Source organism: Microcebus murinus, chromosome 3 (genome assembly GCF_040939455.1).
Source record: "Microcebus murinus isolate Inina chromosome 3, M.murinus_Inina_mat1.0, whole genome shotgun sequence".
Taxonomy (NCBI): Eukaryota; Metazoa; Chordata; class Mammalia; order Primates; family Cheirogaleidae; genus Microcebus; species Microcebus murinus.
Genome location: NC_134106.1, coordinates 7,450,406 through 7,521,117, shown reverse-complemented (window position 1 = coordinate 7,521,117; position 70,712 = coordinate 7,450,406). Strand labels below are relative to the sequence as shown.

Below are 70,712 nucleotides of genomic sequence, written 5' to 3'. Positions count from 1 at the left end.
CCTGGAGAGAAGCCACACCAGGTCGCACAGCCCTGCGGCAGGAGGGTGGGGGCTCCCGCCCACCTTGTCTTTGTTTCTGGGGTGAGCTGAGCAGGTCGCCATGGATCCCAGAGCCTCTTCTCAGACATAGGCTGACGTTGGTGACAGTGATGGGGGAGACAGGCTGAGGAGGGTGGTCACAGGGGGGATGCATACCCTTGGGGTGTGAAGCTGTGTGAAGTCTCCTTCCTGTCATCCCGTGCTCTCTGTGGGTCAGGGCCACAGGTCGTATTTAGGACCCCAGTCCATGTCTATGCTCCGATGCCCTGGCATCCCTCTCTCCCCACAGGGCGGCAGCCCTCACGCCTCTCTGGCTTCCTGGCTCTGGCGTGGCACGTGGCCACAGCAGCCCAGCCCCAGCCCTGCCTGGCCCCACCACGCTGTGTGGTCACTGACTACTCCCCTTGCCCGGGCTGTGAGGGTCTCGGGCCAGGGCTGCGGTCTGTCCATCCTTGGACTCCCGAACCCCTCGTGGGGCCTACACAGCGAGGGTTTTGCTGGGTGGCACAAGAGCCGGCCTGGACTGGCAGACTTACCTCTTGGGCTCGGCGTCCTCCATTTCCACCCGTAAGCGCACCCCACCCTCCTGGTTGCTGGTCACCACAGAACCGGCACCCGTCAGGCCCTGGGGCTCCTGCTGGTTGTGCCAATCACTGATGCAGCTGCTTCCTGAGAATAAACCAGCTCTCTCCGAGGAGCCGGGAGAGCCAGGGAAGGAATGCCGTGATTCTACTCACTGCCAGTGCCTTGGGCTCGTGGCCCACCCCGCCCCCTCTTGGGCACTTTCCTTCCCCAGCCACTTGTCCTCCTGAAGGTCTGAGGCCCTCCACTGGTTAGGCCTGGGATGGGGACGTGGATCCTGAGGGCTGCAGGGTGCTGCCCAGGGTGACACGGCGTGAGAGGCAGCACATGGGACCGATTGCTCGGATAACGAGGACGTTCAACAATAGCACAGAACAGGTCTGCAGGGCTGGTCAGCCACTCACAGGTCAGCCGCTCAGCCAGAAACTGTGGATCAAACTAGCGGCCACGCCCACCGGGCCTCGTGAGGGCTTCTGCAGGGCCACGCGCCTCGCAGACCACGGCTCTCAATCCCCAAATGGCAGTGGAAGGAGCAGTACTCTCCTCTTGTCACCATGAACACAGACACATCGAGAGGCTAAGTAACTCGCTCGCCCCAAGTCAAGCACAGGGTAGAACCAGAACTTGAACTCAGGTTTGCCCAGAGCACCAAGGAGGCAGAGAGGAGAGCCAGGAAGTGGCTCTGCGACCAGGGTGGGGTACAAGGACCTGTCCCCCCACCCAGCCTGGCCAGCAGCCCGACCAGGAGTTGGACTCAGGTCTGCCAGCTTCACACCATGGCCTTTGCACAGAGGTTACCTCCCTGGGTGGCCTCTGTCGAGGACTGAGCCTGGAAACTGGCCACGGTGGTGTCCATCCAGGGAGCTGGCAGCCTCCTCCCTCCTCGAAGCCTTCCCAGCCCTCCTGGTCATAACGCCACGTTATTGGCCATATACATCTCTCTCTTTTCTCCTTTCGAAGATGACTCATGAGATGAAATGAGGCATTTGGAGTAAATGATGATGGAACTGAATTATTCCAACTCCTTCAGATTCTGAAATGACTTTAATGTGCTTATGTTTGGCATTAAGCATTGAAATGGACAGTGGGTTCACAGGATTTATGTTAATTTGTGAAATGCCTCTAGGTTCCAGGCTGCAGCCCAAGACCAGCCGAGACAGAAATGTCCAGGGAGCTCACAGCACCCAGTGCCCACTTCCCTGTGCCGGTTAATGCCAGCATCTTTCTTCCTGGTCTTTTTGACAACTTGGGTTTGGGCCGCGCGATCTCACGCTTGCTCTCAGAAAGCCCAGCCCTGTTCCTTGGGTGGGGAGGGGCTGCTCTGTGACTGCTGCCAGCTTTGCCGAGAAATCCTGAAGCCCAGGGTCTGCTGTAGCCCAGGGCCGGACTGTGTCGTTAGGGCATGGGGCTTTAGGAACCTGAACTTGGGGCTTGAAGGAAAAAATATCAGGCCAGGCGCGGGCTCACGCCTGTAATCCTAGCACTCTGGGAGGCCAAGGCAGGTGGATCGTTTGAGCTCAGGAGTTTGAGACCAGTCTGAGCAAGAGTGAGACCCTGTCTCTACTAAAAATAGGAAGAAATTACTTGGATAGTTAAAAATATATAGAAAAAATTAGCTGGGCATGGTGGCACATACCTGTAGTCCCAGCTACTCAGGAGGCTGAGGCAGAAGGATTGTTTGAGCCCAGGAGTTTGAGGTTGCTGTGAACTAGACTGATACCACGGCACTCTAGCCCGGGCAACAGAGTGACACTCTGTCTCAAAAAAAAAAAAAGGCCGGGTGCAGTGGCTCATGCCTGTAATCCTAACACTCTGGGAGGCCAAGGCAGGTGGATTGCTCGAGGTCAGGAGTTTGAAACCATCCTGAGCAAGAGCGAGACCCCGTCTCTACTATAAATAGAAAGAAATTAATTGGCCAACTAAAAATATATAAAAAAATTAGCCAGGCATGGTGGTACATGCCTATAGTCCCATCTACTCAGGAGGCTGAGGCAGTAGGATTGCTTGAGCCCAGGAGTTTGAGGTTGCTGTGAGCTAGGCTGACGCCACGGCACTCACTCTAGTCTGGGCAATAAAGTGAGACTCTGTCTCAAAAAAATATATATATCAGAAGCCCTGTTATGTTCATGACTCCCAAGTGCCCAGGAGGTCCCTTTACATAGAGTAGGCACTTGGTGGTGTTTGCTACAAGGACTGTCCCAGTGCCGTGCCCACACGCAGTCCCGAGCAGAGGCCTCCTCTCTCGGCTGGCACTGGGGAGAGCATGTAATGTAGAGGCTATTATTTGCAGAGGAGTGGGCAGAATGGAGGGCCACGCAGGTCATCGAGGCAGCTGGCATCCAACCCTATTACCACCCTCTAGCCCTGAAACAGTCCTCCCAGAGCCTCATGAGATGAGAGGCTGGAGGAGAGGAGGCTCGTAGGAGGGAGAAGCCCCCGAAACAGCAGCCCTGGGAGGAACAGGAGGGACCTCTCTCCCCTCCCGCACTTGCTCCCACCCGGGCTCGCCACGCCCACGGGCATCAAAGAACAAGCGAGTCATTGACAAAGTCCAGACAGTCCAGCCCCCAAGACCCAGGCAGGGCAGAGAAGAGCAGAGAACAGACAGGGGAGGGCTGGCAAAAGAAGAACGAGGTGACCGGAGGCCTCTGGCATGTCACCCAAGTTCTTCTGCAGGAGAAACATCTCTGCCAGAGCCCCGGTAAGTCTAGGGGCTGCTCAGAGCAGAGGGGAGCCCAGGGCAGTCCACGTGAGGGGTGTGGCCCCCCTGGAGGAAGCTGAAGACCTTGAGCACAGGAGACAGTGCAGCAGAAGGGACATAGGGTCAGAGGCCAAGAGAGGCCAACTCCACGTCATGTTGGCAGGTAGAGGCTGTCTGGGGAGGGGCGTCAGGCTGGAAGCCGAGCCAAGGACAGGAGGGGCCTGGAACCCATGAAGTTGGGCGTTCAGGGCCCAAATGCACCTTCACTGGGCCCTGCCTGCCAGGGCGGGGCAGGACTGACCCGGACAGGGGCCTTCACACTCGCTCTTCCCCTGCCGGCTGGGTAGCAATGGGCTTCCTCCCAGATGCTCACAGGAAAATGAGCACCCAAGAAACCAGCCCCAGGGAGCTGGAGAGGGCATTGACCTTGGCCACCAGTGGGCGCCGCCAGCGCCAGTCAGGGAGCCCTCCGTCCCCTGTGGTGGGGTTCCCAGAGCGTGCTCCCCAGCCCCGGAGGAGCACAAGTCGCTGTAGGGAGAGGGTTCCTCGGCCACCTCAGAGGAGAAGCCCTGCCTACTCTGCTGCTGCCTCAGCACCGCCAGGGTCTCTGGCCCATTAAAGGTTCTGAGAAGTCCTGCAAGGGAGACAGCTCCTACAGAAGGCTTTGATCTGTCCACTGCCCACCTGTGCTGTGCCAGGGGCCTCCCTGTACTCGGGTCAGTCTGCAGAATGGGACAAACATGTGTATCAGCCTCCAGGCTGAGAGGACCTCAGCTGAACAGCCTTCCCCTCGCCCCTTGCCCCCTCCTCTCTCCTGAGCTCTCCAGAAGGTGAAGCCGGGAAGCTCTGGCTCTCACAAAGCAGCAGGCAGCTCCCCACCTGCCCCAGCTTCTGTGCCCCCCTCCTCCCACCTCCTCCGGTGTGCCCATCCTGAGATCCTCGGAGGATGCAGTTTGCAGGCCTAACACCAGGTGGCCAGACAGCCAAAGGTGGCATGCAGATCCCTCAGGGGGTCATGGAGTCACCCAAGGTCACAACCGCCACCCTCCTGCCATCCCGCTGTACGGCCCAGGTGTGTCCTTGCCTGCCCCTACTGTCAACACCAAGCCCCAGCCCCAGCAGTAGCCAGGCCTGGGAGTGCCGCGGCGCCCACACCGGGCCGGGGAGAGCTGGGGCCTCCTATCTGCTCCCCGTGTGCGGGCCGGCGTCCTGTGCTCCTGAGCTCTGGCTGTGGGCTGGGCCCCGCACAGTCTACGCGACCTGGGTCTCCCAGGTGCCAAGAAGCCCCAAGGCCAAGAAGGCCCCAGCTCCCTTCTCCCCTGCCCTTGTCCCAGTGGTGAGAATCAGCCCGGAGTCCGCTCCAACCCGGAGACTTCCCTCTGTGGGCAGTGGCCCTCCTCTGCCCGCTGCCAGCCGGCAGCACCCCTTCCTGCGGCCCAGGCCCTCCCAGGCGCGGCTCTGGGTCTGGGCCCCTGGCTACCCACTGCCCCAGCACATCCTGGCCCCCACCATCACAGATCTGTATGGCACTGTGACCTCTCACAGGTCCGATCCTAGCAACTTTCCCAAGTGGCACGCAAGGTTGGCGCTTGGCCCTTCCTTTGGAAGTCCCAGCCCATCTGGGGTCATCGGGCCTCGTGCCGGACGTGTTAACGTCTCTCACTTGTCCTCACCACCTGAGGTGGACGCCTGTGCTCCATGAAGTCCCCTGCCCAGGATCCCCTCGCCAGGAGCTGCTCTCCCAACCCAGCTGCCACCCAGCGAGGGTGGAGGATGGGGCTACCCTGGAGACTCTAAGGAGCCCCCGGCCTGAGCCCTCCCTGACCGATGACACCCACCTCCCAGGCTCTGCTTTCAGGCTCCTGCCCCAGGCTGAGCCGAGCCCAAGTCCTGGAATACCATAAATACCATAAATTCAAACTGTGCACTGTGTCCCTTCTTGCCCTGCATAGTATTGTCACCTCTGGTTTGCAGTCTCCAAATGGCCAGGAGCCATCCCTCTCCCCCTCAGGCTGTTTCCACCTGAACTTCCCCCGCTCCGGCCCAGAGGGTCTGACCGGGCTGAGGGAGCGGGGCCGCTGCCTGCAGGAGCGGGGGACTGGCCAACGCGGCGCCCGCCTGGGGCGCCCTGGTGAGGCCCCTCTCCTTCCTGCAGCTGTAGGGTGACAGGTGCGGCTGGGTGGGGCGGGGCGTGCATCAGGGACCAGACAGTGCCCAGGCTTCCATCTTGAGCCCCTGGGCGCTCACCTGACCTGTCCGTGCCACCTTCCTCATCTGAGGACTGGGGTACGAACTGGAGACGCCCGTTCACAGATCATCGTGGAGACTAAATGATTTGACACGTGAAAAGCGCTTAGCACAGCTCCTGGCACATAGCAAATGCTCAGCAAACACCGGCCATTCTGGGGTGTTTGTGTTCCCATCTGAGAATGCAGCCCCCAGACGTGGCCAGGACCGGGGCGTTCTGACTCGAGACATCGCAAACAGAAGGTTCCGAGACGATCAGGAGGACACACCACAGTCCCCGAGCCCCTCTCTTCAGGGGTCTGGTGTGTTTGGAGCAGAAGATTCCAGACACCAGCCCACACTGACCCCCCCGGCCCAAGGCCCCCGGCCCTGAGACTCGCTGCCCCTTGGCGCCCCTCACGTAGGAAGGTGGTTCGAGCTGGGGGGCAGGGGGCTGAGTGCTGTGGACTGAACCGTGTCCCCCCAAATTCACAGGTTGAAGCCCTAACTCCCAACGGGACTGTATTTGAAGATGGGGTCTTTCAAGAGATGATTGAGGTTAAATGAGTCCTAAGGGTGGGACCCTAATCCAATGGAACTGGCGTCCTTATGAGAAGAGGAAGGGACACCAGAGCTGCCTGCACGAGGGGAGACATGAGAGGACACAGCGTGAAGGCCCGCCTGGGAGCAGGAAGAGCGGCCTCCCCAGGAACTGAGCCTGCGGCCGGTCACGCCCCCACCACCCTGGGCCCGGCTCAGACTCCCCCGGACCCGGGGAGGCCCTGGGGGCTGCAGTCAGGGTGCAGGCAGACATGGGAGGCAGGGGCAGGTGTCTCATCCCTAAATCACTAGCACACTGGGTCTCAAACTTATGGGGCATCAGACCTCAGAGGATGTATTAAAACACAGATTGCTGACGCCCCACCCAGTGCTTCTGATTGGGTCTAGCCTGGGGCTGGGGAACTTTTGCTTCTGACAGGTTCCCAGGTGATGGAGGTGCTGCCGTCCAGGGACCCCACTTTGAGAACCACTGCATCAGGGAATGCTGGGCAGAGGCACCTTCCTCCATTCCCAGATGCGGTCCTGGCACCAAGGACAGCAAAGAGGAGGGGACAGGACTGACCGTGCCCAGCCCCTGTCGTGTGGCTAGCCCAGGCCTCAGCCCATCCAACCTTCGAGACTGATCAGGAGGTGGACGTTACCATCCCGATTTATGGACAGAGAAACCTGGGCGCAGAACCCTGAAGGGACACGGTCACCCAGACCTGCATGGGGGCCAGAGCCCCTGCTGTTCCCTCCTCCCTGGACACGCAGGCCAGCCCCAGGCCTCGCAGCACCCACATCTCCCCGGCGCCACAGCTGAAACCAGGGAGCAGGCACGGGGCAGCTTCCTGCCCACCCGGCCCGCGAGGGGGGCTCCGGCCTCCTCCTCCTTTCAGACATGGCAGCCGAGAGAACATGTTGCTGTTTTTCACCATCTCCTCCCAGCATGGCTCCCAGCTCCCCCAGCTTGTTGAAACGCAGGGGAGGTAGGAAGGAAGGTCCTGCCAGCGGAGCCCTGTGTTGCAGGTTTCCATGACAACCGAGCTGCCGTTGTCCGTAATGATAATTAACTTCAGAGTTGATCTTGCTGCCGGACCCTTCCTGTGGGAAGGGAGGAGGCGGGAAGCTGGTGGGGGTGGGGGTTGCCAAGCGTCTGGGTCACTCCTTGTCTGGAGACTCTGGTGACCAGGACTGCAGAGGCAAATGCATGCAAAGCTGGAAGGGGTCCCGGGCTGGACAAAGACCTCAAAGAGGCTGGCTGCGTGCGGGGCCTTGGCGGGGGCTCCAGCGCCCAGCACTGCACTCGCTTCCCTGAGCGTGCCCTTGGGGGGCCTGAGGGCCCAGGACCAGATCCTGGACACCAGAGCTCCTGGGAGCTTGTCCTGGCCCTGCCTGACTTGGGTGGTTCAGAGCTCAGCCTCACTGAGACCCGAGAACGTGGAGCACAGAAGACTCGGGTCCCCCAGCCCATGGGTGTTCGTAGGGGTGGGGCTGCCTTCAAGGGCAGCAGAGGGGCAGTGGCTAAGACCCAGCCAATCCCTTCCCCTTCCCCCCTGCTTCAGACAGGGCGCAGTAAGTAACAATGACAGCTGGTGTGCACAGAGCACTTACTATGTGCCAAGTCCCGGACTAAGCCTCTTCCACATGTTTGATCCCAGAAAATCTCTCGACCACCTCTCAACTAGCTATCATTACATACCCATTTGGCAGATGAACAACTGAGGCACAGAGGGACAGCGGGGGTGCGGGTTGGGCACAGGCAGCCACTACTCAGCATCTGCTCCCGTGGACCTGTTGGTCTCTGCTTTTAACTATTGTACACATTGGAGTTCTCCAAGGCTTTGGTTGGGGGAAAAAAGGGAGTCTGCTTCCCAAAACAGTTTGAAAACCACTGCTATGGCACAAACCTCTCCACTTCCCAGAGAAGGTGACTGAGGCTCTGAAAGGTAAAGCGGTTCATCCAAACTCACCGCTCTAAGTCAATATACCAAAAGGCAATTCAATCAATGTATCATTAACTCTAATGACTTACAGTTTTACGGTGATTCATAATGAAGGGGTTGGCAGGGCGCAGTGGCTCACGCCTGTAATCCTAGCACTGGGAGGCCGAGGCGAGTGGATTGCTCGAGGTCAGGAGTTCTAGACCAGCCTGAACAAGAGTGAGGAATGAGACCCCCCGTCTCTACTATAAATAGAAAGAAATTAATTGGCCAATTAATATATATATATAGAAAAAATTAGCCGGGCATGGTGGCGCATGCCTGTAGTCCCAGCTACTCGGGAGGCTGAGGCAGGAGGATTGCTTGAGCCCAGGAGTTTGAGGTTGCTGTGAGCTAGGCTGATGCCACGGCACTCACTCTAGCCTGGGCAACAAAGTGAGACTCTTTCTCAAAAAAAAAAAAAAAAAACCCACAAAAAAACATAATGGAGGGGGTTTTTAAATTTTATTTTATTTTATTTTTTAAGATTTCTGCCAGCTGGGCGCAGTGGGTGGCTCACACCTGTAATCCTAGCACTCTGGGAGGCCTAGGTGGGAGGATTGCTTGAGCTCAGGAGTTCGAGACCAGCCTGAGCGAGAGGGAGAGCCCATCTCTACTAGAAATAGAAAAATTATCCAGGTGTGGTGTTGTGTGCCTGTAGTCCCCACTACTCGGGAGGCTGAGGCAGGAGGATCGCTTGAGCCCAGAAGTGTGAGGTTGCTGTGAGCTAGGCTAACACCACGGCACTCTAGCCTGGGCAATAGAGTGAGACTCTGTCTCAAGAAGAAGGAAAAAAAAGAGTTCTGCCGAGTTTAGGCTAGCCCTTCTCCATTTGACTTTAGAAGAGCATTCGGGGTGTGTTGGACTTGTCTGTGTCCAGTTGCCTGCTGCTTTACTGGACGAAACAGAGGCAAACAGCAAGGACCTCTACATGGGGAAGGACAGAGGGGAGGGTCCGCCCAGTACGGGCGGGGCTGCCACCACCCAGAAGATGAGACCAAGGGTCAGAGTAGAGGTCTGGAGCTTAGGGCAGACTGGGGAAGACAGAGAGAAGAGATTGAGGAGCAAGGAAGAAGAGACAAAGGAACAAAGAGAGGAGGTTGAAAGGGAAGGAAGGGGAGACACAGGACATTTAAAAATATATTTGTAGGCCGGGCGCGGTGGCTCACGCCTGTAATCCTAGCTCTCTGGGAGGCTGAGGCAGGCAGATTGCTCGAGGTCAGGAGTTCTAGACCAGCCCGAGCAAGAGCGAGATCCCGTCTCTACTAAAAAAAATAGAAAGAAAAATGGCCGGGCGCAGTGGCTCACGCCTGTAATCCTAGCACTCTGGGAGGCCGAGGAGGGAGGATTGCTCGAGGTCAGGAGTTCGAAACCAGCCTGAGCAAGAGCAAGACCCTGTCTCTACTATAAATAGAAAGAAATTAATTGGCCAACTAATATATATAGAAAAAATTAGCCGGGTATGGTGGCGCATGCCTGTAGTCCTAGCTACTCGGGAGGCTGAGGCAGGAGGATTGCTTGAGCCCAGGAGTTTGAGGTTGCTGTGAGCTAGGCTGACGCCACGGCACTCACTCTAGCCCGGGCAACAGAGTGAGACTCTGTCTCAAAAATAAATAAATAAATAAATAATAAAATATATATATATATATATATTTGTAAGAATTCCCCATCCTCAAGAATATAGTTAGTATTTTCAAGATTGTATTCAGTATACTTGAGAATTTAGTCAGTCATATTTACAGAGACAGTGATATGACTGGAATTACTTCAGAATAATCCAGATTTGGGAGAGGAGAGAATGGGTGGGAGGGGAGATGAGAGGAGACTGGCCCCCAGTTGATGTCTGTGACCCTGCACGTGGGCACACTGGGCTCATTATATTAATCTGTTTTTGCCTATGTTTGAAATTCTCCATCATGAAAAAGTTTTTTTTTAGATATGTGGTAATATGTTCCAGAAATTTTTAATGAATAGTGTTTGAATATAGTTTTCTTTATCAGAATATATTAATGAATCAGTGCCCTCTGTCTCCTCCTACGCTCCTCGGCCCCTCCAGCCTCTGCCCCTGGGGCCTCTCCCTCCCTCCCCATCTCACTTTCTCTCTCCCCCTCCAGACAGAGCCAAAGCTAGCAGCTGCGCCCTGACTCTCCTCTGTTTGGAGGAAACCCAAGGCATTTGCTAAAATAATGATACAAAGGAAAAAATAAGCATCAGTCAAACAAAACATCACAGAAATCTTCCAAATCCACTGCATCCTACACAATTTGCTATAAATTTTCTATTTTATAAATAGATCAAAGAAACCAGTAAATTTGATGACTTGGCCATTTGCCAAATTGGCTTTGGGCAACCCACTCTGGGCACTCCGGTTGCTTCTCTGCGGTGGCTCGTGGGGCAGGGATGGGGCTGAGCCCCCAGCCTTCCCTCTGAAGACCTGTGCTCTCTAGCACCCACAAGTGCTCTACTGCAGCGGAGCTGAGTTGCAAGAATTTTTCTTGAGGAAGTATCCTCCCTTTTCTGACTCAGTCTCCCTGTCTGTACAAGGAATGAAAGGATGAGATGTTGGTGGAGCCCCTCCCAGGCCCAGGGTGTGACACTGCTGTGCACTCACTTTCTTCCAGGGACGGCGGGTGCTACGGGGCTGGGGGCCATTCTGGCCCGGCCCCGAACCTAGAGACAGAGAGCTCAGGTCTCCCACCCGGGCCCCTCCCAGCTCGCCACGCAGGGAGCCGTGCAGAGGAGCAGGAGCCACAAGACAGCTACGGGGAGGCCTCAGCCCCTTGCCTGGCAGGTGCTGACTCAGCCCCATCTGCCCGGCCTCAAAGGAATAGTGGGACACCCCCCTGCCATGTGGGAGGGGCAGTGTGGACCGACGGTCCCGGTTTGCTGAGGACAGAGGGCCTCCCACAACACCAGACTTTCAGTGCAAAACCCAGGACCACGCGGTCAATCTGGGGCAAGCTGGTCACCCCACTCCCAGGGAGGTGGCTGTGCAAGTCAACAGCAAGGAAGAACACGGGAACGGAAGAACGTTCGAGTGTTGTTGTGATTACCCAGCACTGGCAGATGAGGAGAGAAGAGGCCATTTATAAACTGCAAGTCCTCAGATTGAATGGCCACCCGTCTGCCAGCACTGGCCAGCGAGGCCTGACTGCAAGACGTTTGCAGTCCTGGTGTCCCAAAACTCTGTCTCCCTAAGCCAGAAAAGGCAGTGAAGCCGGTGTGAGCAATCCTGCTTCCTGGAGTGGGTCAGCCCGTGGAAACAGAGGCTGCCCTGACTGAGGATCAGGGAGGTGGCTTCCTCTGGGTGGAGCCGGCTGCAAGGAGGAGGGGAGCCACACTGGCTGAAGACCCCCACCCCGGGGGTCTTGTCGCTGTGGACTGGTCACACCCTTCCTGTCGGATGCTGCCCAGACACCTGCCTGCACCCCTCCCTCGTCCCAGAGGTCTCAGAGAAGCCAGATGCCACGTCAGCCCCATGCGTCCCCAGGGAGCCGCCAGGACCTAAAATCCTCGGGTACAGACGTGGAAGGCCAGGTAGGGTGTGGCTGGCGCCACCGCTCACCACCCCCCAACACACAGGCCTCTCGCTGCTTTTAACAGGGCCCGTGTCCGAGTGTCCCTGAGACTCCTTTGCATGGGCGTGGGGGTAGTTTCCTCCTTGTTGACCCGCCCGGGAGGGAGGACACGGAGCAGAATGCCACTGTGACGACTCGGCACTGGGGAGGGAGAGGACTGAGCCACCACAACTGCTCGTTCCAAGCTGCCAATGTGCAGCCACCAGTCCTCAAGGCGGGTCCCGTTAAGGACCTGCCACTAAGCTCTTAGCCCAGTTTTGATTAAAGTATGTGTGTTTGTTTTCTCGGACTGTTGTGACTAAGTACCACACACTCAGTGGCTTAAAACAACGCAAATTAATCATCTTACAGTTCTGCAGGTCCGAAGTCCAGCACGGGTCTCACCCGGCCAAAATCAAGGTGTTGGCAAAGTTCCTTTCCGGCAGCGCTAGGGGCAAATCCGCTCTCGCCTCTCAGCGTCCAGCAGCCGCCTTCTTCAGCCCGCCCTGCCTCCTCTGCCTCCTCTGCTCGGCCAACCATTCCCCCGGTTCTCCTCCTCCACCTCCCCCGGCTGTTGAGAACTCCTGTGATTACACTGCGCTGTGCAGATAATCTAGGATAATCTCCCTGTCTTAACGCAGCTGGCTGAGTGCTGCAACCTAATGCTCACATTGGTAACACGTTCACAGATTAGGACGGGACATCTTTGAGGAGCTGTTACAGCTGCCTAGGGCTCCACACATGCATGCAAATCCCAGGCCTACTTCCTCTCCAGCTTCCAGACTCTGGCCTCACCCCTAATTCAGACTATCTCATAAAAGTCTAATATTTGTAAAACCAGCTTTCATGCTTGTTTTCTTGTTTAAATCTTACCACAGCCCAGGGAGGTATATTTCCATTATTCTTGTTTTATAGATGAGGAAACTGAGGCTCCAGTGAGTCACTTGTGTCTCATTGTTTCTATTGACTTTTTTTTTTTTTTGAGACAGAGTCTGGCTCTGTTGCCCGGGCTAGAGTGCTGTGGCATCAGCCTTGCTCACAGCAACCTCGAACTCCTGGGCTCAGCCTCCCAAGTAGCTGAGACTAGAGGCATGTGCCACCTTGCCCAGCTAATTTTTTTTTTCTGTATATTTTTAGTTGTCCGGCTAATTTCTTTCTGTTTTTAGTACAGACAGGGGTCTCGCTCTTGCTCAGGCTGGTTTCAAACTCCCGACCTCAAGTAATCCTCCCGCCTCGGCCTCCCAGAGCGCTAGGATTACAGGCAAGAGCAACTGCGCCCGGCCTCTATTGACTTCTTTATCACAGAAATTTTCAAATACATACAAAAGTAGAGAGAGTAGTGCAATGACCGCCATACACCCACCGCCCAGCCTCAGCCGATGCCGGTCAATACTCTGGGGTTCTTAGACAGCTAGTCCCTGCCTGGCCCCTTTGCTGTTTGCTTATTTTGCTGGAATATTTTAAAACAAATCTCAGACATGAGAATTCATTTTTATATGCATTCAGCAAATAGTAACCGAGTAGCTACAATGGATCCAACACTATCTTGGTGCCAAGGGGAGATCAAGGAAGTGCCATGTGGCCCCTCACAGCAGTGGGTGGGTGGCAGGACACCCACCCTGCACAACTAGGTGGCTTCTCTGAGGGCTGGCTGAGTTATCCTGCACAGAGCCTGCCCTTAGGGTGCTCAGTGCTGGGTGGCCGTAGGACCCTCCAGAGCTTTGTCCCATTGCTACCCCACGCTCAGCAGCCAGCTGGAGAAGCCTCCCTACCCCGCAGGCTCACTGGCACCTATGGGCTTGCCCTGTTCTCCCCTCCAGAGCCTTCCAGTCACCCCACCTTCCCCACCTGGGATGGGATGCATGGAACAACCATAAGGCACAATTCTGACCTGCAAGGAGCTTAGACTCGAGAGCTGTGGATCTCAAAGTGTCGCCCCTGCCCGTGGGAGGGCCTCCTGGACGGCCGGGAACTGACCTCAGCGTGTCTGCTGTAATGTCAAGTGTATCTGACATGGACCAAATCTTTGCACCACCCCAAATTCGTACGTTGAAATCCTACCCCCTCCCAGGGCGACGGCATTAGCAGGCAGGGCTGTGGGCGGTGATTAGCTGTGAGGATGGAGCTCTCATGAGGGTTACTGCCCTTATAGACGAGGCCCATGGGAGCCATTCACCCTGTTACCGCGTAGGGACGGGGGAGAAGACAGCTGCCTGGGGGCAGGAAGAGGCCCTTGGCAGAACCTAGCCTCGCTGGCGCCCTGACCCAGACTCCCAGCCTCAGAGCCGTGGGAGAGGGATCCCTGCTGTGTATGAGCCACCTAGTTACGGGACTTCGTTACATCAGCCCAGAGCGAATAAGCCGATGTCTCTGCATGCAGTAAACACAAGGTCATTCATCCGCTTCCCTCCGATCCTTTGACGCCTCTTCCTTCCCACTGGAAAGTGGGGGTATATGGGGGGTGGGCTGCTGGATCTTGTCAAGTTAAGCGGTCCCCCATCAAAATGGATGAATAATTATAGCAGAGAGACCTTCAGGCCGAGAGCCCAGAGAGCAGGACGCGCAGGAGCCTGGAGGCCCAAGGTCTGTCCCCAAGGAGAAGACGGCCAACCAAGAGTGTCAAAGCCCACCCCCACGCGGGGTGGCTCCCTGAAGCAGGGGCTGACATTTGAGGCCAGTGTTGAAAACATAAATGGGCCTGGCCACGGGCTTCATGCATTATGCAGCAAGGGTGAATAATGAATGACTTAGAATTCTTTTTTTAACCGTTCGGTCGCAGATTTCTCTCCAGGATGTTGGCAACACAATGGCCGTGCCCAGCCTGTTTCTATAGTTCAGAGAATGGTTTAAATAACCTCTAGGCTCACTGAGAAGTTATCTTCTGCTGGAAGCACATGAACAAGTTTTACCAGAACAAGTCAGCTTCTCCCCGAGGGAAGAGGCTGTCTCGGGCTCTGCGTACTTTCTCAAAGGCCTCTGTCTACACAACAGGGACACACGCTCAGGTCAATAGCGCTCGGTGTGTCTGGGCTAAGGTGTGCTAGGCTGCAAACCTCAGCTACGACCAGGGCCTTCCGCCGGGGAGAAGGGGGTCTACCTGCGCCCAGCCGGGGGCTCTGTCTGCCTACAGGAGGGTCGCTGCTGGGGACCCCCTGGGAGGGGGCTGCTCTGGTGGAGGCCTCTCCCTGAGGGGTGGCTCTAGACCTGTGTTGGACAGAGGGCAGCTCTAATCCCCAAAATGCAGGCTATGGTGGTACCTAGAAAGGTTGTAGAAAAAGTTTGCATCAGAATATGTCATTGGCAAAGAAACCCATGACCTTGGGCTCCACTAAAAATATAGACAGTCCCTGACTTGTGACGGCCCGACTTCACGGTGGTGTGAGGTGAAACTCACTCCTTCAGAGCTGCTCTTCTCTCCCGTGCTGGGCATCGGCAGCGAGCCCAGCTCCCAGCCAGCCCCACGTTCTCAGCTCACAATTTTTCAACTCTCGGTGGGTTTATCAGGATGCAACCCCATTGTAAGTCAAGAAGTATGTGTGGTTAGGAGGCGACTACCACACGACCAGCCACTGCATTCTTGTGTGGACTTACGGTCATGCAAATGTCTGCACACAAACGTTCACAGCAGCTGTACTGTGACAGGCAAAACCACGGACACTCAGATGTCCTTTCAGGGGTGAATGCCACACAGCTGTGGCACATCCAGATCCTGGAACGTCCGTCACTCGGCAATGAAAAAACCAATGATTGGTGCGCACAGTGTCTTAGTCTGTTCTGCCTGCTATAACGAAATACCTTAGATTGGGTAATTTATAAACAGCAGACATTTATTGCTCACAGTTCTGCTGGCTGAGAAGTCCAAGACCAAGGCTCCAGCAGGTCTGGCGTCTGGTGCAAGCTCTCTGCTTCACAGAGGTGACTTGCTGCAATGTCCCCACATGGCGAAGGGGGCAGGGGTGTTCCCATCAACCTCTTGCATGCGGGCACTGATCCCACCATGAAGGCAGAGCCCTCTTGATTTAATTCCTTGCTGAAATCCCCACCTCTCAATACAATTACACTGGACATTAGGTTCCAGCACGTGAATGTGGGGGGGGGGCAGCAACATTCAGACCACAGCAGCAGCAACCTAGATGCATCTCCAGAGAACTATGCTGACAGCAAAATGCCAACCCCAAAATTACAAACTGCTGGATTCCATTTACGGAACATTCTTGTGGTGACAAAAGCAGAAAGATGGAGAGCAGATGAGCAGCTGCCAGAGGCTGGGGGAGAAGACGGTGTTCTAGCCAACAACAGGAGGGGTCCCTGAGGCATCAGACCTGTGGCAGTGGGTCCACACACCTGCTCAGGTGATAAAAATGCATACAACCAAATAGGCGCACACACAAATGGGTGCAAATGAAATGGGTGTATGCTATCAATGTCTATGCAGTTATTGTGATACTATTGCACTACGGTTTCGCAAGATGTTACCAATGGAGAAAACAGGGTGCAAGATACCCCAGCTCTCTCTGCATTATTCCTTACAACTGCATGAGAATCTACAATGATCTCAAAATAAAAGGTTTAATTTAAAAATAGTAATGATAACGTTAAGTGAAAAAGGCATACCATAAAACTGTATGTATATGATCAGTACTATTTTAAGACCTCAAAATGTACATCTAATATCTACTAAAGCAAAATAACTGCCTACCTTATGTCCCAGCAATTCCACTCCTAAATATAGCCCCGAGAGAAACAGGTGCGTGTGACTGCCAGGAAATGTGCACAAGAAGGTTAATGGCAGCTTTGTTCACAATAGCCAAGGGTGGGCAACAATCCAAATGCCCATCAATAGGGAAATTAATAGATCGCATTCTGTTTACACAATGGAATCCTTAACATGGCAATTAAAAAGAACGCTGTTTGATTCACATTGATGAATCTCCCTGATAAAACATTAAGCAAAAGGAGCCAGACACTGAATGTAGAATGGTGTAGCCACTGTGGAAAACAGTATAGTGGTTCCTCAAACAATTAAAAATAGAATTATCATATGATCCAGCAACTCCACTTCTGGGCATATACCCAAAAGAACTGAAAACAAAGTCTCAAAGAGATATTTGCACACCCATGTTCATAGCAGCATTATTCATAATACCTAAAACTTGGATGGAAGCAACCCAAGTATCCGTCAGCAGATGAATGGATAAGCAAAGTGTGGGATATCTACACAATGAAATATTATTCAGCCTTAAAAAGGAAGAAAATTCTAACACATACTACAACATGCATGAACCTTGAGGACATTAAGCCAAGTGAAACAAGCCAGACAGGAAAATACAGATACTGTATGATCCCACTCATAGGAGGTATTGGACTCATAGTCAAATTCGTGGAGATAGAAAGTAGAATGGTGGTTAGCAGGGGCTGGAGGGGGAATAGAGAACTAGTTATTAAAACTAGTATAGAGTTCAGAGTTGAGTTTTACAAGATGAAAAGAGATGGTGGCAATGGTTGCACATTATGAATGTGTTTAATAATACTGAACTGCATGCTCAAAAATGGTTAAGATGGTGAGTTTTAAGTGTATTTTAGCACAATAAATTGGGGGGAAAAACCAGATGCAAAGACCATATATAACATGGTTCATTTATATTAAGTTCAAGAACAGGCAAACTATACTGTGACGATGGGGTCAGAACAGTGGTTACTGGAGAGAGCGGGGTGTGGCCTGGGAAGGGGCCCAGGCATGGCCCCTGGGGTGCTGGTTTTGTTCTCTGTCCCGACAGAGGCTCCGGGTACAGGGGTGTGTACATTTGTAAAACTTAATCAAACGGCTCAGTTCAGATTTGTGCACTCTGCTCCACGTATGTTATACCTAAATAAACACTTTTAAATAAGAAAGAGCCCACTTGTGCCTACATCACAGACTAGAAGGAACAACGGCACGTTAGTAGGGCCTTTTTCTGTGTATTTGGGTTTGGGCATATTTCCCCCTTTTTTTCTATTTTCCCTATGTACGAATGTTGAAATTTTCTCTAAAATGAGCATATATTACACAAGAGGACATTTACAGCGCTATAAACTTTTTTCTTTACAATGGATTCATCCTGATATAAACTTTTTTTAAGGAAAAATTTCAGTAGTCCACAGTCACTGAGGTCTTCTGAAAAGAGTGACCCTTTGGGGAATGTTTCTTCCTCCCTCCATCCCAGGGGCCTTTGTGGGGCCTGCTTTTGTTGGGGACACAGAGTGGAGCGAGCCTCAGCCCCCAGCTCCCCAAGGCGCTCAGCAAAGCCCATCAGCCCAGGGGCATGACCACCCCTGAGGGGACCCTCAAACACTGCCTTCCCCAAGTGCCACTGTCCTAGCTCAGGCCACCACAGCAGAGGCCTGCAGACTTGGCGGCTTAGCCAACAGGAATTTATTTCTCACAGTTCTGGAGCCTGGAAGTCCAAGGCCAAGGTGCAGTCAGGGCTCAATGTCTGGTGCGGGCTCTCTTCTGCCTTGTCCCTGTGTCCTCAGGTGGCAGAGACAGAGAGCAAGATCTCATAAGGACCCCAATCCTATTAGATCAATACCCCACCCTTAGGACCTCATTTAACCTGAATTGCTTCCCCACTCCAGATACAGCCACACTGGGGGTTTTGGCTTCAACATAGAATTGTGGGAGGACACAGTAGTTTGGTCCACACAGCCACCTTCACATACCCCCCCCCCCCGCTGTGCCGCAGCAGGCCCCCCACGGAGCATGCCCAGTGCAGAACCTGCCAGATCACCGCGGGGCCACCCAGGCTGATCCGGGCCCCGGCCAGGCCCTACTGGGCTGAAGGCTCCGGACAGCAACAAGCATGACTTCTGCCCAGAGTTTGCTGAATTGGGTTGTGCTGGACTCTTCTGGGTGGATCTTCCATCAGCCACATGACTACCAGGAGCCCTGGAGAGCAGACGTGCATTGGGGGTGCAGGGGGAGCCCCATCACCTCTCTCCTCGTGTCGTTCTCTACCCGAGGCTCAGGGCCCATGCTGGGTGACCAAGCTGCCGAGGGAGGGACATGGGGGCCTTGGCAGGAAGGGCTGGAGCTGGGCCGCCCGGGAGCCCGAGACAGGGCCCAGCCTGCTCCTAGGGGACTGGCTGACCGGGGACAGAGATTAGGCAGGAGGAAGGGCTGGGCACTGGCCGTGGTTGTGCATGCTGGGGAGAAGTAAAGGAGGGAGATGAAATGAGACGGAGAAGAGAGAAGGGAAAGAATAATAACAGTCGTGGCCGACGCCCCCAGAGCGCCTGCCGTGGGGCCCACACTGTCCACGCTCCTTGCGCGTCATTCTCCTGGGCCTCTGGGAGGCAGGGCTGTCGCTCTCCCCACTTCGCAGATGAGAAGACTGAGCACACAGAGTCTCCCTGGCTTGCCAAAGCCAGCAGCCAGAGCGCCCGCCGTGGAGCGCAAGGCAGAGGGAGGGGGCCGCCGGGGCTGGGGGTGGACAGGGCAGAAGGCAGAGGAGGCTCGTCTTCCCGCAGCAGATATTCTCGCAGCGCCTCTTACTTGCCGGGCACTGCGGTGGGCTCTGGGGGCACAGCTGGGACCGTGTCACGGGCGTGTAGCTTGTGCGGTCACACCGGGCCCTGCTCAGATGGGCCCCAAGCTCGGTTGCTAATCATCTGGGCACAAGTGGCCCCACATTTCATTTTGCAAATTCTGTAGCCAGTCCCGGTGCTCTTCGACCCACCAGGCCCCTCCTGTCACAGGGAGCACGCTCTAGAGGCTGTGCCCGCACCGAAGATCAGAAGGAAGAGGGGAGGGGGCCTCGCCCAAGAACAGGAGGTGAGTGATCCCTGATGTCACACAGACGACTGGGGAAAGGGCACGGATTGTCCTTTAAGCTAGAAAGGCATAACTCAATTCTTTTTACAATTTCATTATTGGAAAACTCTATTGGCCCCAGGAGCCTTCTGCTCACAAAATTGAACTAAAAACAAAAGGACACTCACCATCTCCTGGTTGAGCCGGCTTTCCATAAATCACTGACAGAGAGAGCCCAGGCTCCATCCTGCGTCCTCCTCCTGGTCCCCTGGAGCGGGCGGGCCGGGCAGAGGACACAGCACCCAGCCGAGCCCACCGCGGTGCTGGCCCCGGCCCCTTCGACTCATCTGATGCCCCACCCGGACCCTCCCAGGCAGGCAGGACCCAGAACCCCCGAGGCAGAGCCAGGAAACCTAACTACCGTGTCCAAGGCCACACAGCTAGTTAGTTAGCAGCAGGGGCAGGATTCACCCAGGTTTGTCTGGCTCCCAAACCCAGGCCCTGTTAACTCACAGGTTCCCTCTCTCCATGTATTCATGCTGAAATACGCTGGCTTTTGTTTTTATGTTTTTTCTTTTAGAGACAGGGTCTTGCTCTGTGGCCCAGGCTGGAGTGCAGTGGTGCCATCATAGCTCACTGCAGCCTTGAACTCCTAGGCTCAAGTGATCCTGCCTCAGCTTTCCAAGTAGCTGGGACTACAGGTGGGTGTCAGTCACCATGCCTGGCTATTTTTCTGTTTTTCTTTCCCTTTTTTAGAGATAGGTTCTCCCTATGTTGTTCAGGCTGGTCTTGAACTCCTGGCCTCAAGCAACCCTCCCACCTTGGCCTCCCAAAGTGCTGGGATCACAGGTGGGAGCCCCCTAAGAGCCGTGCCTGCTCTCATCCTTGGTCCTTGGCAGAGGGGGCACCTGGCCTGGAGCAGTTGGGCCTTCTGTCTGATTTTCTAAGCAAGGCTTTGATATCAGCCAGGGCAGTACTTTCTCCTGAGTCTTCCCAGACCTTGGCCAAGTTGGGGGGCCCCTCACAGCACTCTGTCCTTTTCATCTTGAGCTCCACAAGGGCCAGGGTTTCTATTTTCCTGTCGCTGAGTTCCCACGTCCAGAACAGCACCTGACACACGGCTGACACTCAATATTTTTTAATGAGAGAAAACTGTGCCAGTGACGGTGTCTGTGGGGAGGTGTCCGTGAGCATTCCTCCCGCCGCTGCCCAGCTGCCCTGCCCAGATCCCCACCTGCGGGGTCCCGGTGGCACCCGTGTTGTCCTGACCCGGATGCCCATCCAGGCTGGCTCCATCTTACTCGCGGCACGAAGGGGACTCTGGTGCTAACCGCAGGCACCACTTTGCCGGGCACCTGCTTGCCTGGGAGGCTCGACAGCCTCTTTCCCAGCAAGTGTGGAATCTCTGCAGGCCGGCAGGAAGGGCGGGCTGGGTGGGAGCAAGGCTGGGGAGGCGAGATGGGAAATGCAGGAGGCGGCAAACCCCTGGCTTCTCACTCCAGCGGCCTCCGCCGGCCTTTCTCTGTTTCCCTTTGCTGTGTCTTCCACGCGGATGCACGACTGTTACCATGGGGTCTGTTTTACTCTGCTGTGTATCATCTCGTTTCATCCCCTCCCGACAGCCCGTGGGGCAGATCTGGGTGCTCACCAGCGAGCACAGGAGGGCTGGGCCTCCTCGCCAGGCGTCGCCTGCCGCAGCCCTGCTGCCTGGGCCTGTGTGGCCCAAGGTGAGAGCCCAGCGTGTGTGTGCCCAGCACGGCATTCCAGGTGGCCTCCCTCGCCTGGCCAGGCTGGGAGGTGCCTCGGCTGCTGGGGGCCAGCCCCCTCGCCCCCACATTCCTCTGTTGTTACAGGATGCCACCCCTCCCAGCTGCGCCGCTTTGGAACAGACACGGCCTCTTTCTGGAGTCTGATTCCTAATCCGGCGTTCATTCTGCCGCGGAATCTCCACGCTCTCTGTAACGCCGGGCGCACGGAAGACACACACCTCCTTCCAGCAGCAGGAAGGCGGGGGGGGGGGGGGGAAGAGGAGGAGGAGGAGGAAAAGGAGGAGGAGGAGGAAAAGGAGGAGGAGGAAGAGGAAGAGGAGGAAGAGGAGGAGGAGGAGGAGGAGGAGGAGGAAGAGGAGGAGGAGGAGGAGGAAGAGGAGGAGGAGGAAGAGGAGGAAGAGGAGGAGGAGGAGGAAGAGGAGGAGGAGGAGGAAGAGGAGGAGGAGGAGGAGGGAGGAGGAAGAGGAGGAGGAGGAGGGAGAGGAGGAGGAGGAGGGAGAGGAGGAGGAAGAGGAGGAGGAGGAGGAGGAAGAGGAGGAGGAAGAGGAGGAGGAGGAGGGGGAGGAGGAGGAGGAGGAGGAGGAGGAGGAAGAGGAGGAGGAGGAGGGAGAGGAGGAGGAAGAGGAGGAGGAGGAGGAGGAAGAGGAGGAGGAGGAAGAGGAGGAGGAGGAAGAGGAGGAGGAGGAGGGAGAGGAGGAGGAGGAGGAAGAGGAGAGGAGGGAGAGGAGGAGGAAGAGGAGGAGGAGGAGGGAGAGGAGGAGGAAGAGGAGGAGGAGGAGGGAGAGGAGGAGGAGGAGGAAGAGGAGAGGAGGGAGAGGAGGAGGAAGAGGAGGAGGAGGAGGGAGAGGAGGAGGAAGAGGAGGAGGAGGAGGGAGAGGAGGAGGAGGGAGAGACCCAGGCCACAAGTGCCTTATCCCTCAGCCATGGCCGTGTCTGTCCCCACAGCAGACCCAATGACTGCAGACACCCAGGGGACTGAGCTCATCAGCTGACCAGACACCTCCTTGGCATCATTCTCTTGTCCCCTCCTCTCTCACACCCAACAGGAAAGCAAGGCTGACAGTGCACTCACTGCCCCCAGCATCAGTGACTCATGCTGAACCCCCACCCCACCCCCCTTCCGGCGCCCACAAGCGGGAGACTGCCTGGCTTCACCACAGTGTGAGATCAAAGCGACCAGGTCAAGCAACCCCTTCTCAGGAAGGAGGACATTTACGTCCCTGATAAGCAAGTCAGCTCCCGGATCATGATGCATTTATGTTCCGCGTCTCCAGCCACCTGCTCAGCCTCAAAAACAAATTCCATCTCCAAAGAGGAAAAAATGGCAAAGCTAATCCAGAAGCTGTGAATGGGTCCTCCTGGAAGGTAGACTGAGTCACAAGGAGCCCTGGCAGGTGCAGGAGCTCACTGCTGGGAAGTCTGGGGGGTGTCCTGAGCACTCCTTAAAGCCGGGACCCAGCAGAGAAAGGCACCCCCTTCCCTCCAGAGTCCGAGCCCCAGAGAGCTTCCTCCGGAGCTGCCCGCAGTGACAGCTTGGGCTGCTAGCGTGGCCTGGCCCGCTGGGTGCTGGATTTGGACTGTGACAACCAGGTCACAGTCCTGGGGCCACTTTCTACGGAAACTCCATGTCAGCCAAGGCCTCCCTGGCCCTCAGGAACTAGGAGAAACTGGCTCACCTCTCCCTCTTCTCCCCAAGTTCCAGCGTGGGCAGACGTTTAGAGCTGCCTCCTGGACCCCTCAGATCCCCGGGGACTCACCTACAGCCTCACCTCCGGCTCCCAATCCACCCTGCAGCAGCCCGGGCTCGGACTGGGCTGCTCTTCAAGCCCGGGAATGCTCATGCTCAGAGTGCTCAGGAGTGCAGAGGGCCCTGGGGGGCCAGGAAAGGCCTCTGCAGGGAAGCAGCCCCCAACCCGCCCTGCACCCCTCAGCCCGCACCCCACCCTCTGCATTTACGTCTTTTCCTGTCTCTGCAGCAAAGCCCGGGACTGGTCTCACACAAAGCACTGTGCTGGCTTCTCTGTTTACTTTGGATCAGGGACATCTAGGCCTCCACAGCGCACATGAGGGCATTTTTTGGGAACAAAGACTGTCCTCTTCCTCAGAGCAATTCTGAACCCAGGAGTTAATCTAGCACTTTCCACTCATGTTGCATATCTAAAACTAGACCTGAAGGGGTTGCTTCAACTTTGGAACTTTCAAAGAGAAGCAAGGGACCAGTGCCTAGAAGGGTGCTGTTTGCTGAATAATGGGTGAAATAGGGGAGTGTGTTAAGCGCCTACTGTGTGCTGGGTCTTGGGAGCCCTTGCCTGAAGGAGCCTGTGGTACAGTTGCACAGGTTGGGTACTGAGAAAGGTTGAAGGATGGAAGAATAAGTGAGTAATCAGGTGGATGGGTGGGTAAAAGGAAGGAATGATGGGATGGATAAATGGGAAAAGAGAAGAGACTAGAGGGAGGGAACGAATGAATAAACAGCACAGGGGCTAGAAGGTGGAACCGACTGGCCAGGCCAGGGTCAGCACATCTTTATATCTGTGTGTAGGGAAGAGGTAGGAAGGGTGGTGTGAGGACCCGCTCCAACCCCAGAGTTAGTATGGAGATTATTTTAAACTGAAGACATTTTAGACTCAACAGATGCAGAAGGAAGCTTTTTTGGAACTTCTTTTATCTGACTAAAGGCAGAGACTTCTAGGAGTGAGGCTGCCATAAATCCCGGAGTTGGGGGGAAGGGGGACTGCCAGGAAGAAGACAGAAGACCACTTGCACCTACTGCTAAAAACTTATTCCATGACACTTGTTGGAGATGGTGATAAAGCAGATTTATTCCAGGGCGGGGGTGGGGGTGCTGCAATGGGATTTCAAAGTGGGAGAGGGACTGGGCTCCGCCATGAACACAACTGGAAAAAGTGGGGATTTATAGCCAAGGAGCAGGGTGGGGGGTCAGCGGGTGGAAAGTTGCTAGGAGGAGGCACTGCAGGCAAGGGTTCTTGCTAAACTGACCCAGAAGGATTCTTGCAGAAGGCAGGCCAGGGGGGTCAGACGGTTCCTGGGGACAGTAGGGGACGAGGAGCTGGACAGACACCAAGGGGGATCGGATGGGGTGAGGGGGGATTTCTGGATAAACCGACTGAGCAGGAGTCTTGCTAACATTGGACAACACAGAGATGAATGTGGAAGTGCAAACGTCAAGGCTGGAAAAGAGTTCAGGGAGCCCGGGTAGAGTTTGGTCAGAGAGACAGTCTCTGTCACCGCGCAAACAGCACCGCGCACCATCTCATCTCCCCTTTAGTGCCCCTCGTCTGTTCTCCCCATGGAGGCCTTTCCTCCCCTCCCTTGAGTTAGATGCTGTAGATGAACCCCGCCTCTGGCTCTTGAGGGAGCCCCTCCTGCGCTCCCCACAGACAGACGAATAGACTTGGTCTTATTCCCTGTTCCTCTGTCTCTTCTCAGTTAAATTCACAGCCCCCAAACACAGAACCCAAGTGGGTAGAGGAGAAGTTTTTCTCCCGAACTACATCAAACTGTAGTTTGATGCATTGCTCAGAGAGCTGTCCCCAAGAGAGCCCTGGAGACCATTGCCCCGGGCAAGCAGATGTTTGGCCTAAGGGCTTATTAAATCTCAGAGGCAGCAGCCACCTTGCCCTTGTGCAGGAAGAGAAGTCAGAACAGCCACAATCATCTTCAGTTTGGAAAATGGGGACAGGCAAGCCATAAATATTTGCTTTGAAGAACTCAAGGTGGGAAACCGTGCTCCAAGTTCACTGCCACTGGGGCTGGGGACATGGGCCCTGATCCCACTTCTCCACTCCCTCCTGGCCGGGGCAGAAGACAGGAGGGGGCAGAGCCAGGACACAGGACAGGTGAGGGAAAGAGGACCTTCGCCATCCCTGTGCCTTCTGTGGGCACCTGGCCAGGGCCACGCACAGCCCAAGAGCACAGAAGACAGCAAGGCAGGGCCACCGCGTTCCTTGCCCTGACGCACACCGTCCACACGCAGACACACAGCCACCACCTGCCACCCCACTGGCCGGCACGTGCCTGAATTCCACACGCTGCCCGTCTGCGCAAATCTCGCAGCCAGCTCTAAAGGCGGAGTGTCGTGGTCCAGGCACCACTGGTATTTATGTTCTGGGCCGTGGGTAGGGAGGAGGTGTTGGTGGCCCCCCAGGCCAGGCAGGGCCAGAGGAATGTCCGAGCTGAGCAGCCTGCCCTGGACCCTCGGATCAGCCTCTTGCCAACCCCATCAAAGCCGGCCATTCCCTTCTCGTCATTCACTTTTCACTTGCTCATTCGTTCCTTACTGTGTTCATTCTTTTATCTCACAATGGTTTACTGAGCACCTGTTGTGGGGCAGGCACTGTGCCAGACCGGGAACCACCACGGCAGGTAACGCAGTCAGGAGGGGCAGCGCGGGATGCCTCTATAAACAAGCAGGGGTGAACACGCAGCCCCGACAGCCCAGGCAGGAGGGCACGTCTTGAGACAGGCTGTGACCGGGCTCTCAACAGGTGTCATGTGTGTCTCAAACAGCACCTTACCCACCAGCTCCACAAAGACACAAGTTCTTTCTTGCCCTGTTCTCAGGGCACCTGCCATTATGCTAACACCGGCCCCAGCAAAGTGACCGGGGCCTGTCCCCATCATAAGCGGCAGGTGCAGACACACTCACCTCCTGAGGGTCAGTGGTCACCCTCTACAGGCCCCCAACCCCGATGGGCGGCGAGCGCTCTTGGGGAGAGACCGTGAGTGAACTGGCACCGTCCGAGACGAGCTTGTGAAGTTGCCCAGACGTGAGGAGGACGGAGCTCGAGTCCCCTCAGTGTATGGTAAACAGGATGCGACAACCAGGCACCGGCGGCTCCTGTGGGCGCACCTGAGCGGCTGGAGTGCGACAGCAGGCAGGCCGTGGGCTTCGCCGTCAACAGGCTCAGCCAGGTCCCAGCCCCGCCGCTCCCCAGCTGCGCGCTGCGGGCAGGCCTCCACATCTCAGCTGTAAGGTGGGGTCGTACTGCCCTGTCTCCAGGGGGCGGCAGGGGTCACTAAAGGAGACCAACACCGGATGCCAAACACCTGCCTGACGCGTCGATCGGGAGCAGTCGGCACCCACAGTGTCCCTGACCTGCCCCGGCCCTGAGAGACAAGGCCCCATTTAGCAGCAGCCAGGTGTCTGGGGAGGACACGGAGGCCACTCAGGAGCCGGCTGGCTGACATAGGAGGGGCCGGAAGGGGCCGGCGGGGAGCAGGGCCCGGGAAGACAGTCAGAGCCCGGCGCCGGCCCCTGCAGCCCGCAGCTCTTCCCATGTCACTCCCCTGCCGGGCTCTGGAAGGCCTGGCTAATTTAGAGGAGTCATTTTAATCAATTAGATGAAGTGTGAAATGACTGTTCAGCTCTGCTCAGGAAATGGGGCTTGTCGCCTTTGAGGCTTTATTGAAAAGGCATTAGGACAGGGCGACGTGCTTGCTCCCCGCAGGCGGGCAGAGAGGCTCCATCTGCTCCACGCCACCCCACCTATCTCGGCCAACCTCAGGGCAGAAGGACCTCCCAGAGCCCCCAGGACGACCTAGCCAAATGCCACCCGCAGCTGTGCCGCTCCCACCTTCAGAGCCCCCTGCTGCGGCTGCCGGGAAGGGCGTCTGCACGCGCCCAGGGCTGCTTCCCTGCCCACCCCAGTCCTCGGCAGAGGGGGGAGACACTGCAGGGCGTCATGACAGGCCACGTGCACAAGGGACCCAGGAAGCAATAAACACACCCTAGGGCTCAACATTTATTCAAGTGAGCCGAGTGCGTCTTTCCCAGAACGGCGCGTCACGTTTCTAAGCAGCGTCGGGTCTCTCGGGGGCAGAGCTCCCTGAGCTCTCGGCATCCTCGCGTGTGGCGCTTGGGCTGGTCCGTCACCCTGGCGACCCAGGAGAGGATGACAGTGGTGACGATGACGAACGCCTGTGGGCACATCACGTTAACACAGCTTGTTTAAGACCATTATTTCCCGTAGGCGTGACAATATTCGTGGTCTCCCTTGTGTCCAGGTGAGTGGCTGGAGCCTTAGAAGCAGCGGGTCCTGAGTCAGTTGAACGTGGCCCCTGTGTCACGTCTACACCCGTCAGCTCTGCTTAGTTCTGCCTTCTTCCAGGGCACCAGTCCCAGGGCACGCGGCTACTGGGCCACGAATTGGGAGGGCCCCACACGTGGCTCTCCCTCAGTCCCCTCCCAGCCGGAAATTTCATCCCAGAGCATGAAGGTGCCCACAGGGAAACATGTCTGATGGAGCTCCCACATGCCCCACCAGTGTTGATTATTAAGAAACTAAAAGAGAAAAGTGGGGTACCATCCATGTGGCAGAATTCAAACCCTTTATTGGAGGGTGCAGCGGAAGCAAAGGACCAGGCCAGCTGAAATGAGGAAGCCTCCTCTCGGTTGCCGGTGGCAGCCTGTCCCCATGTGCCCGGCTGAAAAGCTGAGCCCAGCTTAGAGGCTTCACGTCCCAGGTGCACAGCAGGACCAAGAGGGTGGCCGTGGGGGCCCTGGCCCCTCATAGACCTGGGTTTTCTCCAGGGCTGGGTTCTCTGGCTATGCCCACATCTGTTCCCTAGTCCCCGAGTTTGTAAGTAGCACTGAGGTTTCTGTCTCTCTAGCCAGGGTGGTATTCCAACTATTCAGCAACTCACATGGCTCAGTTACAGACCAGTCCAGCCCGCCTACCTTGCCAGGAGCCCTGCCACACGGGAATGCGTTCATCCCTCATCACCTGCCAGTTCGTGTGGATTTTATAGTGTGACCTGAGCCATCACACGATGATGATGATGATGGGGATGGTGCTGACGTTTATTGAGCACTTACTAAGCGCCAGGCCTTGTTCTGAGTCTTCCGAGTATATGAAGGAGTTTCATCCTCCTGGCACAGCTGTGAAGTGGGTGTGATCACTGTCTCTCCTTACAGACAAGGGCACTGAGGGACAAAGTGATTATCACACACAACTGGTGAAGGTGGAGCCCGGAGTCACACTCAGGCACCCAGCTCCACCGGTGCATCACGGCACTCTGCTGCTTCTCCGAAATACAAAACCTTTCTGGAATGTACGCCTAAGCTCCATTCAAAACAGGTAGAGAAAACACAGGGTCCATTTAGAAACACGTGCACCCCAGACAGCCACACACACACACACACACACACACACACACTCACACGCTTTGGTTAGAGGACAATGATCTTACGGGACCCTAATTTCCTGCCGCCACAGTGAGGACAACGGGCTTTTATCACCTGCGTGGTGCCAACAGAGCACTGAGACACTGCATTTCATTGGGAAGCTGATTCAGAGAAGCTGAGGGTTGTCCCTAAACGTCACCGAGCCAAGAGGCAGCAATGCTGAGGTGTGAACTCCCACCTCTCTGACTTGGAAGCCCAATGAGGTGCTCGCATTAGAATTAGAAACATTTTCCTCTGGTCCAGGCAAAAAGAAAAACGGGAGGGAAGAGGAGAGCCGCTCAGGCTGGGCGGGGCACGGCCCCCGGTGGCCGGAGAGCAGGGCTTTGGGTTTGGCCGCAGCATTTCTCTCTTCCGGCCCTTCCGGCACCATCCGCTCTGGACCCCGCTGCTCCCACCTGCTGCTCCCCGTGCGGGAGCTCCATCTGCTCATTTCGTGCAGCACTTGTGTTGCAGACTCAGGGAAACTGAGGCCATAGGGGCTTCGTGACCCACTCAAAGTCACACAGCCAGGCCCCGGAGGGCTGGGCTGAGCACCCCCAAGTGCGCCCTCCTGGCCCAGGCTCTGCCCCAGCCTGGCCGCCGGACACCCACACCTGGAGCCCGACGCCCGTGAAGATGGTGGGCTCAGACCCAGCCTGAGAGGCAGCTGCAGACGCCCCCTCACCCCCCCATCCCTTGCCCAGCTCTGCCCTTTGCTTCTCCCAGGAACAGGCTGACATTCGCCACCGAGAGCTGGCTCCCTCCCCGCAGCCAAGAGCTAATTGTCCTGATTTCTTTCCAAGAGCAGACGCTCTGAATAGCCTTCGCAGGCACAATTAGGCAGGTTCAGCTTGACTTTCACACTCCAGTTCTGAAAAACTCCAATCAGCCAGGAAGCAGCGCCTCTCGGAAGTTCTCTGAGAGCTCTTTTGTGCAGGGAACAAAGCGCGCACATAATTACCTGCGGCTCTCGACCTGTCCCGCTATTCTTGGAGGAACCAGCAGAGCCTGTTGCTGCCTCTGGGGACATGGGAGGGCCACCCCTGCCCAGGGTGACCAGCCACCACGGCAGGCCATTGGAATCCGCCTAGACAACCCCAGTGAGAACTGCTGGTGCAGATGGACCCCTCGAGAACAGCCAGCACGTCCAACATCCAACAGCCCCCTCGTGAGGAAGGGGTGCCTAAGGCCTAGAAAGGAAAATGCCCTGCCCAAGCTCACGTAGCAAGTTCAGGTGGAGCCCCAAGTCGACCCCAAGTCTCCTGGCCGACTCAGACCGACCAAAAGGCTAATTTAAGATGCACAGTCGTGGCCAGAAACAAGTGGGGGCTTCGAGCAGGCGACAGAAGATGGTTTTCCCACTCGACAGCTGGCTGCGAACACTGTGGCAGGCTCAGGAAAGTGTGCCCAGTACTCTTTCTGGGGACAGAGAAAGAGGGGTCCTTCATCTCCATGTAGAGAAAGGGAGGCCCAAATGTCACACAGCCAGTAAATGGCAGAGTTGACACTCACCATACGTCCCTGATTCCTGGGTGAGTGTCATGACTCATCGCAGTAACCCCTGCACACACGCCACACGGCCCGCAGTGCCGCGTCTGAGGTCCTGATGAGGGCCACCTGGATTGACAGAGACGCTCCACGCCACTGACCGGCAGCTTCGCACCGCTCAGGTCTCCGGGCAGTGCTGCGTGGGCCCAGCAGCTCTCGAGAGCCTGAGCAGGCCCTCCTGGCCCCCAACCGGCCCCGGCCCCGGCCCCCTGAGCTGTGCCCCTGGCAGTCCTGCAACCTCCTGGCACCCCTGCTTGCTCCTCTGTGGAGTAGAGACGACGCTGCCCCTCACGGGGCTGGGGAGCTACCTGGTCCAAGCTGCCACGTGGCACGCATGTAGAAGGTCATGTGTGCATGCAGTGGAGGTCATGCCCCTGTATATCTTTCCTGTCATAGGCAAAGTCTTGGCCACTGTGTGTGCTAATAAAGAGCCATCAGCCGTGGACAGGGTGGAGCTGGGTGCTGTGTGTGTCCTGCAGCCCCGAGGAGGGAAGCTTAGAAGGACCTGAGCAATCAGCCAAAGCAGAGGCGGGCGGGGGTGGGGCGGGGACTGGTCTGGCAGGCAGTGGTGGTCTGTGCAGGGCCCTGCAGCTGGGGGAGGGGGGGCGGCAGAGAGGTGAGGAGACTGAACCTCTCAAGTGACTATGGGAAGGAAGGAGAGGGAACCGCCTCCAATCTGAGCAGCCTTGGGGAGGAGCCAACAGACCTGTCTGCTGGCTCCACACACAACGGGCGCCTTTGGTCAGTTTGCTCAAAGCCATGGCGCCAGCCAGGCAAGCCCAGTGTGAACCACTCGTGGATTAGGTGAGCACCTGCTGAGCTCCTACCCTCCGTGGGTGGCAGGGCCCTGAGGTCGATCAGACGGCACTGCTGCCCAGGAGCCCACACCTTTTTCAGAGTGAGACGCTTTCAGTCCCGAAGGTGCTTTGGGTTGGGTACAAAGTACTGGGAGCGATGAGATGAGAAGATGTAGCAGAGGGCAATCAGGAAGGCTTCCTGGAAGGGGAAACCGGAACTCTGTGCGGGACGTGGACGAGAGGCTGCAGGGAAGGCCTCCCAGGCCTGGGCCCCGAAGAGCAGAGGACGGCAGCCTGAGGCAGCAGGAACACCACGCTAGCCTGGGACAGAGGAGCACGCAGGGATCCATGCGGGGCAGGGAAGGACACACCACAGAGGGCAGAGGGAGGACGGGACATGCCCCCGTGGGCCACAGGGATGCACCAGGCAGGGAAGGGCAGAAGCAGAGCCTCGTCCTGAAGGAAGACAGCCTGCCCGCCCCTTCCAGGCAGCAGGAAGCACGCCTGCGAGGCAGCAAACTGGGGGGCAGGCTCCCAGGCCGCTTTGGGCCAGCGCTTCTCCCATCCAAGTACTAACCAGGCCCGACCCTGCTTAGCTTCCGAGATCAGACAAGATCGGGTGCGTTCAGGGTGGTATAGCCATAGATGTGGGCCAGCGTTTCTGAAACTGAAGCAGGGCTCTGCTCCCTGGAGAGCCTCCTAGGAAAACAAGATCTACGTGTCTGGGAAACGCCCCATTCCATGCCTCTCAGAGACTCACACTGCTCAGCAGCCAATAAAGGCTCTGAGAAGTCCTGCAGGAGGGAATAAAGCTCAATCATCTTGGAGCCATTTTTTTTCCTTGTTGTACTATTAAAATCCTATTTCAGAAAACACACGCCGAGCTCTGCCCACACAGGAGTAGACACTAAGCAAATACAACCCGCCAAGAGAAGGCCTTTGGACACACCAAGGATTCAGGGCACACCCCCGAAGCCAAAGGGCAGGAATCAGGAACAGCCAGGTGCTGACGTGGCCTCCTGGGGTGCCCCTGGAGGCCCGGCTCATGTCTCGGTGCCCACAGCACACGGTGGCCACCGCTCACAGCTCTTCGGCCACTCGAGCCCTTGCACCGAGGACATCTGCACCTGCTAGCAAGCGGTGCTGTCCTGTTTGGGAACACAGGCACGCGCCCCCACCTTGCTCCTCAGTACCAGATGTAAACAAAAACTGGGGCCAGATTTGTCCCCATGCGAAACTAACTTCCACGTCTCAGCACAAAAGTGATTTAAATGACTAATTCATGGAAGACGCCATCAGAGGGCCAGCGCTCCCGGGGCTGCCCCCAGGCCCCCGTGGCGCTGCTCTACCTACCCGTGGTTCTCCGAGCTGCGGGCGCTGGGGAGGAGCTCTGGGGCCTGCGTGGGTTGCGTGAGGGTCAGCACCGGCTTCTGCCTGGTCGCAGCTGACCGACCCTGAACTCCTGGCGGAGGAGGCCGCCCTCAGCTCCGCCAGGCTCTTCCCCGCCAGGTCGGCGAGCGCTTACTCAGAGCGTGGCCTCGGCCCCAACGCCGGTCACACGCGCAGCTGGTTATTATTTGAATTTAAATTAGCATAATGAGCTTGAGAGGCCCTATTACTCCAGACACAGAAAATGAAATTAGTGAGCCCAGACCACAGCAGTTGTATTCCAACCTCAGCCTCTGGGTAGGGGAGCGGCGGGGAGGAGAGCACCAGAGTCCCAGGGCTGTGTCCAGCCGAGCTGTTTAACCACGGCCCAGACTAAGGCAGGGAGAAGGCAGGTGGCTCAGGGACCTAGTGGCAAAGCTGGAGAGATTTGGCCAAGAACACTTTGCTCACCTGATCTCCTGAAGGCAGGCAGCATGGAGAGGCAGAAATTGTGCTGGGGGATGATGGAAGGTGGTAGGTTCAAATCCTGGCCAGGCCACTTAAAGCTACGAGAGTGCAAACCAGAAAAATAACTGAGAGGCAGAGGCCAGGCACAATGGCTCACACATGTAATCCCAGCACTTTGGGAGGCTGAGGTGGGAGGATCGCTTGAGTTCGAGACCAGCCTGGGCAACATAGTAAGACCCCATCTCTACAAAAACTAGAAAAATTAGTCAGGTGTGGTGGTACGTGCCTGTAGTCCCAGCTACTCGGGAGGCTAAGGTGAAAGGATTGCTTGAGCCTAGGAATTCGAAGTTACAGTGAGCTACGATCACACCACTGCACTCCAGCCTGAGTGAGAGCAAGACCCTGTCTCTAAAAACATAAAATAACAGGCAGCAAGTTCTCCAGCACTTTTCTGGGCCAGGACTATGCTGACTGCCTCATGGGTGTCACCCCACCCATCCTCTCAACAACCCACTGAGCTCTACTGTTACCCATTTCACAGATGGGAAACTGAGCCCAGAGAAGTTAAATGACCTAAATTCTCTGAGCTTTGTTTTTATTTTTCTGTTTACAAAATCAAGGTAACCACCCCATTTCAAAGGAGTGTGGCAAGGATTAAATACAGCAATGTTTATGAAAATGACTAGCACAGTATTTGACACAGGGGAGCACCTAATAATGCTTTTCAGAAATGCATGGATTCATTCATTTATTCCTTCATCAATTCGCACAGTCATTTATTTAAAATAAATATTCCAGCCATGATGCCTGAGATCACATATCAGGCACTCACTCTATTAGAGGAAGGCATGGAAGGTCTCTGTTGAAATACCTTTGGCCTCCACAAGCTCAGTCCCTGCAGGGCAGTGCTGGTTTGCAGAATGAGGAGTAAAATAGCCATTAACTCCCTCTAATAGAATTGTTCACAATTCCCAAACTGGAAACACCACACGCGTCAATCAGGCGCGGGATGGATAAACCGCGGCACGTGCACGTGCTGGAGTCCTCCCTGCGGCAGCGGAGCACCCACAGCTGCACGCAGCGCGCGGTGAGTCCCACGCACGCCGTGCCCGCCACAGCAGCCAGGCACGGAAGAGTGGTCTTCCCTGACTGCATCTCTGCAAGGCACAGACCAGGCGAGGCTCCTGTCTGGGGAAGGAAGTCTCCGTGGTCAGGACGGGGAGGTGCGGGCTTCCCCGGGCTGGTGACATTCTCTCTCCATCTGGGAGCAGACTACACAAGCGCACACGCTTGGCAAAAAGGCACCGAGCTGTGCTCTTAGGATGTGTGCATTTTCCTGTATTGCATTATCTGGTTCAAAACAAAAAAAAAATGTCTACTAGACATCCCAGGGGAAGCACGAGGGCCAGGACAAGCCATGAATGTTGGTGTCATCAGTGGGTCCAGGGGACCCTCGGGAGCCAGCAACGCAGGGAGGAGAGGAGGGGCGGGCTGAGCCCTGGGGTGTAGGAGGTTGGGAGGGGAAAGGACCCAGCAAAGGACACAGAGAAGGGAGCTGGTGACACTGCTGGGAACCAGGCAAGGGTGGGTCCCAGAGGACAGTGGAAGCTTCCGGGAGCACATGCTGCTGTGAATCAAGAAAGATGAGGCCTGAGGACCTACCTTTGGGTCTGGCAACATGAAGGTGACCTCATAAGCATTTCTGGGGTAAAGAGGGGACAAAAGCCAGATTATAGCCAGCTGCAGAAAGAAGGAAGATGAGGAAGGGGAACAAGACCCGGTGACTCCTGCTCAATGCCACCGCCTCCAGGAAGCCTTCCCAACAGCCCTTGTCATAGGCCCTTCACTTCACAGTCACTGCAAACGTGGCTGTCCCGACACGTGAGCCAGGTGCTTATCAAGGGCAGGGACAGTGTGGCCCTGCATCCGGGCACCCAGGGGGCACATTAGAAATCTGAGCCCCTCCCTCTTCCTTTTCAGATCCCAGAAGGCAGTCCTGAGCCTTTCCCCAAACTCTGCTCTTCCGTGTAATAAATCATTCTTCCCCAAACAGCCGCTGCTTTTGTATTGCTGTGCGAAGGTTATTAGTATAATTATGAGACTTAATATCACATTAATTTGATTGCGAATGATTTGTATTGTCACATTCATTAACTCAGTGATTGTAATTTTGTTTTAATTTAATTTAGCTTCTCTTCAAAACTCCCAGAAACAACGTAACCCAGAACTGCATTTCAGAATGACCTGAATATCAAATTCCCAGTAATCTAACCTGGGTTGTGGACAGGCAAATGGCAGAAGGTTCCAGTTCTCACCTCCCTGGACCTCCAGGGCTCCCCCACTCTTCTCCTGAAAAGGGTTTCTGAGCCAGGTTATCATCAGGGGAGCAAGGCAGATGGGGTTGAGGTGGTGTCCGGGGGGGAGGAGAAGGGGTTAACCCGAACCAAGCAGTTAGCAGGTGCCAGGTGCTCTGCCGGAGCTTTCCTCAGAACCCATGTTACAGATGAGAAACTAGCTCAGAGAGGTTCAGCAACTTGCCTGGGAAAGCAAAGCGAGGTATTGGGAGGGCAAAAACTTGGAGTCTGACTCCAAAATCCTTGCTGTTTCCTCCAGGCCCGGTGGCTTCGTGGACCTGACCACTGGCAGAGGCTGGCCTTGCCACAGCCTGGCCCTGCAGGGTCCACCCTCTGGGGCAAAGAAGAACCAAGGACAGAAGGTACAGATGGATAAGAGCCAGGTATGAGCAACTCACCCACCTTCCCGCACAAGTCGCTCAGTGCCCTGGCGCTTCGGCCGGGTCTAGACCCCAAGGGCCTCAAGGGCAAGAATCGGGTGGACCCACCTCTCTGCCCCACAGAGCTCAAGTCTCAAGAAGTGGTGGAAAAGCACAGGCTGGAATGAAGGAGTGACCCTGCCCCTGGCAGCACTTTTCCTGGCACACAGGAGGGAGAGCCTAGATAACACAGGTCTTCTTCCTTCTCTCTCCCCAGCTCACATCATGACCCCAGCCCTAGCCCAGGCTGCAAAGCTGGTGAAAAGCTGGTGAAAAGTTTAGGGTGACTTTAATTCATCTAGCTTTTCCCCATTGGGCTTCACAGTCTTTGCACTTGAACTCAACATGACCTTTTGCTTGCTGAGCTGCTGACTGAAGCCGGCTGTCTGTCCTCCAAGAGGCCTCCCAGGCTGCACTTACCCCTCAGCTGACCCAACGCAGAAACCTCACTGCCACGCCAGAGACAGCACACAGATTAGCTTGCAGGGAAGACTCACATTAGCCAGGCTCACATGGCTGATGTGTAAACCAGAAGCCACTTTTTTTTCACTGATAACGAGCAACTGAGCTACTGACGTGCACTGGACTACTTCCTCCTAGAGATGCGGTCCTCCCTTCCTCTGCCACCCCAGGCCTCTTTCTGGACAAGGTCACCTGGCCCCTGTGCGGGTCTCTTCTGTTCCCTGCAATGGCATGGGCTGTCCTAGCCCTCCACATTGCTGATGCACAGGCTCCATCTCCTGTCTCTGCTGCCCAGGGACACTGCCCCTTCCCTCTTCTCTTCTCTTCCATCACAGCCCCTTTCCCAGGGTTTTGGGAAAACCTAAGTACAGGTAATGGGCCGAGTTCAGAGGCTCCCTCCCTTCCACACCCTGTCACTGCATTCCAGCATCCAAAACAGTCCCTCACACATAGCTGAAGCTCGCTAAATAGTGAACGAATGAACGAATGAATGAACATGGCCTAGCTTTTGCACCTCCCTTTTCTCTTCCAGCAGCTAAGCATTTCCCCAGAAGGCAAAGAGACCCTGCCACGCTGTCCCCCAGCACTCCAGACAACTCAGATGTGACTAATCCCAGAGTAAACACAGCAGGGCCCGCCCAGAGGACCCGGCCCAGGCCCGCCTCTCCTTTGCTCACAGCATTCAGTCCGCTCCCTGCTGTCTCACAGGCCTGGCAGCTGGTCTCTCTTTGAGAAGACTGTGCACGTCTCTGATCCATCACAGGCTGATTGGAAATTTAGCTGAGAGCACTCACAGTTCCGAGGTCTAGAGGGGCTCCTTAGGGTGCCTTCAAGGTTGTTCCTGTAGACACTAGCAGACTCAGGCCAGAGGATCAAGTCCTGGGGACCGCAGTGTGGGTTAGTGGGCTTTGGATTCAGACAACCTGGCTTGGATGACCAAGGACACACTGAACAAGCTCTCTAGGCCTCAGCTTCTGTGTCCTTAAGGGAGAGCCCATGTTGTGAGAACACGGGGACATAATTACACCTCCCCGGGGCACAGTGGTGGTCACGTAACCCTGACTCAGCACTGCCCTCCCAATTAGGGAGTCCTGGCTCTGGACGACACTTTGCCAGTGTCCTGGAGGAAGTCCCACGAGGAGAGGGCTGGAGAGTGGAGGGCAGGCGTCCCTGGATCTGAAGCAACTGGGACTCTTGCGCTGCTCTCGTGCTCACAGGCACGTAAAATGGTATCCTCAGTTTGAAAACAGTTTGGCAGTTCCTTAAAAAGTTAGACACACATCATTCTGCTCCTGCATATTGACTCAAGAGGAATGAAAGTGTGTGTCCATAAGAGACTTCTACGTGAATGTTCACAGCAGCTGTACTCACAGCCCAAACGGTCCACGAGCAGGTGAGTGGGTCGATGAATTGTGGCACATCTGTACAGCGAAGTACAACACGGCAAGACAAAGGGATGAACCACGGCCATACGCAGCTGAATGAACTTCAAAATTATTATGCTAAGTGAGAGAAGCCAGGCCAAAAAGAAAAAAAATAATAATACTGTAAGATTCTATTTATATAAAATTCTAGAAAATGCAAACTAATCCACAGTAACAGAAAGCAGGTGAGTGGCTGCCTGAGAGGAGGGAGGAGGTAAGATTGAGCACGAGGAACTCTGGAGGGTGACAGATATATTCAATAATAGCTCAATGTCGACGATGGTGTCATGGGTGTATACACATGTGAAAGCTTATGAATTAAATAGTACATATCAAACAGGCACAGTTTATTGTATCCCAATTACACTTTAATAAAGCAAAAAAAAAAAAAAAAAGGAAATCATCCCAAAGTAACAAGGAGAATGAGAAAAAATAATGCAAACTCCCCCGTGGATACAAACTCCATTTCCAATGAAAACAGAGATGAAACCCCAACCGGGAAAGTCAGAGGGCTGTGGAAACCGGGAAATACACAGCAGAGGTTTGGGAAGAAGCTGTGAGAAGGGCCACACGGCTCCCCTGTCAAAGTCCCTCATTTGCATCAAAAGGAGTGGGGTGCTGAGCTCACGACTGGCATTCGGGACACAGGCATGTTTGGCTCCAAGAAACAGAGGAAACAGATCACAGTGGCAAATCCCACAGACAAGCAGTATTTGCAGGAAGCAAAGAGGAACCACCAGACCTTGCCGTGTGCGGCCCAACTGCACACAACACTGGTCAAGGGAGATTCCTGGCCTCTTCTCCCACGTGAGCCTCCGGCAAACAGACGGCTGAATAATCACTCACCTTATCCAAAGATGAGGAATGAAAAAGCAAGGAGCACAGAATTCATGGGAAGAGGCTATAAGAATTAAAAAATAAAAAAGAACAAGAAAAACAAGTGACAAGGGAAAACCTACTAGATGAAACTTACAGATGAGAAAACTGCCACTGAACCTTCCACTGTAAATTAAACAACAGCGAAAAATTAATAAAGCAATCAGCTCTAGAAAGCAAGTGCACAAAACAGAGATATGAGAACTCGGGGAAAATGAAACTCGGGGAAGGAAGGGAAAAAAATAAAACCTTCGAAATAATGACAAAATGGCAAGAGACGTGCAGGAGAATCAGTACTGCTGAAAACACCACTGAGGCCACTGTTGGGGGCTGATTCTGGTGTGATGCCTTATACTAATCATTCACTATAGCCTGTAATGTACATGTGCTGCATGACGCAACAATAGTCAGCATTTTCTTCAGACACAGTTGCTGCCTCGTGACATGATAAGAGGACTGAGTTTATGCACGTAAGCAAATGTTGCCCAGCTCCCACATAGAGGGCCCCGTGGTGGGAGTCTGGAGGCCATATTGATAAGAAGAACATTCCCAAAGCCTGGCCCCCATTGGATGGTTGGTAGTCAATGATGGGTAAGATTTCTCAAGGGAGGGGCAACCTAAGACAGGCACAACCATGGGGGCCAGGGAGGAGCCGCTGCCTGGGAAAGAGAACAAGAAATATTTCAAATGGTTGCATTGCTTTATGTTGCTTATCTCGGCCTTGGCTTTTGAGCTATGTCCAGTGCCGTAAGTAACCGTTTTGAGGTCTGAGAGCATGGGACCATTGTTCCCTTGTGAAACAACTCAGGAATTGATGGTTATGGCTGCTATGTTCAGATGCTCACGTACAAGGAACTAACCCTTGGGTCTGAGGGCTATAAAAATAAAGCAACCAGTGCATTGGGCACTCGAGTCATGTAATGTCTTTGTGTGTTTGTGAGTTTCTTTTATGTTCTGTGTTCATCCACCGTCCTGTAATTGAGCAACGACAGGCCACTGAGAACCAGCATGAGAACATATTCTGTTTTCAGGTCTTCTGTACTTTTACTTGCTTTTCCTTCATGATGTCTGTCATTAACATTCAGAAATCAGTCGGCTTTCACTAATGTGTTTCTAGTTCTCCCTTTATACCTTGTAGTCTTTGCTTAGTGAATGTTGATGCTCTGTTATTTGAATCATGGCTATTTAGCTATTATATCTTCAATATAAATTATACTCTTTATCATTATCAGATTCCTTTTTGTGTCTTGTTTAATACTTTTGTTCCAAATACATTCTTGTCCATTGTTATTAACATCAAAACTCCTGCTTTCTTGGTGTTTTCATTTGCCCAACTTACCTTTTTCCCACTCTTTTATTTTCAGAGTTTCTAAATTGCTTTGTTCTAAGTTTATCTCTTGATTACAGCAGAGTTTGGTTTTGCTCTCATGAAAACCTTTTTCTTTTAATGGGCAGGTGTAGCCCATTTACATTTATTGATATGACAAATAATAGTATTGGTTCTGTCATTGTGTTTTTGTAACTTTTAAGTGTTTTATTTTCACTATGTACACTGTTTATTTTTATTTATTTATATTTATTTATTTATTTATTTATTTTATTATTTTTTTTTTTTTGAGACAGTCTCGCTTTGTTGCCCAGGCTAGAGTGAGTGCCATGGCGTCAGCCTAGCTCACAGCAACCTCAAACTCCTGGGCTCGAGTGATCCTTCTGCCTCAGCCTCCCGGGTAGCTGGGACTACAGGCATTCGCCACCATGCCCGGCTAATTTTTTTTTTTTTTATATATATCAGTTGGCCAATTAATTTCTTTCTATTTATAGTAGAGACAGGGTCTCACTCTTGCTCAGGCTGGTTTTGAACTCCTGACCTTGAGCAATCCGCCCGCCTCGGCCTCCCAAGAGCTAGGATTACAGGCGTGAGCCACAGCGCCCGGCCTATTTATATTTATTTTTGATAGGTGGACTCTCATTATGTTCCTCCAGCTATAGTGTGGTGGTGGCTGCTCACAGCTGCAGTCCTAGTGCACTGCAGCCTTGAACTCAGTTCGAGCAGCCTCTCGCCTAAGCCTCTCCAATAGCTGGGACTGTGGATGCACACCACCCCACTGGCTACTCTGTTTATTTTCTTGTGAGTATATTTCTTCTGATTATTTGGTTCATAATTATGACTATATAATACTTTTTTTCAACTCCAATAGTAAAAAAAATGGTAATTTTTTCAGCATATTATCAGGGTATAAATGTTAAGGTTATGTATATTGCCCTCCCCCCTCAAGTCAGAGCTTCAAGCGTGACCATCCCCCAAACGTTGCACATTTCACTCATTATGTTTGTATATACCCATACCCCCTCCCCCCTCCCATCTGCCCGACACCCGATAAATGTTATTCCTATATGTCCACTTAGGTGTTGATCCGTTAATACCAATTTGCTGGTGACTATATGTGGTGTTTTTCCATTCTTGAGATACTTCATTTAGTAGAATGGATTCCAGCTCTATCCAGGAAAATATAAGAGGTGCTATATCACCATTGTTTCTTAAAGCTGAATAGTACTCCATGGTATACATATACCACATTTTATTAATCCACTCATGTATTGATGGGCACCTGGATTGTTTCCACACCTTTGCGATTGTGAACTGTGCTGCTATAAACATTCAAGTGCAGGTATCCCAGTTGTAGAGTGTCATTTGATCTTTTGGGTAGATGCCCAGTAGTGGGATTGCTGGATCAAATGGTAGATCTACTTGTATTGCTTTAAGGATCTCCATAGTGCTTTCCACAGATGTTGAACTAGTTTGCAGTCCCACCAGCAGTGTAGGGGTGTTCCTATCTCTCCGCATCCACACCAACATTTATTGTTTGGGAACTGGTGCCATTCTTACTGGAGATAAGTGATATCTCATTGCAGTTTTGATTTGCATTTCCCTGATGATTAGAGATGTTGAGCATTTTTTCATGTTTGTTGGCCTTTATTCTGTCTTCTTTTGGAAAATTTCTGTTCATGTCCTTTGCCCACTTTTTGATAGGGTTGTTTGATTTTTCCTTGCTGATTTTTCTGAGTTCTAAATAAATTCTAGTTATCAGCCCTTTATCGGATGTGTAGCTTGCAAAAATTTTCTCCCATTCTGTGGGTTGTCTGTTTGCTTTCTTGACAGTTTCTCTGGTTGTGCAGAAGCTTTTAAATTTGATCAGATCCCATTTATTTATTTTTTTTGCTGCTGTGATTGCCTTTGGGATCTTCTTCATAAATTCTTTGCCTAGGCCAATGTCTAAAAGAGTATTTCCAATGTTTTCCTCTAGAATTCTAACAGTTTCACACCTAATGTTCAAGTCTGTTACCCAGCGTGAGTTGTTATTTGTGAGAGGTAGAGGGTATGGGTCCTGTTTCAGTATTCTGCATGTGGCTATCCAGTTTTCCCAGCACCATTTATTGAATAAGGATTCTTCTCCCCAGTATATGTTTTTGTCTGCTTTGTCAAAGATTAGATGGCTATATGAGGATGGCTATATATCTGGGTTCTCTGTTCTGTTCCACTGGTCAATGTCCCTGGTTCTTTTGCCAGTACCAAGATGTTTTTTTTTTTTTGTTTGTTTGTTTGTTTTGTTTTTGAGACAGAGTCTCGCTTTGTTGCCCAGGCTAGAGTGAGTGCCGTGGCGTCAGCCTAGCTCACAGCAACCTCAAACTCCTGGGCTCGAGTGATCCTTCTGCCTCAGCCTCCCGGGTAGCTGGGACTACAGGCATGCGCCACCATGCCCAGCTAATTTTTTATATATATATCAGTTGGCCAATTAATTTCTTTCTATTTATAGTAGAGACGGGGTCTCGCTCTTGCTCAGGCTGGTTTCGAACTCCTGACCTTGAGCAATCCGCCCGCCTCGGCCTCCCAAGAGCTAGGATTACAGGCGTGAGCCACAGCGCCCGGCCCAAGATGTTTTAATTACTATTGCCTTGTAAGATAGTTTGAAGTATGGTAAATTGATACCTCCTTTTTGTTTTTATTGCCTAGGATTGATTTTGCTACACAGGGTCTTCTCTTGTTCTATATGAAGCATAAAATTATTTTTTCTATATCTGTGAAAAATAATGATGGTATTTTGATAGGGATTGCATTGACTCTGTAGGTCACTTTGGGTAGTATAGACATTTTAACAATGTTGATTCTGCTGCCCCATGAGCATGGTATGTTCTTCCACCTGTTTATATCCTCTGCTATTTCCTTCTTCATTGTTTCATAGTTCTCCCTGTAGAGGTCTTTTACCTCCTTAGTTAAATATATTCCTAGGTACTTTATTTCCTTTGTTGCTATTTTGAAGGCAATTGAGTATGTGATTTGGTTCTCACTTGTACTGTTGTTGGCATATATGAATGCCTCTGATTTCTGTGTATTGATTTTGTATCCTGAGACTTTACTAAATTCATTTATCAATTCCAGGAGTCCCTTGATTGAATCCTTGGGGTTTTTTAGGTATAATATCATGTCATCAGCAAAGAATGAGAGTTTGATATCTTCTGCTTCCATTTGGACACCCTTAATTCTGCTCTCTTGTCTTGCTGTAGCAAGGATTTCCAGCACTATGTTGAATAGAAGTGGAGACAGTGGGCTACCTTGCCTTGTTCCAGTTCTAAGTGGGAATGCTTTCAAATTTTCTCCATTTAGTATGATATTGGCTGTGGGTTTATCATATATGGCTTGTATCATTTTTAGGTAAGCCTCGTCTATGCCTATTTTGTTTAGCATTCTTATTATAAAAGGGTGTTGAATTTTGTCAAATGCTTTTTCTATTGAAAGGATCATACGGTCTTTGTTTTTGCTTCTGTTGTATATAATACTCTTAATTCCCTTTTTTAGACAGTATATTTCCTACTAAAATCACTTATGAAAAAAGAATATTTTCTCATTCCCACTTTTTTTGCCTTTAATTTTAGATGATTATATTTCTCAGTATTTACCTCTATGCTATCTTTTTCTTATTTTTGTCTCCTCCCCCATAAAGAAAGATAAAGAAATCAGCATACTTAACAACTCTCCCCTTTCTTCCCCATTTTTGTTCACTGAATCATTTCTGACCTCTGGGTTTATAATATTTATATATGATCTTGATTCTCACATTGGCCCTCCAGGTAGATTCGCTGCTCACTGTCAGTTCTCTTGCTGAAATTCTTCTATTTGTCTCTTGATTTAATGAAATTTCTTTTCCAATAGTTTAGCCAAGAGTGGCTCCATGAAAAAATATTTCCTGAGTTCTCTTTTTTTTTTTTTTTTTTGAAACAGAGTCTCCCTTTGTTGCCCAGGCTAGAGTGAGTGCCGTGGCGTCAGCCTAGCTCACAGCAACCTCAAACTCCTGGGCTCAGGCAATCCTCCTGCCTTAGCCTCCTGAGTAGCTGGGACTACAGGCATGTGTCACCATGCCTGGCTAATTTTTTCTCTATATATATTAATTGGCCAGTTAATTTCTTTCTATTTATAGTAGAAACGGGCCTGGCTCTTGCTCAGGCTGGTTTCGAACTCCTGACCTTGAGCAATCCGCCTGCCTCGGCCTCCCAGAGTGCTAGGATTACAGCCGTGAGCCACCGTGCCCAGCCATTTCCTGAGTTCTTGCGAGCTCAAAATGGTTCCTGGTCTTTGTGTTTGACCAGCAGCTTGTCAGGATGTAAAATTCTTGGGCTGCACATTCTTTCCTTGAGAACTTTGTAGGTATCGCTCTGCTGACTCTAGAATTAAATGCCATTGTGGGAAAATCCGAGTGTGCTTCACTGCAGGTGGGCTGGGCTCCAGGACCCCCTGCAGCATCTGTGAGCAAGGGAGGGAGTGGAAGGCTGGCCCCACAGACACAGGCAGTCTGGGAGCCTCAATCCCGCTTCTGGGTCTGTTCTGGTTCCAATTCAGAATGCCTGGCTCCTGGCTCAATGGGCTTTGTCCCAGAGATGTAATTTCTATTTTGATTCCATGTGACATTTAATGAAATGGCTTTCAGACACCACGCAATGTGTCTGAGTTATGAAAGCACAGCTTCTGGATCCTCGGCATGGCTCACAGCGAGGGGCTCTCTTGTTGCTTCGGGAGCTGCCTCTAGTCTCTTGAGGCCTGGGGGCCAATGCCCCTTCACTTGGGAGTCTCTGGTGTCCGCCCCAGGCCGGGTGCCCGGTGCCATCACCGCGTCCTGGCTGTACCCTGACAGCAGCCTCTGGCTGGGCTCCTGCCTCAATCTCCCTCTCCCTAGTCCAGCACTGTTCGCTCTGCAGATCAAAAATATTCAGGGAGACAGGAAATCAATGTAGAAGACTGCAAACGGCATTTTAAAAGGACAAATGAAACAGAACAGAAAAGAAATGCACTGCACACAGCAAGGGTCACTGTGGCTCAGGACGCCCCGGCCGTAAGTGTGCACACTAGGTCTGTATGTGAAATCGATTTGAGAAAACCTGAACAATGTAGCTTTTTGTTTTTTTTCTGAAATTATTTTCATCTTGAGGTTTTTAAAAAAAGGCACAGCATCTTTTTAAATTTCTTTTTATTTCAACATATTATGGGGGTACACATATTTAGGTTACGTATATTGCCTTTGTCCCACCCGAGTCAGAGCTTCAAGCGTGTCCATCCCCCAGACGGTGCACACTGCACCCGTGAGGTGTGAACATACCCATCCCCTCCTCTAACCCTCTAACGTAGCTCTAACCCACCGCCGTGTCACACCCCAGTTAAAACTTGGGAGGGTTTCGGGATGGAGTTCAGACCCCTCAGCATGGCACTGAAAGCCCCTGAGAACGTGGCCATGGCCAACTCTAGGCACGTGCACACCTGCCTGGCATGTAAGAGCCTCCCTTCTCCCACCTGCCCTCCCTCCAGCCTTTACCCGGCCCCAGACTCCTACTTATCCTTCACACATCAAGGGCCACCTCCTCCATGATGTCTTCCCTGATTCTCCAGCAGCCGTAGGGGCTCCTGGCTGTGCACTCACACTGCACTTTGCACAAGTCACCGTCACCCCTGCCAGCCTGTGCGGTCATTACTTGTTTTCAAGCCTCCCACCTGACCCCCTACCGGAGAGCTGGGACTTCCTCAGCGCAGCTGGCTGGGCCCCCACGGCGCTCAGTGTCCTACGTTTCCTGACAGCGAATGCAAGCTAGTACCAGGGCCACTCGCAGGTGATGCCCTCCACTGCCCACCCTCCCCAGGCAAAGATGACCTCCTGGATTCTATAGAAACAAAGATATAAATAAATATTTCTGAAAGCCTTCCGTTCTAAAGGAAGTAGAAGCCTTATCATTTCTCAACAACTAGGCTATTAAAAATAGGAAATGCACCTTACACGCCAGCACAGCTTGTTGTGGGGCTGAGGGAGCTACCGGCCCCGAGGTGGAGGCAGGCAGCTGTCCGCAGCTGGAGCCGTAGCCGGGCGGGAATCTCTGGATGCATAGGGATGCCAGCGGGCTCCGCCAGCAGCTTCTTTGATAAAACCCATTCCCCACCGCATCACGTCAACAGCTACACAAGCACAGGTTCCAGAGAAAATGGAGGAAGAGATAAATTGTGCATTAGCAAGTAGATTTGAGATCTCAAATCTGACCTTGGAAGAGCCGGAGGAGATGCCAGGGCTGCCGCCGCCTCCTTCCACCCCATCCACAGGGCAGAGCACAGCCCAGCCCAAAATGGGGTGCCCTGAGGATTCAGCCTTCTATGCAATTTCCTGGCCCTAAAGGCCTGACGTTCTGGCTTCCAGCCACCCCTTGGGGCTACAGGACAGTCCCCAGAAGGCCCTGTGACTGTGGGCAAAGAATGACAGCCAGGTGTGGATGTATTTAGCCAACATTGACAGCCACTCGTGGGTCAGCCAGGATGGACAGGGACAAGGAGAGGAGGGAGGGGAGTGGGGGAGGAAGCCAGCCCCACTGATGGGCCACCGCTCCGGGGGCAGGGGTCCCAGTCACGATCCCCACTAGTTTCCACAGTGTGACCCTTGTGTTACTGGGTCAGACACAGCGGCTCCCTCCATGGGCCACTCATTCAATAAACACGTATGGAGGGAGAGAACTGAGTGTCCCACCCCACTGGGGACAGCAGACCCCATCCCTGCCCTCAGGGAAGTCATAACCAGGAAGGGGGTGTCAGAGAACCAAACAGACAAGTATGATTCTGTGCGATAAGCTCTCAGAGGCCATGGGGCACAGCGGGGGCCCCTAATCTAGCATCCGTGTGCCTGGGAAGGGTCCTAGGGAAGGTGGCCTCTAAGTTGAGACCCGAAAAACCAGGGTCTAAGAGCCAGAGGGAAAGGCTGGGAGACGCGTGCTTGAAATGCTCAAGTTCAGGGAGGCTCGAGGCAGGGCTGGCAGGGTGAAGTCCACGAGGCCCTGGGCGCAGGCAGGGCCCGAGCCTCCCTCATGTCGCCGTGCTGCACAAAGCCCCGTCCTCGTCTAATGCGCTACGATACCGTCCTGGGTGCTGTGTGCGCCACGGATGGGAGAAGGGCGAACGTGGGACGGGGGAGCCAGCCCCCGGGTGGGATACAGCCGGGCTCCCTGCTGGGCTGGCGGTGGCTCTCAGGACCGCGCTGCCTGGGCTGTGGGCTGAGGGACACAGAAGGTGGGAGGCTCCCTCACCTGGCCACACACAGAACAGCAGAGGCCGGCAAGGCCCGGATTTCTGACCTGGCACCTGGGGCCTGAGGGTGCTGTTCACTGAGCTACGAAATAGCAGGTGACCACCCTGCTCACCACCTCCGCAGCTGCCCCCTCCTCCCCACCGTGCGAGTCACCATCACCTCTCACCTGGACAGACGCGTCAGCCTCCTGCTTCCACCAGGACACCAGACGGATACCTGACACACAGAAACAGAAGAGCTCCTTTCAAGACTCAAGGATCGGAAAACCTGCCTGTGCTTCTCATCCCACTCAGATCGAAATCCTAACTCTTAACCTGGGCCTACCCACAAGGCCCCGTGAGACCTGCCACCCCCTTACCCCACTGACCTAACCCCATCTGCCACCTCACTCTGCTCTGACTATGCAAAGACATTACTGCCACAGGGCCTTTGCACTTACCCTGCCCTCTGGCTGAACCTCACTTTCCTCTGCTAACCATGTGGTCTGTCCCCACCTCCTCCAGTTCCCTCTCCCCACAGGAGTGTGCACAGGGCCACTGCTCCTCCCCCTCCTCCCTGCTTTCCCTGTCTTTGGAGCACTGTCACCCTCTGACTCACAGCACCCTGGGTGGGTGGCGGTTTCTGTGTCCCCACCAGCGTGCCATCTCCACGAGCGCCTGGACTTCATCTCTGTGCCTCGTGCTCTCCCAGCACCTGGAACAGAATGTGTGCGCTGAACCAACCTGCTCCTGCCCCAGTTCCCCCCAACCCCCGCCGCCTCCCCAACAGTATGGCCTCACGGGTTTTCACTGATTCTGGCACCTGGAACAGCACCTGCACCCCCACCTGCCCCTTCCTCCCTAGCAAGAACACATCCAGGGCTCTTCCTCTCCCCCTCCCCACCCTCCTCCCTTCTCAGAACTAATCGCATCCTCCTCCTTTGACCTTGGAACCCTTAAGCGCACGCGCTTTTAAGTCCAAGACCAAGCACCAAGCCCCCTCCATCCAATCACAAATATTCACTGTCTACGCACCACGTGCCCAGGCCTCTGCTGGCAGACCAGGGAGGCAATGCAAAAGATGGATGCACCCAGGAGGGCTGACACTCTCCCTGGGGACAACCACACTGACATAAGAGACATCATCCCAGCTAAGCCCAAGCCCCAGATGCATGTCACTAAGCATGCCTGGGAGGCACCATCTCTGAAGCTCTGAGCAGGACACTGGAGGCAGGGGATGGGTGGAGGGTCCCAGCTCTGCCACCTACAGACTTAACCCGAGTCCCAGAGCACACAGCCCATCAGCAGCAGGGCAGGACTTGGCTGGGTCCATCCGGCTGGAAGCCAGAACTGAGGGGGACCTGAATGGCCCTCCCTGGCTAACCCTTGTGGGCAGAAGCAACTGGTTCTCGGATGCTGGTGCGATTCCAAGCCTTCTAAGCAACTTCCAGAGGCAACTGCATAGTGAGCAGACACACGAACCACAATCAGGTTTGCGCAGCCTCGGCCCCCAGCTCACAGGAGCAAAGTGCACCTACCTCTACCCTCCCCAGGCACTTCCTCCATAACCCAAGTCTAGGGCACAGGCTCCCTCTGCCTCCAGCCCTCCCAGGCCTGGGAACAGCCATCTGCCCAGTAGGTACCTCCTCTAGGCTGCAACTGCTCATCGATATGTATTATAAGAATATTACAGGGAAATTAAAACACAAGAACAGAACAGAAAGAACAACTGTTCTCACTCCCACCACCCAGACGCCATCTTCACCGCTCTGTGTGTGCTACCTGCTGTCCTCATGCACATGCACACTTATAGCACCGTGACCACAGTGTACCTACAACTTCATGTTCTATTTTCATGTATCGCTATTCTGTACACAGCTTTCCATGTGGCCACAGGATCCTCAGTTATCTATAGTAACCGACTACCGTTCCCCTCAATAACCAGCTCTCTGCACAGGCTTGTGCCAGCTCAGCCCCCACTGACTACCCACTGCCCCCGTTCCCTGGCTCCACGCCCCACGCAGAGGTCACCAAACACTTTCTGCAAAGGTCTAGATAGAAAACACAGACTGTGGCAACTACTTAAGTCTGTGTTGTCAGTGGTGACGGCAAAAACGAGTGTGGCTGTCCCCACAAAACTACTTATAGGCCCTGAAATTTGAATTTTGTGGAAACGTCAAGTGTCATAAAACATTCTTTTTTGTAAAACATTCTTAGCTCCTGGTCTGCACAAAACCTGGCAATGGCCCAAGGGCTTAGATTCCTGACTCTGGCCTCATGTGCTCAGTTGGTGTTAGAGGACCCGGGGTGACAAAATGGGGACCTACGGAGTCGAGAAGATGCAAACGAGAAACTAAAGGGAGGCCCAACAGAAGACTCCTCTGTGTTCCTGAAAGCTCTGACTTGTTCCCAATTCCCCAGAACCCAGGACAGCTTAGCCCGCAGGAAATTCCCTGAACAGAGAGAAGCAGAATCCTGGGGCCACACCCAGGAAGACAGGAAAGAGCAGACCCCAAATCCACCTACTGTCTCCCCCCAAAGGGGTGACTCAAGATTTCAACACCCCCACTCCCACGCAGTTTGTTGCCAGCTCATAGCAGCAAAGTCCCCTCCCCGGCCACATCCCAGGAATCATTTTGTATTGCAAGGTGATCTGCCTTGCCAGAGAAGAAAGTCCTTCTAAAACAGACATCAGCCTTCCCTCTGTGGCCTCTAACATTCTAAGTGATCTCTTATAAAGAAAACCCAGCCTTTGTCAATACTAACTCCCACATGCTGAGCCTCCCAAAAATGCACCAGATCATCCCAGAGACAAGAAGTGGACCAGTAGCTGCCCAGGCCTGGGCAGTAGGAAACAGGGAGTGACTTAGTGGGTGCTGGGCGTCTTCTGAAATGAGGATTATGAGGTGGCTGCACCTATCTGTGAATATATCAACACTAAAAACCAGCATATACTTTAAATGGTTAAGCTGAAGAGTATGTGCACTACATCTCAATAGAGCTGTTCTAAAGAATGCCAGGCACTCTCCACTCATCTAATTCTCACAAGCCGGCTCACTCTGGATTACTAGTCCTGGTTCCCAACATGGAAATGGAGGCCAAGAGACATGGGACATCCCGTGGCCAACCTTCTCACAAGTGGTGAGACTGGCTCCAAAGATACTGTTAGTTCTCAGGAGGGAGACCTTTTCTAAAGCCTGTGCTTGGCTGTCCCTGCACTAACAGGAGCAGCGGGCTCTTGGTGGCACGGAAATGCCCTTCAGCAACTGACACTGGGCTCAAGAGATTTATTAGGATTAGGGAGCCCAAGGATCTGTTCCCAGGCTTCCAAAGCAAATTCCTCCTTAGCTCAGTCCCGGAGAGGCCAGACTACCCTGCACTGGAGGGGACGAAGGGCTTGTGGCAAGCCCTTAACGAGAAGCTACTGTACCAGGTTTTATGGAAACAGCTGGAACCTTCCAGCTTTCCACCTCTAAGGTCACTGCTTCCCATTCACCCCATTCCTAACCCTGGGATCCCACTTAGTTACTCGAGTGCCTCTCAACTTTCCTATGTAGCCATAAGCCACCTTCCTACAGCTTACAGCACAGTGCAGGCCTGCCGACCCTTACTAGAGCCACCCTGCCCCCAGAAGCCTGGGCTGGTGTCATACAGATGAAAGGTGTCTCCCTGCTCCTCTCCCCAGGGCCATGTTGACAAGGTGCACAGCAGCCCCCATCCCCAACCCCATGGGGAGGAAGAAGGCAGGAAAGGGACAAAACCTCTCACAGGGCCCACTGACCAGCATGACTTGAGGCTGGGATGCCTGTTCTCTCAAGAGGTGTGTGCAATAAGGGACAAGAGTGTGGCCCTGCTGGACTTGGACACCCAGGTTCATGCTCTGGTCAGCCACTAGTTATGGTGTGATCCTCAATGAGGCGTGTGACCTCCCTGAGCCTTGTGGCTACACCTGTAGGAGAGGGATGACGACCTCTGCCCTGGGGTAGTTGTGCAGATTGATCAGATTCCATGGGTTCTGTTCAGGTGGAACTGCTACACGTGGCAGGAAAATCAACCTTATTCTATTCTGAATTTATTGGCTTAAGTGAAAAGTCTGGGGTGTGGACTTGAAGTATGGCTGGGTTCAAGAAGTGAAGTGTCATAGGGACTGTTTCTCTGTAGATCCGGTCTCCTTCCCCCAGCGTGGTGGGCTCCTCTCAGGCAGGACAGTCCTCTCCGCTGCAGCAGACGCTCTGTCCCACAAATCCCAAGGCCCGGAGAGAGAGAGAGCAGGGCATCCCCTCCCACTCCCCCAAACAGAAAACAAGACCGGGCCTGGCTCAGGTGGCAGGAGCTGGGTGCTGGCTGCATGGAGTCTATAACACCAGGGCTGAGGATGGGCACTCTGACAGAGGGCAAGGGGGAGGGGGGTGTCAGTTGGTGGCCTCAGGAGAGCCAGCCTCTTCAAGGCCATACCTACTCCTGAGGCAGCACACCTGCCATAATGTCTACCTAATTCACCTTATTCAGAGGGGAATTGTCTTTTCTAGGTCACTGGCAGCCTTGGCTCCGGTCCTTCAAATTCACAGGCCCACCCATACCCAGGAAGGCTCGGCCTGCCCAGGCTGAGGACCAACACCTCCACTGCAGCAGGTGCCAAGAACCAGTTTCATGACTTTCCACCTGGTGTCATCCCAGCCTCAACACCCCCTTCACCCAGCCCTGTTGGTCCCCAGGCTACAATGTAGCCAAATTGTGTAATCCACACCATTCCCTTGTGAAGGGGCATTCAATTACACTCTGCCTCTTCCAGGCTGGCCCCTGGAGGCACACTTTGGTGGTCCTGCTAAACAGGGAAGATGGAGCAGGAATGTGTGAGCTTCAAGCAATTGCAGAGACAAAACTCTCTGCAACTGGCTTAATGGCAAACCCAGGGACTATGCACAGGACTAGGGGAGGACAGTGAGTGAATAAAAAGTGACTAAGATAAGGTCAGCACCAAGATGAGACACGGCCCCCTCTGGTCACTGGGCCCAGGACTCCATTGGTCCCTGGGGAGACTGGACTATGAGACAACACCCAGGCACTGCAGAGACCATGCTGTCTGGTGCTAAGTGACTACCCTTGTATCTTCCCAGAGGATCAATTATTCTTTAGATCAATAACTTTTGGCCGGGCGCGGTGGCTCACGCCTGTAATCCTAGCACTCTGGGAGGCCGAGGCGGGTGGATTGCTCGAGGTCAGGAGTTCAAAACCAGCCTGAACAAGAGCGAGACCCCGTCTCTACTATAAATAGAAAGAAAATTAATTGGCCAACTAATACATACAGAAAAAATTAGCCGGGCATGGTGGTGCATGCCTGTAGTCCCAGCTACTTGGGAGGCTGAGACAGGAGGATTGCTTGAGCCCAGGAGTCTGAGGTTGCTGTGAGCTAGGCTGCCGCCAGGGCACTCACTCTAGCCTGGGCAACAAAGTGAGACTCTGTCTCAAAAAAAAAAAAATAAAATAACTTTTATTTCTAATAAGTCTTTTTGATTTAATGTCTTTTTCTCTTATATCACCGTTCAGCACAGGTTCTTCCCCCCTCTTTACCCACCCTTTTACAGTCTTAGGTATGTAGCTTCTAGCTAGCATTCTTCTAACTGAACCTGAAGTTTCTTTTAACTGGCTAGTCTATTTACATTTATTATGCTTATGGTTTTGATAAGCAGGTCATCTTATTCCATGGTTTTTTTTTTTTTAGACAGGGCCTCATTCTGTTACCCAGGATGGAATACAGCAGTGTGATCACACTTACTGTTAAGCTCAAGTGATCCCTCTGCCTCAGCCTCCCAGAGTAGCTGGGCTTCCAGGCATGAGCCATCATGCCCGGCTAATTTTTAAAAACCTTTTTGTAGAAACAGGGTCTTTATATGTTGCCCAGGCTAGTATCAAGTTCCTGGCCTCAAGCCATCCTCCTGCTTCAGCCTCCCAAGTGGCCAGGACTACAGGTGAGCGCCACCACACCCAGCTTCCATTTGGTTTTATCAATGCTTACAGGATTCACCGAGGGCCTGTTTCTCTCATCATCTTTTCTTTTGGCTTAATCTTTTACTTTGTAAAGTATATGCTTTAGAAATTGTTTCAGTGAGAGGATCTGAATGGCTAAATCTAAACATACATTTATCTTACTTCTGAGTAATAGTTTAGCCCAATAATTAAAGCATTTAAGATATGTAAACTTCACATCTCTAGCTTCTGCAGTTTCTGTTTTTTGAGACAGAGTCTTACTGTTGCCTGGGCTAGAGTGAGTGCCAGGGCGTCAGCCTAGCTCACAGCAACCTCAGACTCCTGGGCTCAAGCAATCCTCCTGTCTCAGCCTCCCAAGTAGCTGGGACTACAGGCATTCGCAACCATGCCAGGCTAATTATATATATATATTTTTTTTAAGTTGGCCAATTAATTTCTTTCTATTTTTAGTAGAGGTGGGGTCTTACTCTTGCTCAGGCTAGTTTCGAATTCCTGACCTTGAGTGATGCGCCCACCTCGGCCTCCCAGAGTGCTAGGATTATAGGCGTGAGCCACCTCGCCCCGCCGATGTTTTGCAGTTTCACTCCTGAGTCAAAGCATGGAACTTTCATTGATCTGACGGGATTTGTTCAGGGTTCCAGATTCTGAGGATGAGTCAATTCTGGAAAATCTCGGTCATTACCTCTTCAAACATTGCCTACCTATTCCCAAAATTCCCTTTTAAAATGTGCACACTCTCATTCTGTTTGTCCTTTCCTATTTTCCACCTACTTTTTGATAATTCCTTCAGACATAATACCCTTTCAGTTCAGACTCACTCCTCGGCTGTATCTGACCTTGTGTGCCCTCCGGAAATGGCAAGGAGACACCACAGATGTGTTCCCTTTATGTCCGGACAGACACCAGGAGGGCCCCTGTGTACCCAGGGACTGTCTGGTCTCAACAGGTCAAGCCCCCAAAGTCACAGCCACCCACGGACAGGGGCTGGGCCTGTCTTGCTCAGCAGTGCCTAGCCACTACCAGACCCTCCAGACCAACACTGGCAGGGCCACTGATGCTCAAAAAACATACAAACAGTGTATCAGCTCCCGGCCCAAGGGTATTCACACTCCCATTTGGCCCCTGCTCCACAAGGAGCCCGTCCTTAGCTTGGGTCTGAGACCACGGCAGTGCCTGGCAGGCAGAGGGAAAAGGATTTCATAATCTGCTCTTGGCTGCCAGGCCTGGCCACTGCACCTGAGCAGGGCCCCGACTGCACACGTGATGAGATATAACCCTTACACAAGCATGTCTAGAGCTCACACAAATTAAGAAAACACATCTAGCTAAAAACAAGCTGGACTGCCTTTTCCAGTAGTATCCAGGCACCGGCAGCATTTTAAAAGCCCCCAAGTGATTATAATGCACTCAGGACTAAAAACCACTGGTTACATCACAAGTCTATCACACCCAGAATCTCCCAGGATAATCTTGTTAAAACTGCAGGCTTTCTGGTTGGTAGGTCTGGGCTGAGGCCTATGAGTCTGTATCTAATGAGTATTGAGCAGTATTATATCCATATCTAACTGACCCAGTAGTCTGACCACACCAACCCTGCTGCAGTCCCCCTCATGCAACGTGGAAGATCAAAACTTGGGCAGCTGGTACAGGTGGAGAGAACAGGACTGCAGCTGCCCACAGGGAGGCTGTTCTAATAGCTGGTGATCCTCCTGAAGCACAGCAGCCTGGACTCCCCAGCACACCTGCCGTCAAGCCGAAATTCACTGAGCACCTTTGGAGTGCAAAGGCAAAGCCCTCTACAGGGTTCCTCTGGGACACAGCACAGGCCTTTGCCAATGACATCATCCACCCCAGAATACTTCAGCTCAGACTGGTGTATTTCCTAATTCACCTCATTCCTTGAGTGCCTGATCCTTGAAGGCCTGTGCTAAGACATACAGCAATAGATAAAAACCTGTGCCCACAAAGACATTCTGACATGAAAGGAATCTTCATAAGAACCACAGGAGTCACGCTAGCCCCAATACACCCACCACAGACAAACTGTCACCTCCTCCATGAGACCTCTCCTAATTGCGCCCACCCATCTCACAATTCTGACTCCATCACCACGGGACACTTCAGATCTACTCCCCTCTAGGACTAAACCTAAGTTTTCCTCTCTAGGACTAAACCTAAGCTCCACGGGGGTGGGACTGCTCCTCGGGCTCACTACCCATCTCCATGCCGAGAACAGCACCTGATGAGCTGTGTGACAGATGACCGAGGAACTGAATGGCAGTGACATGTGCAGACACACAGGGATAAATGGCTGTTCTGGGCATGGAAAGGTGTCATGACCTCTAACGGGCCTTGTGCAGGTGGGTGGGATTTGGATCTGAAAAGGGCATTTATAGACAGAGGGACCGATTCAAACCCAGGCAGAAGTTCACACAGGTCAGTGGGCTGAGGGAGCACAAAGCAAACTCCACCTGGGAAGGCCTGTGACCCCATCTGTTTTGCAGACGGGAAGACAGGCCCAGAGGTGGCTTGCCCATGGCTGGGAAGTTCAACTCGATCCTGGCTTCACACGTGCAATGTAACATCACCTTTCAGGTGTACCTGTTTCCTATATACCTTGTGCCAGAATAGGCACGAGGAAAGTCTCCTCCCTACAACTGATGAAAAGTGAACTCACAGACCTTTACAAAAAATAACTTTTTCGGCCAGGCGCAGTGGCTCACGCCTGTAATCCTAGCACTCTGGGAGGCCGAGGTGGGCGGATTGCTCAAGGTCAGGAGTTTGAAACCAGCCTGAGCAAGAGTGAGAGCCCATCTCTACTATAAATAGAAAGAAATTCATTGGCCAACTAATATATATAGAAAAAATTAGCCCGGCATGGTGGCGCATGCCTGTACTCCCAGCTACTTCGGAGGCTGAGGCAGTAGGATTGCTTGAGCTCAGGGGTGTGAGGTTGTTGTGAGCTGGGCTGATGCCACAGCACTCACTCTAGCCTGGGCAACAAAGCGAGACTCTGTCTCAAATTAGCCGGGCATGGTGGCGCATGCCTGTAGTCCCAGCTACCGGGGAGGCTGAGGCTGGAGGCTTGCTTGAGCCCAGGAGTTTGAGGATGCTGTGAGCTAGGCTGACGCCAGGGCACTCACTCTACCCTGGGCAATAAAGCGAGACTCTGTCTCAAAAATAAAAAATAAATTAACTTTTTCTTTCTGAATTAAAATACAAATTTTATCAATCAGGGTACTGACCTAAGAGCACTGTTTGCCACTTTGGCAGTATTAAATTTTGAAATACTATACACCTGCAGCCCAACCCCGCCTGGCAGCAGCCAGGTATCAGTCCTGGGCCTATTAGGAACACTGCTGCGTATGACCATCTTGAGCCGCCCCAGCCCCACCCCAACTCCCAACGGTGAAAAAAATGGGAAAACTGTCTTCCCTGAAACTTAGAAACTGGACTGCACAGGAGGGTGAGCGAAGCTTTATCTGTATCTTACTTACAGCTGCTCTGCCTCCCCCATCTGCGGAAAAATTGTCTTTTGTAAAACCAGGTCCCTTGTGCAAAAAAGGTTTGGGACCACTGCTTTATGCTAAAAATTTGATTCCCTTTCAACTGATCAGGAAAAAAATCTGAGTTGGCAGAAGTTAGTCCACACACTACTCAGCTAATGGGAGGCATAAAATCTGATTCCAACTTCTACCTGCACCTGACAATGCAAGGCAAAGCATTCATTCATTTTAGTGTTGCACAAGTGTAAAGATCATATAATCTGGACTTACTAACTTTATTTATTTATTTTTTTTTTTAGAGACGGGGTCTCGCTCTTGCTCAGGCTGGTTTCGAACTCCTGACCTCGAGCAATCCGCCCGCCTCGGCCTCCCAGAGAGCTAGGATTACAGGCGTGAGCCACCGCGCCCGGCCAAGGACTTACTATAACTTTAGGTAACAATGATTTTATTTTTGAGACATAAGAGTCTTGCTCTGTTGCCCAGGCTAGAGTGCCATGGCATCAGCCTAGCTCACAGCAACCTCAAAGCCCTGGGCTCAAGCAATCCCCCTATCTTAGCCTCCCTGAGTAGCTGGGACTAGTTAAGTAGAGACAGGGTCTTGCTCTTGCTCAGGGTGGTCTCAAACTCCTGAGCTCAACGATCCTCCTGCCTCAGCCTCCCAGAGTGCTAGGATTACAAGTGAGCCACCAAGCCTGGCCAGTAACAATAATTTTAAAGATAGAAAAGGGTCTTACTACAGGAACTTCAAAATTGACTATTTATACAGTAAATGAAGAAGGAAACTAACAGTAAGTTAATGGCTATACAGCTGATATACAATACAATCAGTTAACAAATGGGGCCAAAAGAACATGTATTATGCATCATCTTCCATATGATATCAGCTTTTTATTTTTCTAAACATAAAGGCAGATTAATTCAAAGTAGCTCTATATCTATTAGCTTATGCTGTCTTCCGAAATTAATTTGAATGGATTAATCACTCATACAAGGCTAGTTTTCTACTGAAGTTTAAAAATCTACCAGATGATGCTCAGGTTTAGACAACTGTTGGAATTGCATAAAAAATATTTAGTCAATTATTTAGTCAGTATTAGTCAATATATTTAGTCAATTTAGTCAACTTAAAGACACTACTGGGTCTTTTATTTCAAAGTATTAACTACAGGTAAAATCTAAAAGGATATACATACTAAAAAAATATTTTCCAATTAATTTACAATATGTAGTAAATATAAATGAATTAACTCTCAACAGTACATACTTACATACAAATTAAACAAAAGCAGAATAAACAACTCTTAGGAGAGCCAACTTCAATCCCGATTTTATCACTTAACAAGAGCAAGATCTTAGGTCATTCCATTCAAGGATGACTAGAAAATTTATAATACTACCTTAGACTCCACCTAAGAAAACTCTTCAAGGATTTTGTCAGATAGAAGTTGGGGAAAATTCAATTTAAAAAAAAAAATTGTATTTTCTAGCCCTCATACACATTAAAACCCAGGTCCCTAGCGGTCAACCCAGACCATCATTCCTAATGATTTGGGTTAGAAGACCCTTTCCCTGAAAGATGACCCTTTATCTCTTACCCACAACACTCCACCCAGGCTACAGGATAACAAAACACAACCTTGTCTTCTATGTAGCACCAAGAGACTAATATCTAGGTATGCCAATAAAATTAAAGACAACCTAGGATTGTCTTTAACGTCGATTAAAGAGTATTTTGATTCATTAAAGAAAATAAAGTTAAAAATGATGTGCTTAGTCTACACAGGTTTAACTTATTTTCTAATAGTAACTTGGTAAATTTCAAACCGGCTTAGTAGTAGTAAACAGACTACTTTGTACTTGGTGTAAAAACCAAATAAATCAGGCTAGACCTGACAGTACGAACAATGCTATTCTTTGAGAACGTAAACTTTTAAATATGCTCTGAAGCAGGGAGGCTGCATCTTACAACTGCCTTGTGGCGTAAGTGAATGTTTAATCCTGCTGGGCCACATTCACTAGGGTCTCCACAATGTAAGGACAAGGTTGCCACTCTTAATGTTACAGTGAAGTTGTAGCCTGTGAAAACAGATAATTGTTTTTATCCTATAACACTCTTTCCTTCTAGGTGCTACTAAGGATGGATTTTGAGGTAGCTACACAGTTTTAAAGATGGTGTTAATGAATATTTTGGATAATTCAGACTGTATCTGGTTAATACACTTCAGCTGATTTTTTTTTTTTTGATGACAAAGAAAAATCAGCAAAATTAAGGGCACATCTCCAGTTCATTTAGAAGTCAGCATCCAAGGTAAAAGAATTCTCTGTTGGACTTGACATCACTCCCATTCTCTGATATTCGCCTACTCTCTTCTCAAAGAAGTTAGTCTTTCCTTCCAGTGAAATATTCTCCATAAAGTCAAATGGATTTTCTACTCTGAACACCTGAAAAGGTTCACATCAAGATATAAATACAGAACAACAATTTCAGAAGAAGCAGAAGAGTATAAACAATACTTTACCTTGCTAAAACCCAGTTCCAGCATAAGTCTGTCTGCCACAAATTCAATGTACTGCTTCATTAACATGCAATTCATCCCAATGAGCTTCACAGGCAAGGCTTCAGTGAGGAACTCCTAGAGAACAAAATACAGCTTTTAATACCACCAAAGCACAAAAGCATGTAGCAAGCACTAGAGTGGCCTGTACACATCACCCACCTACCTGCTCTATCCTAACAGCATTTATAATTATTTCTTTTACTCTCTGCTCCGACGGTTTATGTACCAGGTGTTTGAACATCAGGCAGGCAAAGTCACAGTGTAAACCCTAGAAGAAAAAGTTCAAGATCATGAAAGCCAGAAGACTTTGAAATGCTTATTCTTTTCTGCATTCTCCTTCTACAACTTGCTCAGCCTTACTGAAAGCACTGAAACTGACAAAGGGAAGATGACTTCAACTACTGATGCCACTGAAGCAGGCTCAGCCCCCACTCAAGGCCCTCAATGCTTCCACCTAGACAAGGTCAAGCCGGCTCTATTCCTCTGTGTGGTGGCAAGAGGAGCCAGAACTTTTGTTCAAAGTATTCTTTCTATATAGCTATGAGCTCCAATTTTGGCACTACCCCAGCAAGAAAGGCAAACCTGACAAGGCTAGTTAATTTTTAGACATTCAGGAAATCTGATGCAATTTTAAGTGAGTCAAGTCTTAGTGTCTGGAACTCTGATAAGATTCAAAGCCTATGTCCCCATACAGGAAGGAAGATCTTTCTTAAGATCTTCCTATAAGGTAAGATCAACTGTTTGATCTGCCCAGTGGGCTCAAAGTATGGTAGGGTTCATGCTCCCTGCCTTTCAAATGTGACTTAAACCTAGGCACTTTCACCTTCCTTTCCTCAGTTTAATCTAAGAGTATTCAAAGACATATACTGGACCAAAATGAACTCTCATTTCACTGAGATGCTTATCAATGAACTTTTACTTAGAGTAGGATCACATATAATACCAGGCAAGTATAATAAAACATCACTTTAAAAAGCCCCATGAAGAGGCCGGGCGCGGTGGCTCACGCCTGTAATCCTAGCTCTTGGGAGGCTGAGGCGGGCGGATTGCTCAAGGTCAGGAGTTCAAAACCAGCCTGAGCAAGAGCGAGACTCCGTCTCTACTATAAATAGAAAGAAATTAATTGGCCAACTGATATATATATAAAAAATTAGCTGGGCATGGTGGCGCATGCCTGTAGTCCCAGCTACCTGGGAGGCTGAGGCAGAAGGATCACTCGAGCCCAGGAGTTTGAGGTTGCTGTGAGCTAGGCTGACGCCACGGCACTCACTCTAGCCTGGGCAACAAAGCGAGACTCTGTCTCAAAAAAAAAAAAAAAAAAAAAGCCCCATGAAGTACTTATAGTTTTGTGCATTCCAGTCCGTAGGGCAAGATGTATATACTAATGCATGATATTGAGAATGCAAGTAAAATAACCTCAGCAAAGTATTTCCTTCTTTGCCGAGTATGCACATGTTTGAACTCACATATTAAATGTGGATATGATGCCATCTGGTATCTTGGGTCCCCTTCAATGAACAGAAGAGCATGCCTAGGAGTTGTACATGTTTGGGGAACAAGCTAGACTGTTATTTCATTTAGACTCACCTCATCTCTGCTAATAAGTTCATTGGAAAATGTGAGGCCGGGCATCAGTCCTCGTTTCTTGAGCCAGAATATTGATGCAAAAGAACCAGAAAAGAAGATGCCTTCCACTGCAGCAAAGGCTACAACACGTTCTCCTATTGAAGGGTAACAGGCAAAATGTTTCTAGTGAGTAACTGTTGGTATTTGCAGGAAGGGCCAACAACCCAATAACATTACTTAGAAAATGAAGATCAGGTTTAAGTAGGGTCAAAGGTCTCCTTACCATAGGTAGCCTCTTTGTCCCCAATCCAACGCAAGGCCCAATCTGCCTTCTTCTTGACACAAGGCATCGTTTCAATGGCATTGAAGAGATATTCCCTAGTAGGCATATATAGCATCAGCAATCACATCACAGCCAAGACCTCTGAGCACAAACTTCTAGATAAGACTGCTGAGACAGAAGGCCAGCACTTCGAGTATTTGCCCATTCTTTCCCCTAAAAGGACTCACACCGAAATCTTTTCCTCTTACTGGTTAGCTTCTCCCTCCAGTGTCCTTTTAGAAACCTCAACATTCATTTATGTTAATTAATACAAGTTTGGGTATTCTGTAGTCCACACTGAGCTCCAAAGTCTATGAACACTAAAACTTAGTCCATTACACCAGGGGCAACATTGCCTTAATTATTTCAGGTCCAGATCATAGTTCGGAACCCCTATCTTCTTTAAATTTCAAGAACCATAAAATCTTAACTGTTATGCTATTATCCCACTAAATAAACATCCCCAAAGACTATCACTGGGCACATTATTTGGGACCCAACTGCCACATCTATATAATTAAACCAATAAACTAAACCATCTAAGATTGCTTCCTACTAGAATTCTAGATACACAATTGACCCCAGATCAGGAAAGCAAATTGGTGGGTCCAACAGCTACCTTGGTCCTTACTACCTTCTTCTGCCTCCCTTCATCCTGTTGTCCATCTTGAGTCTACCTATTTCCTAGCCTATTCCCACCCAGATGACCTTGTGTTCTGAAGCAAAGGTCACCAGACACTCTGCTCTTTCCATCTTAATGTCTTCCTCTTTGAGTGACTTGGCCTGCCTGTCTCATGTTCTTGGGGCTTACCAACCCCTGACCTTTCTGATCCCACCCTTCCATCATACTCCCAATCTTGCCTCTATCTTTTCTTATTTTTGTCTACATGTTCAAATCTCTTCACCAGCAAAGAGTTTCCTCAGACCTTTCAACTTCCTGCTCATTTTCCCTCTTCACAGGCTTCCACGCAGTCTGCAATAGCCAGTTTGGGCTTCAGCTTTGCCACTTTCACCCATACAAGGCTCCTTCCCCTAAAGCTGACTTGGCAAGCTCCTTAAAGGACAAGTCCTCCTCTCTCACCAGTCCCACCCAGCCCCATTGTAGGTTCTCAACAGGTTTGTCACAGGAGTAAAAAGACCGCCAGCCCTAGGTTTTGCTTCATGTCATACCCAACACCGAGGGATTTTTTTCTTTTTGATTTTTCCTTTTTCAACACAAGATAGGAAGAAATGGGGATGTTTTCTCAAAAGGCACTAGACTGGTTGCTCGACTGTACACTCATAACATTAAGTGAATGACTAATAAAGTGAATTCAGGCTCCTTGCTAAGAGCAGACATGCCCATAGGTGGTAGAAACGTCTCTGACTGCTTAGTCATTCTGGAGTCATTTTTATCCCTATGTGAACCAAAAAACTTGAAATAAAGTTAACAGTTAATAAGTCCTCAACATCTTGCACACCACTTGAACACTCACCTTTCTTTGGAGTCTTTAATGTAAGTATCAATGAGGAGACTATACATTTCAGAATGTATGTTTTCCATGGCAATTTGGAAGCCATAGAAACAGCGAGCTTCTGTAATCTGAACTTCTTGGCTAAATCGCTCCACCTAGTGCCAAAATATCAAAGTTAAGCTTGAAGAAAATACAACTGTCAATGGAAACTGGTATCACCCCAGTCTCTTCTTTGTACCAGTGTAAGGTTTGTTTCTATATATATTTAATACAATTTTTCACAAGTCTGTGATAAAGGTTGACATTTTATATCATATATTCAATTTACAAATCAGGAAATAGATGATTCCTGTCTCACAAGGTTTCTCTGAGCACTTGATTATTGATTTATTCTTTCCTAATCCATAGCAAGCCATTCACAATAAAGCATATGCAACCAAATTATTAAAACAGCAAAGCCACAATAAGAGGACAAATGTGGCCTCAAGGAGTAAACCTATAACTACCACTTAACATTGTCTTTGAGCTTCTCCAGTCAAGAAAAATACCATAAGGAGAAATAAGTGCAAATTGTGTTGCAAAACAGGAATTGTCATGTAATATATACACACACACATTCAGTGTGGAAAAATTAAAAGACAAAAGCAATCTAGTTTCTACAGTAAATCTTCAAGTGAAAATAAGTTGTTTTTCGGAAACTCACCAAGTTTTCATTTACTATGCCATCACTAGCTGCAAAGAAAGCCAGAACATGCGATATGAAATATTTCTCATCAGGCTTCAGAGCTTCCCAGTGCTGAATGTCCTTGGAAAGATCCACCTGAGGTTAGAAGTTCACAATTTTAGCACAAAGGGGAGAGATTCAAGTGAAGTCTATCAGCACGACCTGATGAATATACGCTTCACAAAGAGTTCTCTTTGCCAATTAGAACATCTAACATCCTCAGTGGGCAACCCTCCCCAAAAGGAATGTAAGTACTCAAGTTATAATCGCGCCTACAGGGGTCTTCTATAATCCCGTTACCTCCTCCGCCGTCCAAAAGGAAGCCTCAGCTTTCTTATACATTTGCCAAATATCATGGTATTCGATAGGAAAGATGACAAAACGGTGGGGGTTTTCTCTCAGCAGTGGTTCATCCTCCAGGACGGGTACTTTAGTTTTCTGGTGAGGGAGAAAAATAACCAAAATTTAAGTACACCGCCGGGCGCGGTGGCTCACGCCTGTAATCCTAGCTCTCTGGGAGGCCGAGGCGGGCGGGTCGCTCAAGGTCAGGAGTTCAAAACCAGCCAGAGCAAGAGCAAGACCCCCGTCTCTACTTCAAATAGAAAGAAATTAGCTGGACAACTAAAAATATATATAGAAAAAATTAGCCTGTAGTCCCAGCTACTCGAGAGGCTAAGGCAGGAGGATGGTTTAAGCCCAGGAGTTTGAGGTTGCTGTGAGCTAGCCTGACGCCACTGCACTCTAGCCCAGAGAGTGAGACCCTGTCTCAAAAAAAAAATAAAAAACTTAAGTACAGGACGAACCACATATAATTGCCATTTTCCTCAGACAAGTAACTTCAATTGGCATTTCATGTGGCTCGATGCATAAATATTCACAGTCACATTGAATTCCATATGCAACATAAAAGGAATATACTGTATAACTACTGGGAAATGTCCATTTGCGCAGAGTGAGTCCTTTCGGGGCGGGGACACTTTGGCGGGAAAAGCGCCCGGCTCTGTGAGGAGACAATGCGGTTTTGGCGCCGAGACGCTCAGGGGGGTGCTCAGACTTCCTGTCCCGCCGCACGCCCGCCACTCACCGGCTCCTCGGGCTCCTGGAAGATCCTCCTCGCGGTCTTGCTGGCCAGGACGCGGGTCCCGTTCAGGCTCGGGGGCTGCGGGGAGACGCGCGTGAGGGGCTGCGGGGTGCCCTCGTCACCCGCCCGCGGCGCGCGCCCGCAGCCCAGCGCCCGGCCCCGCCGCAGCCCGGCCCCGCGCGCTCACCGTGTTCTCCTTGTCGGCCAGGCTGAGCCCCTTCAGCGGCGAGAGCCGCGGCTGCTTGTCCGCGACCGGGGCGACGGGGGCGAACGGGACGCGCACGGAGAGCATGGCGGCGGAGGCAGGCGCGGCGGCGGAGGCAGGCGCGGCGGCGAAGGACACTGCAGCAGCGGCGAGGGGCGCACGGGATGGGCCGAGGTCTCGCGTCCTTAAATGCCTGTGCCCTCCCACACACACGCCTCTCATTGGATGCCGACCCCTTCCGCCCGAGTAGCACGTCCGCAATTTGAAGACCAGCGCGGGAGAGTTCGCGCACGCCTTCCGGGGACCTCCAGGACCTCCTCGGACCCCTCCGACGGCTGGTTGGGTAGGGACGCCGCTTCCCGGCCCCCCGCGACCAAGGCTGCAGCCCCCGAGTGTCCCGGCCACCTTGGCACCCGTGGGCTCTAACGGTTAAGGATTTTGCGAGGGAGGCTCAGCTATTGGAGCCCGGAGAGCGGGAACCGCTCCCCAACCCTACAGCCCCACCCCCCCATCCCACAGCCCCACCCCGCCACCCCCACCCAACACTTCCCAACTGTCCGCGGCTGGGGACTTTGCAAATGAGGTTGGTGCAAATGACTGAAATGGTGCAAATGACTGAAAAATGCTCCTGGCTGCGGGGGGAGCGTTACTGTGACCATTTAGATTCGTATTCCTGGGGTGGCATTGCAAGGGCCCCTATATCTGACAGATTTGCGGGGTGGTCGGCGAGGACCGTGCAGCCCAATGGTTAGGGCTGCTGGCTACTGTGCCCCACGGCTCCGGTTGCTGTGACTTGGACAAGTGACCTGACCTCTTAAAGAGTCAGGGGCCTTGCTGGCAAAATGGGATTTGTGACCATGCCTACTCTGTGGGATTACTGGAAAAGTGAGGAGAGCGTTAAATGAGACGATTCATGTAAACTGTACAGTCCTTTGTAAACCTTCAAACCAACTAAATGATACAGGAGCACCCTTGGGGCAGTTTTCCACTGAAATCCTGTCTCCTGTCATTACCACTGTCCCCCATTGGCAGCCTTGTTTTAAAAATTGCAAACTCAGCAAAAAGCCCCTGAGAGAGTTCAGAGAATGCTTGAAGAACTAGGAATTCATTTACTACTTATTGGGCATCAAATAGCCTAAAGAGAAGTTTGAAAAGTCCATTGGGGCGAGGGTGGAGACAGGAACTTAGAGTTTTCATTTGATTTTGTGTGTGACTTTCTGATTCGCCAGGGATGTTAGCCCTGCACAGGGCAAAATGCCAGAAATAAGTGAAGAGAAAGAAACGTTAAGATCCAGGAAAGAAATGATAAACCTGGGAAAGTCCAGTGAGCGAGACACTGGACTTTTTACAAAGCCTTTTCTAGATATGCTTTAAAGAGGCTGGGGTAGGCAGGAGCCTCCCCACCTGGGTCTGTTTCTGCCATTTCTTAAAGAACTACAGCCTTGCGTTCAAAGCATTCTCATGTTACAAAGGTCAATGACCACCATGTCTCTTACACAAAGCAGCAACTAAAACTCTGGTGTAGCATCATTTATTTAAAGCAACTCGCAGACATTGCCATTTTCACCCTTTGCATACTTGAGCATCCATCCCTAGGAAATGGGTATTTTTGTTGATAGTCTATGGCTGAAAAAGCCATTATCTCACAAAATTATCCATAATTTCTTGGTATTCTTCTAATACCCAACTCACATCCCCATTTCCCTTAATCAGTATCCAAACTGGTCATTTTAGTTGTTCTCAGGCTGACTGTTAGCTCCAGTTACACTCACTGAAACTCTGAAGCAGCCAGAAATGACTCCATTTTTAGTTTGTTTCCTGACCGCTGAAACACACACACCCATTGTTGGAGAAAACTCGGGAAGACGAGCATGGATGCAGAGGCAGGAGGAAGCGCCATCCAGCCTCCCACGCCCAGCTGAGTCTCCCCGGCCGGGCGTCTGCGCGCTTGGGCAGGAGGCCAGGGCGGGCCAGCCACCGCGAGGGCCCGCGCAGGCCCGGGACCCACCTTCCCGGTCTACGGCAGGTTTCACATGGATACCTGCACAGCAGGTAGTGACCGGGAAGGTCCCGAAAGCACTTTCGCACGCCCCGCCCACTTCCGCTGCCCGCGCTGCGGCCGCCCCGCCCCGCCACGCGGGCCCCTCCGCCCCCGCCCCCGCCCTCTTCCGGGCAGGGAGCCGCGCGGGGGGCGCTTCCGGGAGCCGCGTGGCGGCCCCTGCGTGCCGGCCGCGGTGCGGGCTTGTCCGGTCAGCGAGGGCCGCGGCACCCCACACCCCACAGCCCCGGGGCGCCGGCATCGGGCGACGCACTTTGAATCCACACAGCGCGGGAGGCTGGCAATTTTAGGCGTGTTTTATAGGTGCGGGAGCTGTCCAAGGCCACACAGCTCCTTAAACCGCACAACTAGAGCGTTTCAGCCTCGACTTTTCATTAAGAATGGTTTCCACACACATTCTGCAGCGTCCCCTCACCCCGTAGGATTCAGCACTGTTTCGGTTTTGCCATACTGGCTTTGTCCCCTCGATGGGTGGGCGTCTTTTCGGTCTTTCAACTAGGAAAGCGCCTCCACTTTTTTCCCCACGACACTGACTTTGAAGTAAGGCCTAGTTTTCTGATAGTGTCCCACATTCTACATTGCCTGTTTCTTCAGAGTGTCATTTAACTGGGTTTTGCAACCCCTTTATTGACTGTAAACTGGAAGTGAGATCTAAAGCCTTTATTAGATTAGGTTAAAAGTTACTGGCAAGAAGGCGTTAGAGGTGATTATATAGCTAGGATTTGGATCCAGGTCTGGCTAATAACAAATCCTGGGGGTTCGCAGCCGCACAACTCTATACCGCCGCGGAGATAATATTTTTCTAGCTTATAGATTATTCTCTTGGGCTATTTTATGCTGCTTGTTTTGATTATAGGGGAGATCTTGGCTTCTGTGGTACCCAGCCTCCAAGATGGTGCCCACCGATTCTCTCCTTAGAGTAGTCACACCCGGCGCGGTCCCCTCCCACCCAGAATCGGGCCGCTCTGAGTGACTGATACAGTAATGTGGAATTGACCGTGTGAGAGGCGTGTGACTTCTGAGGCTAAGTCATGAAAGATACTGCAGCTGCCTTCTGGACCTCATGAAAGGCCTCTCTGTGGGAACCCAGCCACTATGTCATGAGACACACTAATAGTTTTGTGGAGAAGCCTGGTGGCCTCCTGCTAACAGCCAGCACCACCGAGAGACTTGCGAGGAAGCCACCCTGGAAGGGGATCCTCCTGCCCAGTCAAGCTGTGCAGTCACTGAGGCCGAGGCTGCCATCTCACTGCAACCTTCTGAGACACCCCAGCCCAGCCACTCCAGAATTCCGGACTCTCAGAAACTGTTTTAATATGGACAACGAATTACATTCTTAATTATTACTGTACTCAGACATAGACCAAGCCATCAGCCAGCTGGGCCACATCCCTGCTTGGCTCCAGCCCACTTAAGCTTTTTTTTTGTTTGTTTATTTTTTTGGTGTAATCATAGCTTACTGCAACCTCCAACTCCTGAGCTCAAGGGATCTTTCTGCTGCTCCTGCCTCAGGCTCCATGCGTATATGTGTATAAATCATAAAATAATACATTTTAAAACATAAGAAAAAATCAGCAAAATAAAATACTTTTAAAAGTTAAAATGGCCGGGCGCTGTGGCTCACGCCTGTAATCCTAGCACTCTGGGAGGCCGAGGCGGGCGGATTGCTCAAGGTCAGGAGTTCAAAACCAGCCTGAGCAAGAGCGAGACCCCGTCTCTACTATAAATAGAAAGAAATTAATTGGCCAACTGATATATATATAAAAAAAATTAGCCGGGCATGGTGGCGCATGCCTGTAGTCCCAGCTACTCGGGAGGCTGAGGCAGAAGGATCGCTTGAGCCCAGGAGTTTGAGGTTGCTGTGAGCTAGGCTGACGCCATGGCACTCACTCTAGCCTGGGCAACAAAGTGAGACTCTGTCTCAAAAAAAAAAAAAAAAAAAAAGTTAAAATGAATGAAGTAAATAATGAAATAAGATAATAAACACATCAGGCTACAGCTAAGGCACAAAATAATAGAGTAAAACTAAACAAAGTATAATCTAAGAAAGATTAGTAAAATGGTTGAAATAAAAATAGAAATACCCAGCCTGAACAAGAGGGAAACCCGTCTATACTATAAATAGAAAGAAAATTAGGCCTGGCAGTGGTTGCTCACACCTGTAATCCTAGCACTATAGGAGGCTGAGGCGGGAGGATCGCTCAAGGTCAGGAGTTCTAAGCAAACCTGAGCAAGAGTGAGACCCTGTCTCTACTAAAAATAAAAATAAATTAGTTGGACAACTAAAAATATATAGAAAAAACTAGCCTGGCATAGTGGCGCATGCCTGTAGTCCCAGCTACTTGAGAGGCCGAGGCAGGAGGATTGCTTGAGCCCAGTAGTTTGAGGTTGCTGTGAGCTAGGCTGACGCCATGGCACTCTAGTCCGGGCAACAGAGTGAGACTCTGTCTCAATAAATAAATAAATAAGGGCGGGGCGCGGGTGGGAAAAAATAAATAAATAAATAAATAAATATAGAAATAAAATTCTAAGCAATGTAAAAATTATTTTAAAATAAAGGATGAAATATTAGAGTAAGCTATAATACAAAAAAAAGTTTTAAAAATTAGAAATTAAGGGTAATAGTTATTCAAGCTCACATTCCTTATCTAGAGACAAGAGTTCCAGAAGACATCAGCATATTTTTTTCTTACAAGATTCATTTTGCTAGTCAAGAGGAAACCAATTTTTTTCTTCTATAGTTCACAGCAACCTCAAACTCCAGGACTCAAGCCATCCTCCTGCCTTAGTCTCCTGAGTAGCTGGGACATGTGCCAAGTAGGCCAAGAGGCAGGGCTACCTTTTCTATTTTTTAGTAGAGATGGGGGTCTGTTACTTTGTTTTCGTTGAGACAGAGTCACTCTGTCGCCCTGGGTAGAGTACAGGGGCAGTACAGGGGCGTCATCAAAGCTCACTACAGCCTCAAACAGCCATCCTCCTGGCTCAGCCTCCAGAGTAGCTGGGACACGACCCAAGTAGGCCAAGAGAATCACAGCTTACTGCAACCAGCAACTCCTGGGCTCAAGGGAATCCTTCTGCTACTCCTGCCTCAGGCTCTACACGCCCACCAAACGCCCTCCTGTCACACCCCCGTGCCACACCCCCAACACACCCCCTCTCTGCCACACCCCAACACACCCCCCACCACACCCCCAACACACCCCCCTGTCACGCTAACCCACCACACCCCCCCAACACACCCCCATCTGCCACACTCCCCTCTGTCACACCCCCAACACACCCCCCTGTCATGCTAACCCAACACACCCCCCTCTGGCACACACACCCCCACCACAGGGGCCCCTCCCCTGCCCTCCCCTCCCCTGCCCTGCCCTGCCCTCCCCTCCCCTGCTCTCCCCTCCCCTCCTGTCACACCCCCGTGCCACACCCCAACACACCCCCCACCACACCCCCCTGTCACGCTAACCCAACACACCCCCAACACACACCCCCTCTCTGCCACACCCCAACACACCCCCATCTGCCACACTCCCCTCTGTCACACCCCCAACACACCCCCCTGTCATGCTAACCCAACACACCCCCCTCTGGCACACACACCCCCACCACAGGGGCCCCTCCTCTGCCCTCCCCTCCCCTCCCCTGCCCTCCCCTGCCCTCCCCTGCCCTCCCCTCCCCTCCCCTCCCCTGCCCTCCCCTCCCCTGCCCTCCCCTCCCCTCCCCTGCCCTCCCCTCCCCTCCCCTCCCCTGCCCTCCCCTCCCCTCCCCTGCCCTCCCCTGCCCTCCCCTCCCCTCCCCTCCCCTCCCCTCCCCTCCCCTCCCCTGCCCTCCCCTCCCCTCCCCTGCCCTCCCCTGCCCTCCCCTGCCCTCCCCTGCCCTCCCCTGCCCTCCCCTGCCCTGCCCTCCCCTGCCCTCCCCTGCCCTCCCCTGCCCTGCCCTGCCCTGCCCTGCCCTGCCCTGCCCTGCCCTCCCGCACACCCCCAACACACACTCCCCCACCGGCACACCCCCACCATCCCTCTGCCACACCCCCAACACACACCCTTGTCACGCTAACCCCACACACCCCACCACCCATCCCCCCCACCCATCATCCCCCCACCCATCATCCCCCCACCACCCATCCCCCCACCCATCATCCCCCCACCCATCATCCCCCCACCACCCATCCCCCCACCCATCATCCCCCCACCCATCATCCCCCCACCACCCATCCCCTCACCCACTGGCCACATTCACAACCCCCTCCCCCCCACCGACATTCCCTCCACTGCCACATCCCCCCCAACTACCACTGCCCCACATTCACTGCCACACTCCCCCGTCACCAACTGCATTCCCACTGCTGCCGCTGCAGCTGCACCACTACTGCAACATTCGCCACCGCGTGACCACGTGCCCTCACCTCAACACCACTCCCGCCCGCCAGCAACACCGCCCTTGCCAACCCTCACTCAGATCAGAGATCTAGATCTAGGTCTAGATCAGGCAAGGCTTGGTCTCGAACTCCTGATGTCCACCGCTGTGGCCTCATAGGATTACCAGCATGAGCCACCAGAGCCAACGAGCCGATGCCGG

At 52.2% G+C, this 70,712-nt stretch overlaps 1 protein-coding gene and 1 long non-coding RNA gene across 2 annotated transcripts; both read right to left on the bottom strand.

Annotated features, from left to right (window-relative positions):
- Positions 1–43,350: 43,350 nt before the first annotated feature.
- LOC142870010 (uncharacterized) lies at positions 43,351–47,386 on the bottom strand. The gene is made up of 3 exons (XR_012918528.1): positions 47,291–47,386; positions 46,860–46,909; positions 43,351–45,579 (listed from the first exon to the last, which is right to left on the bottom strand). It is a non-coding gene; the product is annotated as an uncharacterized LOC142870010 (long non-coding RNA).
- Positions 47,387–57,279: 9,893 nt separating this feature from the next.
- Positions 57,280–64,264, bottom strand: RRM2 (ribonucleotide reductase regulatory subunit M2). Its single transcript, XM_076000544.1, has 10 exons — positions 64,058–64,264; positions 63,874–63,948; positions 63,090–63,227; positions 62,769–62,885; positions 62,087–62,220; positions 60,573–60,667; positions 60,311–60,444; positions 58,887–58,991; positions 58,685–58,798; positions 57,280–58,607 (listed from the first exon to the last, which is right to left on the bottom strand). The coding sequence occupies exons 1-10, from the start codon at positions 64,160–64,162 to the stop codon at positions 58,455–58,457; spliced, it is 1,170 nt and encodes a 389-aa protein (XP_075856659.1). The 5' UTR covers positions 64,163–64,264; the 3' UTR covers positions 57,280–58,454.
- Between the last annotated feature and the right edge of the window lie 6,448 nt (positions 64,265–70,712).

Bases quoted from the DNA above. Each gene is read 5' to 3' on its own strand.
- RRM2 (XM_076000544.1), bottom strand. From the start codon at position 64,162: ATGCTCTCCGTGCGCGTCCCGTTCGCCCCCGTCGCCCCGGTCGCGGAC. The intron at 58,799-58,886 runs GTAGGTGGGTGA...TTTGTTCTCTAG, and splicing joins ATGCTGTTAGGATAGAGCAG to GAGTTCCTCACTGAAGCCTT. The intron at 58,608-58,684 runs GTAAAGTATTGT...GAACCTTTTCAG, and splicing joins TGGAACTGGGTTTTAGCAAG to GTGTTCAGAGTAGAAAATCC.